At 38.3% G+C, this 72089-nt stretch overlaps 2 protein-coding genes and 1 pseudogene across 4 annotated transcripts; 1 reads left to right on the plus strand and 2 right to left on the minus strand.

The window, feature by feature from the left end:
* Positions 1-1692: 1692 nt before the first annotated feature.
* PEX3 (peroxisomal biogenesis factor 3) lies at positions 1693-38353 on the minus strand. Of its 3 annotated transcripts, XR_002480486.2 has the most exons (13): positions 37996-38261; positions 28991-29122; positions 23929-24010; positions 19335-19378; positions 17790-17914; positions 17430-17496; positions 17267-17321; positions 16552-16720; positions 13272-13342; positions 10677-10796; positions 5671-5767; positions 2986-3147; positions 1693-1752 (listed from the first exon to the last, which is right to left on the minus strand). XR_002480486.2 is itself a non-coding variant. In XM_021693156.1 (12 exons), the coding sequence occupies exons 1-12, from the start codon at positions 38066-38068 to the stop codon at positions 3064-3066; spliced, it is 1119 nt and encodes a 372-aa protein (XP_021548831.1). In that variant the 5' UTR covers positions 38069-38353; the 3' UTR covers positions 2315-3063. The 3 variants fall into 3 exon arrangements, 2 of the variants coding, with proteins under 2 accessions (XP_021548831.1, XP_044773254.1); XM_021693156.1 differs by lacking the exon at positions 1693-1752 and having other exon boundaries at positions 2315-3147; positions 37996-38353; XM_044917319.1 differs by lacking the exon at positions 1693-1752 and having other exon boundaries at positions 2839-3147; positions 17430-17492; positions 17786-17914.
* Positions 38354-38455: 102 nt separating this feature from the next.
* On the plus strand, positions 38456-59117 carry ADAT2 (adenosine deaminase tRNA specific 2). Its single transcript, XM_021693432.2, has 6 exons — positions 38456-38568; positions 48386-48490; positions 51514-51664; positions 52851-52957; positions 57940-58012; positions 58123-59117. Exons 1-6 carry the CDS (start codon positions 38470-38472, stop codon positions 58164-58166), a joined length of 579 nt encoding a protein of 192 aa, XP_021549107.1. The 5' UTR covers positions 38456-38469; the 3' UTR covers positions 58167-59117.
* On the minus strand, positions 39772-46075 carry LOC110583128 (annotated as a pseudogene).
* Positions 59118-72089: the final 12972 nt, after the last annotated feature.

Consider the following 72089-nt stretch of genomic DNA (forward strand, 5'->3'; position numbering starts at 1 on the left):
AATAAAATAAATGGTCTTATCAAATTTTTATATATACATAGTAACAAACACATTTATACAAGTTTGAAGGAGAAAAAGTAGAAGCAGTTTTAAGTAATCTCCATTCAGCCAATTTACTGGGTTAACTGATGCTCTCCATCTCCTTGGAAAAGCATACAGATGATTGGTTCCTAGGGCAATCTACATGCTTTCAGTTAATAGACTTCTTTCTGTCTGGAACACCCTTTACTTCGATTTCTACTTGTTGCAACATATGTCTACCAAGCTGAGTTGAGTTTGTGACTATAGTGGGTTGAATAGTATTTCCCAACAATTCATGTTCACCTGGAAGCCAAGAACGTAATCTTACTTGGAAATGGTGTCTTTGCAAATGTAAATAAAGTAAGTGTTGAGATAAGATCATACTGTACGTAGGCGGGTCCTAAATGAGAGTATCCTTGTAAGAGAGAAAGAACACAGACACACAGAGAAGGCCATGTGAAGACTGAGACAGAGACTGGAGTTTGCTGCTATAAGACAAGGGACACTTGGGCCACCAGAAGCTGGGAGAGCCAAGAAAGGACTGAATGGTCTTCCCTAAGGAAGCAAGGTGGGAGCAAGAGGGAGCATGGTCCTGCTGACACCTTGATTTTGGACTTCCAAGTACCAGAATGGTGAGAGGATAAATTTCTGTTGTATTAGGTCACTCAATTAGTTATAATTTATTACAGTGGCTCTAGGAAATTAAAACAGTTATCAAACAAACTAATTATGCCAGTTGAACTTTTTATCGTGATTATACAAATTGTCATAACATGAGTTTGAAGAGTTGTAGTCTCTGCAAAAACCAAGCTGAACTTTGGAAAGACTAGATAAAAGTGTGTTGTTTTTTTTAGGGGAGCTTGGCTGGCTGTCAAAGGAACATGCGACTCTTGATCTCGGGGTTGTGAGTTTGAGCCCCACGTTGCGTAGAGATTACTTAAAAATAAAATCTTAAAAAAAAAGTGTGCTGCCTTTTTTTTTTTTTAATTTAAAGGCATTGGTAAATTAATTGTGGGTGAAACAGTTATAAAAGATTGGAGGAAAATATAGCAAAAATCTACAAAAATTCTGTATCCCTGGTTCACAACTATATAATGTAATGCAATCCATATGATTTATACAAGAAAGATAATTAGAGGACACCTATAAGCAGACCTATACTAAAAAGATAGAAAAGACCTGGGTCCTACATTAAATAATTGACAAAGAATATTTAAAGTTAAAATATGTAAGAATAAAGTTTTTTTAAAGATTTTATTTGAGAGAGAGCAAGAGGGAGAGAGAGAGAGAGAGCGTAGGCACACATGAGCAGGGAGGGGGCAGAGGGAGAAGCAGACTCTCCACTGAACAGGGAGCCTGACATAGGGCTCAATTCCAGAACCCTGGGATCATGACCTGAGGCAAAGGCAGACGCTTAACCAACTGAGCCACCCAGGTGCCCCTAAGAATAAATTTTTTGTGTGATACCCTGTTTCAAGTGACCTTTTGGATGAACCAAACAACTAAGGGTCCCAGACAAGAGGGCTCTTACTGTACTAGTTGAAGACAAATCTGTAATGTCAATTAGCTTCAAATACACGTGGTTTTTACCTTGTCATCTCTTCAACTGCCACAACTCCACAGATGTAGAGGACTCCAGGTGAAAATTTTCAGCTGACCAGATTTTGATCCATTTATAAGGCCACACCTGTTCAGTCTCAAATATTCCTTGGATGAAATCCTGGGTTAATACTGCTGGAAGAGATGCATGCCCTATTACATACACATTCACTAATTTTCCAAAACGCAGTTTTTCCGTCACCCTATTAGAAAATAATATCACTATATTCTGTCAAATTTTGAAGAGAAGCATTTGCTCTCCTCACCACTTTTACATCTGATTTTTCTTTTCTTTTTTTAAACACTGTAGACATAGACTCCCTAGCGGTTGACTTTGGGCCTTGCCTCGCCTTAGAAGAGACTTCACAATCATTTTGTACCTTCTACTACTTAGCTATATGTTATTTGGAGGAACATAAAGCGATGTCACTGAAAATATTCTTATATTACTGAAAATGTATCTAATATACTGATGATTCATTTATTTCTGCCCTAATTACCCTTATAAATACAGAATATAGATTTAACTAGAGACAATGAATTATTTCTTTTCAGAAGGAAATGCTACTTATTTTTTCTAAACAAAAAAGCTAAAAGAAAGCATCAATTATATTACTAGTTAAAATAAAACTTGAAAACTAGCATATTCTCCCAAAATAACAGCAAAAAATGCTATGGGACAAATAAAATTAACGGTATCAACTCAACAAAACCGTATTTTACTAAAATATTTTATTGCGATATTTACTGTCTCAAAATCAATACAAAGTTATTAAAATTATTTACATAAAAAGGAATGAAACTATGTAGCTAATAATAGCTGTTGAGTAAACAGCATCAGCACAATTTTAACCTCTAAATCAATACCTATTTTTCTAAGGATTGTTAACAATAGTAAAGAAAAAAATTACTGATCATGGTTGTTAAATTCACTGATTTCCATAAAAATAAAAGTCCTTCATCAGGTTTATTTAAGATAAATAATTTATACCTTTGAAGAGTAACTGGAGAAAAGCCTGATTTCCTCATCTATTCTGCAGTCCAGTGAACTTTATGATTAGTTAAGTAGTACATTTTTTCTAAACTTCACACTTATTTCTCAGATTTTTTCTCAGTATTAATGTCAATGTATATTTTATATAATATTAAAAAAAGTATCTACACTAGCTTTATAGTCCGTTTGGAACTAGTATCCACGGTGTAACAAATACTTGCACGGTGTACACTCAGATATGCCCACAAAAACTAGTCTGTTGGTGACTTTAAAAAAATATATTAAGATGCCAAATAAATCTATTTTATTATGAAATGAAGACTTTGATTAAGAATATATTTTTATTAGGCATTTTGGTAACAAATCATTACCCTATATATAGGTGGTTTATTCAGCATATTTTTAAAAGTAAATGAATTCCACTGTAGTTTTTCTTGAAGGAAAAGAAATCACTTCTCCAGTTGTTGAGGAGTACTAAAAGCTTCGTACACATTAGCAGCAAAGTCTTTCACTTGCTCCATCATCAACAGGTCCTAGCAAAGATGACAGTAAAACATTACAATTTGTAAGAAGTATAGATAATATGAATCCATATCTGCAATTTGAGCAATGAATTTAGCTCTAAGTTTTATGGCATTAAGGTCAAAAAGAAAATCATTTAATGAAAGGAATATTTTTTCTTATAATAAATTCTAGGAGATATTTATTGTTTCAGTTCTTATGTGAAGGCTGGTGAGTATGGTAAGTATTCAAGTGTGACTTTGAGAAGAAGACCCAAAACAGTCTTCAAATGGACTTTTATGTGTGCCAAGGACTAGATACATTATCTGTTGAATAAATGATTACAGTACTAAAGATGCAAATCTAAAGGTACTTTTGTTAGAAGCTGACGTAACGTGGTTGTGAGGTAAATTACTTTTTTAGAAGATCTAACACAGAATACATGTAGCATATCATATATTATTGCATACACATACATAAACCGCACATAGACACTTTAGAACAAGCGTTCTTCAGAGATTTGTAAATGTAAAAGTAAGAAAAAAATTTTATTTTCATGAACCTTTAACTAAAATCTAGTATTTCTTTCAGTTAGGAAATTGCCAACCAACTGTGATAGTACTAGCATGGCCTATGACTTTGTCTTCACTAGAAATCAGACATTTTCATGTATGATCGTTGTGGAAGCTGCATGAACTGCTGTTATAGCTTGTTATTTAATGCGTGAACAAAAAAGCAATGCTGCTTCTTCATAACTTTGATTTTAAAAAGCATTTTGAAAACTGTATGCAATTGGTTTTCTTTAAAACCTATGTACTTTGTAATATGCATTTATAGACATTATTCTGAGAAGGGGTCCATAGGCTTCACCAGATTGTGAAAAGATCCATGACACAGAAGCATTTGAGTGCCCCTGTGAGCATGAGAGAAACAGTAAGTGAAACTGTCCTTTGTGTTCTCTTTTAAGTATCAGAAAACCCAAGTGAGCTACAGACAAGTCTTGATTTCAATAAATTAATGATTAAATTCTCTGAAGGCAATGTGGCATTTTAACTCATAGAAATTATGGTTAAAAGAACTGGTGGGAGTCTTGTCAATCAACAGTGTAGTATATCAGTTTAATCTCATTCAGTCATACTCAAAAACTTTAACAATTGGTGTTTTTATTGGATTGAAATCTTTTGTTTTTGTTATCAATTATTCAGATTTTAATTAATGTAGTACATGTATATTATGCTTGGTTGTATTTCCCACTTGTTGCCAAGATGAACAGCCTACTGATGAAGCCAGAGACTTTTACGAAAGTGGAGAAAGGTAAAGTTAAGGTTTAAATGCCAGAAGTTACAACCTTTTTTCTCTCACTGATATACATGTGAAAATTAATATTAAATTAAAAATTTAAACCAAGTTTTTAATTAAAAATTTAAGCTTAAATTGAACTTTAAGTAAAATGAGATCAGTCTTATTCACTCTTCCTTCTGCAATATGAATGTCTAACTGTCACGGGTGAGAAAGATGACACAGAAGACAGAAGAGAACAGTAAGGGAAAATAAGCATGTAAAGGACATATAAAGGACAAACTGATGACACTATACACAGAAAGAAGTAGTAGTCCGTAGTCTCAGTGCTTTTCACGTTCCCAAATAGAAAGTACAAGGACAATAATCTAACTTGTCTGAGACACATGGTACTGAGAATATGCCATCCTGACGCTTAGGCTTTAGAGTCTTCTCACTGTCCATTACTGCAGTAGTTTGGAATTGAGGTGTATTGCAAACAAGTTTTTACTTTTTTTTTTTCTTTTAAGTTGTTCCACGCCCAGTGTGGAGCCCAACATGGGGCTTGAACCCATGACCCTGAGATCAAGACCTGAACTGAGATCATGAGTTGGAGGCCTAACTGACTGAGCCACCCAGGTACCCCGCAAACCAAGTTTTTATTTCTAATACAAGTTTTAGTCTTCTAAACCAAGTTTTCTAATCCAAGTTTGCAAGTGACTCAGAAAAAAAAACTATGTGGATTCAAAGTTACTATTTCAATAATATCAGTCTTAATGCATTCCAAAATGCTTTTCTAAGAAAGGATGGAGTTATAGGTAGTAATGTCTTATGCAGTTTTTCAGGAGATTATTGGTGCACTATTAATAGTCATATTTATTAAATCTAAAATGCTTTACTTCTCCACAAAATTTTTTTAGTTTTCCTCAAAATTTGTGGAACTGGATCACTAATCTCACAGCTCAATCTTATTACCAATAGTTTAATGCAAAATATTAACACAGTAAGTTCAACTGACCACCAGAATGTATGTGGACTAAAAATGCAGGCTAATTGGTGTTGGACTGTAACCCGGAGAAAGGTATTCCCAACCTCATAAATTTGCCATGATACAATGTTGCTTTCATGGGGCATTCTACCACACTCTACATGTGATTTTAAGTTTTTGGTTTCTTTGAACAAATATCACAGGAGAGAAATGTAATTTTATTTCAGATAAATATAACCACAACCAAAGATACAATGTTTTAAATAATACCCCCAAACTTTCTTCTTACCTGAACAAAATGACTAGGTGTTTCACTGCAAACTGAATGGATCTGTCCATTTACTATTGGAATTATCTTAGCTAATGGCAGGCTGACACTGGAAAGACTGAAAAATCATCATAGTAATAATTATTTTCTGAAATTACCTTATGGGAACTTAACATGTTAATTATAGTACAATACAGTCACTGAAGAACACTCACTCACAGAAACGTCCTAAGAAGAAAATAAAAATCATACATAATTCTACCCCCTAGAAATAACAACTGTAACTGACATCATGGTTAATTTCTTCCAGTAATTTTTATATGTATCTATGCTTTTTTGTGTGTTTTTTAAACACAAGACTATATAACCTCTCCAGCAATATTGTTTTGTATTTTTATTATTATGAACATTTTTCCATCTTATTAGAAATTCTTCTAAAGTTTTAATCTAGTTTTTAATGATTATAAAGATAATTCATCCTCCAGCTGTGACAATTTAGATCTAGCTCCTTGGAGTTGGGCATTTAAGTTTTTGCCTAATTTTCTTTAAACAGTTCTTTGTATTAACACAGAATTACTGGGTCAAAGGGTATGATTTTTAATTTTATTATTTATTTATTTATTTATTTACGAGGGTGGGGGGAAGGGAGAGAGCACAAATTGGGGGAGGATATAGAGTGAGAGAGAGTCCAAGCAGACTCCCACTGAGGGCAGAGCCTGAGGTGGGGCTTGGTCTCAGGACCCTGAGATGACCTGAGCCCAAATCAAGAGTTGAACATTAAACTGACTGAGCCACCCAGGTGCCCCAAGGGTATGAATATTTTTAAGGTTTATAAGGTATACTGACAGACGTCCTCTGCTTCTCCAGCAGTGTGTGAGAAAACCTGCTCCATTATGCCTCTTTCTACATCAAGTATTAGCTTTAAAAAAAATCTTGGTATGTCTGATAGCTCAAATGGTTTCTTACAGCTTTAGTCTGTGTTTCTCTCAATTACTAGCAATGTTGAATGTTTCTCCTCCCTACTCCAGTGAACTACACCATCATCTATCTGGCTGTATAAGAGGAGACCTGGGCTTTTTACCTTGGCACTTCTCTATCCTGACTATATCGAATCCCCCCACAATCCTAAATATTTCCTAAGTGTGTCTACCTCTCCCCTTTGCCAAACCTAATCCAGGCTAAGCAGTTTCTCTTGTCTGGACTGTAGCAGTGACCTTTTAACTTGTAACTGCTCAACAATCATTTTTTTGGGAATAAATGAATGTTTGTGTGATTATGGATGATATAATGACTGTTAAATGTGAAACAATTTGTAAACAATGATGAAATAATTTTTGTGTGTGGGTTATAGACTGAGGTTTATTACATTAAATGCAATACTTCATATATTTATACCTGAGGCTACACTAGAAATTTCCTTTTAAACACCATGAAAATGCTGAAGCTATTTTGTCTAACCTGTGCTATGCTGAGATTTGAGGCAATGCATAAAAAGAAAAAGGAGTGGAGAGATTTGTGTATTCCTGAGAAAATTACACATTATTGTCCTTTATGGTAGCATTTTTCAAAATCTATCAAATTTTTGTTTATTTTATTTTATTTTAAGATTTTTAAAATTTATTCATTCGAGACACAGATATACAGAGAGAGAGAGAGAACATGAGCAGGGGGAGAAGCAGAGGGAGGGGGAGAAGCAGGCTCCCCGCTGAGCAGGGAGCCCGATGCGGGACTCGATCCCAGGACCCTGGGATCATGACCTGAGCCGAAGGCAGATGCTTAACCATCTGAGCCGCCCAAGTGCCCCTGTTTATTTGTTTGATGTCTCTCTTTGTACATTAATTTTTCTTCAATAGAAACTGAAGACACTGCTATCATACAATGTCCATGAGGTTAGATACCATGTCTATTTTACTCACTGTATTATCCCAGTACTTAGTAAAGGGCCTGGTGCACAGTATGTGCTCAATATATACTTTTAGAATCAATTAATACAAGTCTTTGTTCATCCACTGCTATATCCCACCCCAATTCTGTTTCAATTCCTTTTCCACCGAGCAATCCAAGTGATCCTACAGTGTAAATCCCATCATGTAACTCTCCTGCCACTTCTCTCTAGTGGTTCTCCAGCACTCTCAAGCTGACTACCATAATCTGTATGTGCTCAGTTCTCCAACTTGATCTCACACTCCCCCTCTTCCCAGTTCCAGCTGTTCAGCTGTTACACCAGCTTCTTCCAGGTCCTCAAGTGTACCGTGGTCCTCCTCTTTTCAAAGTCTTTGCCCTGTGGCTTCTGCCCTAAATGTCAACTGTCCCACTCCAGTCCAAGGCCATATTTAATAGATGCTCATCTTTTAGTTCTCAGTTCAAATTATTTCCTCAAGGAAGCTGCTTGACTTTCCATGTTTGTCAAATACTTTTATCATATGTTCAATGTTCTTTTCCTTTTAACACTTATCACAGTTTGTACAATTATGTTTATTGTCTATTTCTCTTCTATTGTAAGATCCACGAGGACAGAGACTTAGTACAGTGCCTGATACATAGTAGGTGTACAACAAATAGATGCTAGATGAATGGAAAAATTGGCACTTCTACTTCTCTTTTCTGAGTTATCTGTTTGTGTCTATGACCATTTCTTTCTTTGAGTGTTTCCTTCCTTAACTGATATGTCCATAATGCTATTAACCTCTTTGTATAATATATACAGTTTGCAAACATTTCCCCCAACATATCATTGCATTTAATACCAATTATAAAGCTAATAAAGCTTGTTTGATCTGTAAGTTTTACATTTTACAGCCAAACCTATCACTTTCTTTTGTAAAGTTCTCTACTTTCTCCATCTTGAACTCTGACAAATATTCATTTGTTCATTTGCTTTTATTGTTTAAACCTCCTTGATTTTTTTGGCTATGTGTGTGGTACAGAAGGGTCTAACTTTATTATTATTTTACATTAGTCGTTGTAAAATGACTACTCTGCCTTATAATTTACTAAATAATACATCTCTTCCTCACCCCTAATGTACTAATTTCCTGTATATTTTAGAGCCTGTTTCTGGATTTTACATCCTATTCCATTGGTTTATCTATTATGAGTAACATATTATTCTAATAATTTCACCTTATATGTTTTATAAGGAGAGTTTATTTATTGCTTACTTTTTCAATAATTTCTTGAATATTATATATTATGTGCATATGTTATATATATAGTATATACAGGAATATATACATATATATCACACACACACATATATATAATTTGAGCTTGTATTAGTTAGCATCACTTTTCAGTTGTTTCTTTTGAGGGTTCTAGATCATTTTGTCTCTTTGCCGAAACTGAGAATCTTTTTTCTTGACTTACTGTGATGGCTAGAACTTTCACTACATTTTAAATAAAAGGAATAACACAAGGCATAATGGAAATACTTCTAGTATTGAATCATGGAGTATGAAGTTGATTACCGATACAGAAGAGAAAAAACTTAGGACAGGAAATACCGACTGAATACCTAGTGTATGTAATGAAATATGAAAGGGCATTAGATAGTCTCTGACTTTGAGAGGAGGCTTAAAATATAACTGAGGAATATGATTCCAGTTCTAGGTGAAAAACGTAGGTTGTATGGGAAAGTAAAGTATGGAGTACTGTAGGAGTTCAAAAAGGAAGACCATCAATGGCTGATGTGGTTACAACATAACTTTTGTAATTCTTCAGGGTATAAGGTCAAGTATTTGTGTTAAAACAACTATTACAATTCTTTATCACTACTCAGGAAATAACTAACACCTTGCTAGGTAGAAATTATAGTGAACTTTTATTAATTGGAGCACCTTGATTTAGGGAGTATATAGGGGCTGAAATTTATTTTTGTATAACTTAAAGAAATCCTAAAAAAGATTTTAGGGTGATATTTAAATTGTTTAAGAAAATAAATGTTATTGCTCTAAGTATTCCAAATCCTCAATTTTAATTGCAAATTATTCTTTTTTATACAATAAAGAGGGGTTCCAGAGAATTGAGTAATTTCTTGCCCTATGTATTTAAGAATTAAATTGGATACTGCACATATATACTGCATATCACTTACTGTTTCTCTTCATTTTAATGGACTAGTTTATAGTCAGTTAACATTGGTTTAGTACTTATTATTTTCTGAGTTTAATATAAAAAACTACAAAACAGCTTATTAAAAGAGTATAAATTCTACTAGGAGACCCAAAATATTCATGTTGAGCTAAGGATATAATAAAACCGTATGATACATTTTAGCAGTATGAATGTATGACTTAGAAATAATTGTGATTAAAATTACTAACAATTGCACTAACTAAATACTCCCAATCCTACAATAAGAGCTAAGAATGAATAGTTGTAGAAGTAAGAGATAATTCATCAAATGGGAATTTATAACAAGAATGCCTGGGTTATTTTAATGACCAAACTATTGAATTATGTGGGTCAATTATGGCTTACAGTAATTAAATACATTTTCAGTTTTATATTCTAAAGAACTAAAAAAAAAAAACCCGAAGAACTGGAATTTGGCTTACAGAAAGGTAGTTTCACAACTTATTTCCATATAGTGGCAAAATTTGGGGAAGAAATGAAATTTTTTTTTTTTTTTTTTTTTTTTAAGATTTTATTTATTTATTTGAGAGAGAGAATGAGATAGAGAGAGAGAGCATGAGACGGGGGAGGGTCAGAGGGAGAAGCAGACTCCCCGCCGAGCAGGGAGCCCGATGCGGGACTCGATCCCGGGACTCCAGGATCATGACCTGAGCTGAAGGCAGTCGCTTAACCAACTGAGCCACCCAGGCGCCCAAGAAATGAAATTTTTAATATTGAATCCAGAAGGAGCTTTTACGGAGTCATTGGCTTAAGGGAGTTTAATTTGTTGACAAATGATCAATCAAATTTATCCTCTAAGATTTTTTTTATTACCTGGAACAAAAAATAAACACATCCAAAGCACTCTTTTATTAGAGTATTCATTAGACACACAACATTTTTTGTCATCTTACCTACTCATGGAGTTGCTATGTTGGTCCTGTTCAGTAGGTCGAAAGAACTCAGCCATATTGTCTAGCAGTCTGCTAAACCCTCGGTTTAAACATGTATTCAAAACTGTACTAAAATCTGGACTATACAAAATAAGAAGGATAAATTGCTTTTTAGATTTTCAATGGAAAAGGAAGTAAATTCAGTAGCTATGTTATCTTTGACAGCCACCAACATTTCTAGTCACAACCTACTTTTTATAGCCTAAAACACTGTAAGAATATATCAAGGAGTTAATCTTTAACAATTAAGCATTAAAAAGTAAGCTTATTATTTAGCACAATACAATGAGAATTTTCATCCAATTTGTGAGATTTTCTTATATCATCCAGCACTTTATACAATGTGTTTTCAAAAATATCAATAACAGTATTACTTCTCTTCAGGAAACTTTTTTTTAAAGATTTGATTTATTTATTTGACAGAGAGCGAGCAAGCACATGAGCAGGGGGAGGGGCAGGCAGAAGGAGAGGGAGAGGGAGAGGCAGGCTCCCCGCTGAGCAGAGAGCCCAAGGCGGGGCTTGATCCCAGGACCCTGAGATCAGGACCCCACCTGAGCCGAAGGCAGACGCTTAGCTGACTAAGCCACCCAGGCGCCCCTCTTTAGGAAACTCTTGAAGAGGAATCATCTTATAGTCACAGATATTGGTTTGCTTTACATACTGTCATGACATCCCAGTGAGATAGAAAGTTTTATTATCATGTACAGTTGAGAAACTGGATACTTAGAGATGAAGAAATTTGTCCAAAGGTATGTAATTAGTAAATGGGAGAGCTAGAATTTGAACCCAGGCCTTTTTGATCTGAAAGTTCAAGCTCTTTTTGTTACACCATGTAAGTACCTCACAAAACCTTTTTTTTTTTAAAGTAGGTTCCATGCCCAGTGTGGAGCCCAACATGGGGCCTGAACTTACAACCCTAAGATCTGCTATCCAAAAAGGATAGCCAAGAGCCAAGATCAATAGTTGGATGTTTAACTTACTGAGCCACCCAGAGCCCCAAACCTCTTTGATATAAAGAATAATATATATGTACTATAAAGATAGAAAATACCTAGTTGAACAGATTAGTTTGATCTTTGACATCTAGAAATCTCAAGCTCATGGGAGTGTTGGGCTAGGGGCTATAAATTTGGGAATTATTAGCATACAGACAGTGGTTAAATGGGGGAATATGAAATTGTTTGGGACAGCTGAGGATGAAATAAGAACAAATACCTTAGAAAACTAATGTTTATAAGAAAGATGGACACAGAGGAAACTAAGAAGAAATAACCTGAGAATGTGGAGAGAAATTAGATTACACTGTCATGGAAGCCACTTGAGAAAAGAATTTTAAGAAAGGCTTGATCAACAGTGTTAATTATCAGAGAAAGGCCAAGTAAGATGAACATTACAGGTTGAATGGATTTGGCAAGAGATCACTGATGACCTTTTCTAGCATTTTGTGGAGTCATTTGGTGGAAATCTGAGTAAGAAAAAATGTGGAGGTGGCTATTGTAGAAAGTCAAGAGACTAGAATTTGATGAATTCAGACAGTAGATTCAGTAGCTGAGTTAACCTTCAAATTTGCTAATTTTTGTCACGATCATGAAAATATCTTATAAGCAGAGCATATAATTTCCTCAGAAAATACAACTAGAGAAAATGGTCCTAAATTATCTTTAGGATAAAAGAAACTTTGATATTTTAACCATTTAAGATAAGTGGGTAAGACTGGTATTACTACTCAGATTCTACAATGATAAAACTACCTCAAAGAATTTAAGTGGCTCAACCAATGCTGAACAGCTAATAAACAGGAAAGCCCAACCTGAATCTAGGTCTTCCAGTCTTCTAATGCATAGGCTGGTGCTTTCTCCATTTTTAACACCCTGGTTGTCTTCTGGGTGACTTAAAACAGTAATACTCAATTTAGGGAAGATGTGGAATTTTTATCACTCAAAGTTTTAGGGACATTATAGTCTATCCTGAGAGAATTGGGGGGGGGGTAGATCTCAAACTGAGTATGTGTGTGTGTTGGGGGGAGTGTACACACATCACATATGTGCATGTGGTATACATGAGGATTAGCTGGAGCTGGCTACTTCTGGCTTCAAAGTGCATTTCTCCCCGACTCCTAAAGTGAGTATCAAGTGATTTCAAGTTGGTAGTCAGAACTGCTGCAGCTATAATTTCAGTTTCTGGTTTGTTTGTTTTACAGAGCTAGTTGTTAAATATTTACTAATACACTGGGTATACCAGAATCACCTGAGAGCTCTTCTCAAAATATAAATGCTAACTATCTTTCAGTCCCTCAACTAGTATTTCAGCATCTCTAGGCTAAGGAAGTAGATTGAAGAAAGCATGCGCATCTTGAAAAAAATCTGTTTCTCTGATTACCTTAATAAAAGAAACACTAGTTTTGGTAGGAAATCCTACCTAAAGACAGGGAACAGATTCAAAATGTAATTTTAACAAGATACTATGTTGCATATGTTGTTTAAGAAAAGCTAAAAAAGAGTCATAAGTACATTCAAAATAGAAACACATGTTTTCTGTTACATGCAGTATACATACCTTTCCAACATGTCTCTAGTTTCATTGAGTAGTTTAATAGTTGTAACATCTCTAGGAGAAAGCCCGCAGGCCTGTGAAATTAAAATGCTATACTTTAGGGTTTCAAATATTAGCACAAAGTTATGATGAAACTAATCATATTAAAAAACCCCAAGAGTTGAGGAAATCTACAAGTCTATGTTTTATCAACAATCAAGAAATGAGTTTTTTTAAACTCAAGAAAACTGTAAAAGTTCATATGTATAGATAAGTACTATTCAAAACATGAGTCAGAATCTTAGTTATTGTAAATAATGTTGCAATAAACATAGGAGTGCATATATAAGATTAGTGTTTTTGTTTTCTTTGAGTAAATACCCAACAGTAGAATTATTGGCTCATACAATATTTCTATATAGACACACAATGGAATATTACACAGCCATAAAAAGGATGAGATTGTACCATTTAAGACAACATAGATGGACATAGAGGGTTTTATGCTAAGTGAAATAAAAAAAAAAACCATATGACTTCACTCATATGTGGAACACAAAGAAATGAATAAAACAAAAGCAGAATGAGACCTATAAATACAGAGAACAAACTGATGGTTGCAGAGGGAGGGTGGTGAGGGGTCGGGTAAAACAGGTGAAGTGGAGTGGGAGATAAAGGCTTCCAGTTATGGAATAAGTAAGTCATGAGAATAAAAAAGCACAGCATAAGGAATATAGTCAATGATATTATAATAGGGATGTATGGGGACAGATGGTAGTTATCCTTATGGTGAACACAGCATAATGTGTAAGTGTGTGGAATCACTATTTTGTATATATGAAACTAATGTAACATTGTGTGTCAACTATACTAAAAAAATGAGTCGAAGTAAAATTATACCTTTTAGGAGCCTTGTTTATTTGGCCCCTCTTGAACACATTTTCTAGAATATATTTACAGAGAAAAAGATAGTCCTTTGAGGTTCCAGAGGCCTGGGATTTTTTTTTTTTTCTTTAATTGGTAAGACATTTTATCAAAATTTGTATGTCTTTTTTCATCAAGTCTAGTCTAGTCTGGCGCTCTGTGTGTCCTTTCCATCTAAAGTTTCAGGGTTTAATTCAGTTCAGGTAAGATTGGGTCTGTCATTCCTTTCTTCACTTGTTCTTTGAATAATTTTCTTTTTCAGTTCCACTGTTGAATTTTAAAATTTGGAAACTGTTTTATCATTCCAGAAATTTTTTTTTTTTTTAAAGATTTTTTATTTTTTTTTATTTATTTGAGAGAGAGAGTGAGAGTGAGAAAGAGCACAAGAGGGGGGAGCGGGAGAGGGAGAAGCAGACTCCCTGCCGAGCAGGTAGCCCGATGCGGGACTCGATCCCGGGACTCCAGGATCATGACCTGAGCCGAAGGCAGTCGCTTAACCAACTGAGCCACCCAGGCGCCCCAGAAATTTTTTTTTAATACTCTTATTGCATCTCCTTGAGATTAGAATTTGTAAGTAAGTTTTCTCCTGTTTCTTTCATTAATTCCGTTCCATCTATTCTGCTTGTTCAGTTTAGCCTCCATCCTGCAGGTCATGGGGTTCCCTTAAATGGCTGCAACCTTTTTTTGGCCTACTCATGAAGGCAGGGTCTCTGGACACCCAAACAGGTCTATCTTTGGGGATGGAAATACAGCAGGCAATGAAAACCATGGTAGTCTTTGTTCTAATAGGGCCTCTAGGATAAGGTATGGCTTAGGGGCCTCTTTGGTTTAAGGCTACCCCAGTTGTCAAGTGAGATATTCTTTTCTTAACTGTAAAGAATGGGTATAACCTGCTTATATATGGAAAAAACCAATATTTTAAAATGAGGTTTTAAAATGAGGTTTTTGTAGGTTTAAAAACCTACAATCTTTGACATTTTTCTTATTCTTTTTTTTTTTAAAGTTTATTTATTTAAGTTATTTCTACACCTAACATGGGGCTCAAACTCATGACCTGAGATCAAGAGCTGCATGTTCCACTGAATGAGCCAGCCAGGTGCTCCATTTTTCTTATTCTTATTTATTTATTTTAAATTTTATTACGTTATGTTAGTCACCATACACATCATTAGTTTTTGATGTAGTGGTCCACGATCCATTGTTTTCGTATAACACCCAGTGCTCCATGCAATATGTGCCCTCCTTAATACCCATCACCGGGCTAACCCATCCCCCCCACCCCCCTCCCCTCTAAAACCCTGTTCGTTTCTCAGAATCCATAGTCTCTCATGGTTCATCTCTCCCTCCGATTTCCCTCCCTTCATTTTTCCTTCCTTTTCCTAATGTCCTCCATGCTATTCCTTATGTTCCACAAATAAGTGAAACCGTATGATAATTGACTTTCTCTGCTTGACTTATTTCACTTAGCATAATCTCCTTCAGTCCCATCCATGTTGATGTAAAAGTTGGGTATTCATCCTTTCTGATGGCTGAGTAATATTCCATTGTATATATGGACCACATCTTCTTTATCCATTCATCTGTTGAAGGGCATCTCAGCTCTTTCCACGGTTTGGCTATTGCAGAAATTGCTGCTATGAACATTGGGGTGCATATGGCCCTTCTTTTCACTACATCTGTGTCTTTGGGGTAAATACCCAGGAGTGCAATTGCTGGGTCATAGGGTAGCTCTACTTTTATCAATGAATAATTTAAATCACAACTGCCCACGACACACCAATATGGAGCAACACCATAGTTGATAACTTAGATTAGGCCTTCTTTGTTTCTCAACTGGATGACTAAAATTTCCTTTAGTCCACTTTGATACTGCCCTCATGGATTTATTTTAAAAAGCAGAATGTGTAATTGTGGTACTGGCCTGGCTAAATTTATCTTTTTCTATAAACTGAAGTTCAGCTCTTTATCTTGGCATATAAAGCTCTTCATGATCTTGCCCCAGCTATCAGCTCTATTTTCTGCTACTTGATCTCATATAAATATAGTTTAGTCACATAAACTGAATGTGTCTCCTGACTTCCCCCAAATATAATGAATAGGTCTTATTCATTTTTTGTATGAATCATACATCACAATGTCTTTCACATAACTAATACTCAATAAAAATTAGCTCAATATCTAAAATTATGTTTCTAATTAGAAATCAGTCATAATTGCTGTTTGTTTTCTAAATGAATGAAGTTTTATTTAAGTTATTGGAATACAGGCCTTTTAATCACTTACCTTTCAAGAGCCTCAGAAATCTAAATTTCAAGAGATAGTAAAAGAATTTTAAAAATATAGAGTAACTGGTTTGGTTAAATGGTTATGAATTAATCACCTGGACTGCTAATGGAGTTTCTTCATCTGGCATCATATAATGGCATAATAAAGATTTGGATCCATCTTTATTAATCCAAGAAGAAGATTTATGCTGCTCAACTAGATTTCTGATTTCTTTTAGTTTTTGCTCCAAGTCCAAAAGGGACAAAGAATGTTTAAGAGAAATGCTAGAAACAGAGAAAAGGGAATCGGGATAAATTGAAACTATACAACACATCCTTAGCACACTCTTTTAACAAATTACTCTCTGAGAGCTAGTCAAACCTGAAACTGCTGACTGAACTCACTAGAGTGGATTCAGAAATCAGCCATCAGTTAAGTGTCATTATTACAGAGCCACATCAAGTCTTGCTGCAGATTTCACAAGAAAATTCCCATTGTAATTATAGATACTATGAGTATAAATGGAAGATAAAGGCTCAGAGGCAGATTTTAAAGTAAGTGTTTTATGTTATGACCCAAATATTTCTGGTTTGTTTGGAAGTCAATCAATAAACAATGAAATATTACATCTTTTCCCTTAGTATCAAAAGGTTGGCACTAATGCAGAAAATGGATTCACAATCCAGTATCTCAGGACTGTGTCTGTATAAGGTTACAAAGAATTTCACAAACCACCATTTGTCAAATCACCAACTTCACTAGAACAATTCTAATTTTTCTTTTATTCACCAGAATCAGGAAGTCAGAGAAGCCAACGCAAAATGCCTTACCTTCCTAAAATCTTCTGTACAGCTTGTTTAATGACCGTGATCAATTCTGTCAGGCCTATTAAAGGAAAAACAAACATAAAAGCCTTGTTCACTTTTTGAATTCCTCAATAATAAAAAATGAACAAATTAAAATTAGTTTCCAGGTCACAAATAAGAATCTTACCATCTCCAAGGAGGTGCTGAATACTTGATAAATATTGCTGTTGGACATCTGGGGGAGCAAGAACTCTCTGTACAAAATAGAAATAAGGTTAAATTATCTAATATTATTAGTATATAAATAATATTTTCAGTATAACTTGAGCTGAGATTTTTCAGGACCTGAAATGATAGGAAAAAACAGTATTCTTTAACATAACAAAAAGTCTAGTTTCAAAATATGAAAAATAATGCTAGAAGTTTACAATCACATGAAATATAAAGATATTTATTTTACAGACATTATCAGGATAAGTAATATTCAGTTAAATTCATTTAAATCTTGAAAAAAATGGCAATATCTATGTAAGTCTATGAAACTTACAGTGCCATTTTTGCCAACTGCTGCATTATCCAGGTAAATATATCCACCAATTATGTTTAACTGGACTCGCAAAAGAACCACCAGCATACAAGTACTGTATACTGCTACGATACTTCTTGTGAAACCTTCACAGAGAAAAGAAAACAATTTGGTACTTTTATTAAAACAAACAAATATGTAAAATCACAAACTATCCCTATGGTTACTTTTTTTTACAAGGTGACTTTAAAAAATACATTTGTAACTGTTTCAAGTACAAAAATATATCAATTCAAAATATTCATAGTCTCTCCTTACAACTTGTTTAATGTAAATTAGGTATGATCTCCTAACTGAAACAACCAATAAAAGCAATAACTAATATATTGAGTAAAGGGTTATATATTATTAGCTTAGAAAGGAGAACACAAAAGGATTGGGAAACACTGAGATTTACAGCCTCAGAACTCTGAGCTCTCCAGGGAGCTAGCTGAGAGTTAAGAGTGGAGGGCTGAGCATGGAAGAACTCCAGCTAGTAATGGCAGGTAAAGGAGGCTGAGCCCATTTAAGGGCTGGAGAAAGTACAGATAGGGGATACCCAGAGACTAGGTTTCACAGCAGCCTGGGACAGAATGTTCAAAACAGAGGAGAAAGCAAAGGTGTTTAATGTTGCCAAGAGGTCTAGAAGGAGGAAAATGTCCAGTGGATTTAGTAACACAGAAGTTACGGCTGGTGCTTGTGAGATATGTTTGGGTGGAGACACAGAAGTAGAAGCCAGGCTATAGGGTTCAAGGAATGAGCTAGAGAGAAGAAAAGGGAATGTAGAAGTCTTTGGTATTATATAAGGGGTGGCTGAAATACATGGTACTATAAAGGTTTAATTTATTTTTAAATAGGCAAAGCTTAAGCATGATTTAGTTGATAAGGATCACATGAATGGATGGGAAAATGTAGGAATACTTGGTAGTATAAAGTTCTGAGACTAGTGTGTTTACTCTGTATAGACTGTATACTCTGCCCCTCCCTATCTCCTCATGCACTCTTTCTTTCTCCCTCAAAAAAAAAAAAAAAAAAAAGCATAATATTGCAGGTATTAGTACCTAATGTAGGCATATGTGGTCTAGGACAGGTTTACATATTATAACAATAACAACAGTAATACTACCATCACCACTAAGATTTCCTGAATACTTTCTAGGACCAGATATTGATCAACTACCTTTATGAGAATTATTTAATGTGGACAACAACTTTGTGGTAAAAAAGAGTCATCCATACAATGGAGTATAAAAATTTCCCTTTATAAATATATATATATTCTTAAAGATTTTACTTATTTATTTGACAGAGAGAGACACAGCGAGAGAGGGAACACAAGCAGGGCGAGTGGGAGAGGGAGAAGCAGGCTCCCCACTTAGCAGGGAGCCCGATGTGGGGGCTCCATCCCAGGACCCTGGGATCATGACCTAAGCTGAAGGCAGACACCTAATGACTGAGCCACCCAGGCGCCCCTACCCTTTATAAATATTTTAAAGACGTGCTGTCACACAAAGTAGGCAGACTTACTTATTATCTTCAGATCCTCCCATATTTCCAACTTGTTTGAAGGCCTAAAGAAGAAAATATGAGAATAGTAATCAGGTAATCTAATAGAAAACTTAGAACTTTATATCTTTATAATTAATTATATTTTATTACAGGATAACTATAGGAACCATAGGAAACAAAGCCCACAAAATATAGTAAATATAGTAAAAAACCCTGTAATTTCAGTAACCAATGATAACAACCATTTTCACGGGGCACCCGAGTGGCTCAAAGCATCTGCCTTCGGCCCAGGTCATGATCTCAGGGCCCTAGGATTGAGCCCAGCATTGGGCTCCTGATCAGAGGGGAACCTGCTTCTCCCTCTCCGCCTCTTCCCCTTGCTCGTATGCTGTCTCTCTCTGCCTCTCTCTCTCAAATAAATAAATAAAATATTAAAAAAAAAAACACAACCATTTTCACTAGTGTATTGGTATATATCCTTCTGGTTTTTATCCTCCTTCTGAGCATATGCATATATATAAATGTAAAATCATACAGGAAAATCAAGAAAAATATTTATTTCTTTCCCTCATTTACCATTTCACAAATAATGAAGCATGTCAATAATCCTTCAAAGGTAAATAATAAAGTATTTTTTATTTTAAAGTATTGTTACAAACATAATTTAAATATATATAAATATATATTTGATGTTTGACGTTTCAGCTCACTGTAGTTATTATTCTTATTGGTGTTCAAATTGCCCACCTTTGACCATTGGGGGTACTATTCAGATTGGCTCCTGAATCCTTTTGACATTACCCTGTTAGTCTTTGATAGCGTCTTTGCTTACTGACAAGAAAAGTTGTTCTGGGTTCATCTTTTTTTTTTTGGTTAAGATTTATTTATTTATTTTAGAGAGAGAGAGAGTGCACAAGGCAGGAGGGGGAAGGGACAGGAGGAGAGGGAGAGAAAGAATCTCAAGCAGACACCCCACTGAGCATGGAGCCCTTTGTGGAGCTAGATCTCAGGACCCCGGGATCATGACCTGAGTCCAAATCAAGAGCTGGACACTTAACCAACTGAGCCACCCAGCACCCCGTGGGTTCATCTTGTTCAATTCTTGCTACAGACTTAAAATCACCCTTTCTCCATGAGTCCTGCTTCCAGGATGCATGGGTGGCTCATCGGTTAAGCATCTGCCTTCGGCTCAGGTCGTGATCCCAGGGTCCTGGGATTGAGTCCTGCATTGGGCTGCTTACTCAGTGGGGAGCCTGCTTCTCCTTTGGCCTGCCTATCCCCCTGCTTGTGCTCCTGCTGTCTCTCTGACAAATAAATAAATAAAATCTTAAAAAAAAAAATAAAAAAGAGTCCTGCTTCCTTGTAGCAGAAAATGGTAGTCTGTAACTACAATCTCTGATTAAGGATATTAATTGCTACTAGATAGGTCACTGTTTCTAAGCCCTTTTGGTAGACTAAGCTAGTAACTGTGTGTGTTAAAACTACAGGGTTTTTAACTTCATCTCCTTGATCTTACATCTATCTATATTTCTTTTTGCCCACAGTAGCAATCAGTGAAACCAATGTAATTATTAATTTGCTTCATCCTTCCCTCTATGAACAAAAGTCTCAGAATAGCAATAGCAATATTGAAGAATTTTAGGGATTTTGCACCTGGCATAGTTTCTACTTTATGGTGATAACAGCAACTACACATTTAGGTTAATTTGATTTATTTTACCATCTCTTTTTAGATGTTGCTTTGTAAACACTATATCTAGTTTTATAAATATGTAAAATATTTACATGGTTCCAAAGTCAAATTTACACAGCACAGTATATTCAAAGAAGTCTGTTCATATTCCCCTTTATTCTCTCCCTTCTTCATGGGTGACTATTAGAAATTTTTACTTTAACTTACTACTGTTTTGCCTTATATAAGCAAATATGTATATATATTCATATCTGCCCTCTTAGATAAATGATAGCATACTATACACATTTTTCTTTAGCTTTAAAATATATATATAACAATATATCCTGGAGATCATTCTATAGAAATATAGCCATCTTTTTTTTACCATGGCATAGTGCTCAACTGTGTGGATATATCTACATAGATGGAGTTCAGTGCTTTTCAAACCATCTACATGGAAGGACCAATTTTATTTATTTCCAATATGTCACAGACTGATACTTTTGTAAAATACAATAAAAATAAGTTAGAAGGAAAATGAAATAAAAAGCCACAAAGATATACAAACTACAAACCCATATTCTTTATTATTATATTTAGACATAAATTTACATTTCAATAAAAGCCTAATTACCATTACAATTGTGGGATATTACTAGCTTCTTATCTTTCTTTGCCACTGAACTGACTTTAGAGTTTCAGTTATCCCCTTCCATGTTCAAGACATATGGTGTAAATCCTGCAAGGTACTTAAATCCTGAAGGCCTTATTTAAACACGCTTTGTAAGGGCTCAAGCCCCTCTTTATGCAAATATTTTTCAAATGGACATTTTTACCCCAAACTTACAAACAGTAATTTCATATCAAAAGAAAGGCAAGAAAAAAATAACATTCAGATACTTAAAAAAGGAAACAGTGAATAAGGAATAATAAACTCAGGAATTTAAGAAATTTTGTGTACTGACTAAGAAAAGAGGACTGACACCTCTTCTTGAAAGCTGTCCAGGGTTTTCCATCAAAATAATAAATCCCTTTCTTCTTAAGCCTCCCACATTTTGCTTTCACTTTTTACCACGGACTAAACACAGTATGTCTTGAATTATGATAATTTCTGTCATATACTCCCTTCTTTGGGTGACAAAGTCTTAAAGGGAGAGAAATCTTACCTTAATTATCTCAAATCCTCCAAAACATAGGCAACACAGGGCCTTGCAGGAAACAGTCACCAAGAAGGAAGAATGCTACTATATTTATTGTGTGTGTTATTATGTTGCTTTTATAAAAGTGCTATTCACTTATTTCATTTGTCTTACCTCCCTAGTAAGACTAAAACTTAAGGCAATTAAAACCTATTTCTGTTCTTTATCTACTTCTCTTGTACATATTTCTTTTTTTTTTTTTTTTAAGATTTATTTGTTTGAGACAGAGTGAGTGGGGGTAGGGGCAGAGAGAGAGGGAGAGAAGCTAACTCCCTGCTGAGCACGGAGCCCCATGCAGGGCTCCATCTCACCACCTGGAGATCATGACCTGAGCCAAAATCAAGATTCAGAGGACAGTCAACCGACTGAGCCACCCAGGTGCCCCATGTACATATTTCTTTACCCTCTACTTATGTACCTATAGGTGGTAATTAAGCATTTATTTGACCAAGAGAAATATGCTTATATGTTTCTTATGTATGTAATTATACGAACTAATTTATAAACTAAACTTTATAACTATAAGGTGATGAAAATGCATCACCCTCTACAAATGATAAAATTTGTATTACTGGCATTATACTTTAATCAGATTAAAAAATCCCAAGTAAACAAATCCATTGTTATTTTGGGAGGTATTCTCTGAATATTGAAAATGCTTTTAAAGAAATTTTCTAGCTTGTTATTTTACCTGAGTAGTAAATTCCTCTCTGCAAAATACAGATGGTAATATCTGCCTCACAAGGATATTGTGAAAATGAGGTGTCTAGTACTGGGCTCAGCTCAGAGAGACCCTCCAGAAATAATACTTCCTTTTCCCTGGCTATTGGAAGGTAATTACAAGGAAAGTGAATATTTCAATACGGTCACAATGATTAAAATTTATTTAGTGAAACCATTTCCCTCATCTTGTTCATTAAAATAAGAAACCATTTCCTTCTGGAAGTCTCCTCAATGAACACAGCATCATACTAAATTACAAAACCCCAACACATGCTGTACTCCATATAGGAAGTCCTATGTGTAAAAATGCTTTGTGCTCAGTGAACTGTCATGGTAAGGTAAATTATCATTATTGTATGCTCATGTTATATTTGCACTTCATGGGGGCCCTGGATGGCTCAGTTGTTAAGCGTCTGCCTTTGGCTCAGGTCATGATCCCAGGTTCCTGGGATCAAGCCCTGCATCCGGCTCCCTGCTCAGCAGGAAGCCTGCTTCTCCCTCTCCCACTCTCCCTGCTTGTATTCCCTCTCTCGCTGTGTCTCTCTCTGTCAAAAAAAAATTGCACTTCATTTTGTTAATAATATAAAATGTAAATTCATATGCCTTACTCAAAATGTTCCCATGTTTTACCTATTATACCTTAAACTCTTTAAGAAGCACAATGTTTAATATAACTTAGCTTCAAAACATCTGGTTCAGGAACACATTCCATAAGCACTCAATAATTAAATTTCTGAATAAGGTTAAAGTGATATAAGATATATTTATATGAAAACCAGAATACACATAAATATTGTTGACCAAATACTTTGTGCATCAAGGTAGAGCAAAAATACATAGACAAAATAGAATGAATTCAGTGACAGAGTCACTATTTTTTCTAAATGAGTCTCTATATTACAAGCATCAATTAGAAAGAAAAATAAGGAAACAAAGATGTTCGAAAAATATTTCAGTCCATTCTATAAATGTAAGTGCCCTGTATAAACAAAAAATGATGTTAACTTGCATTTACCTGTTTTTTAGCAGAGCGGTTAGGCTCTCAGAATTGAGTTGTTGCATTAAGGCCTCTCTCAGGGTTGGAAGCATGGACAGCACTGTAATGCAAACAGAAAATAAAAAAGGTCGCAAGTGATGTGACTGCTTTCACTGAGAAACGCACATCATTTAGGCTATACGATTGGACTAGTAACTAGCAAGGGTTGGGAGGGAATGTCAGGGCTAGAGTTTTCAAATTATTATTAAGAATAACAAAAACTGAGTTTATGCTAGTAAATCATTTATCTGCTTATGTTAATTGAATAGAACTCTATATATATATAGTACGATCACAGCAATGTAAACAAGTACACATACAAGAAAGAATGGGAAGAATTATTCTGAAATGTTAATAGTGCTGGTCTCTGGACAATGGAATACTAATAATCATCTTTTTTTCTCTTCTTTTCTGTACTCTCCAAATTTTTTTACAATGAATTTATTTCTGATATAATAAAATGATCAAAAACAACATTTTTATTTTATACTTTTTGTTTCATATTTTATTTCTATTTTTAAAAAAGTTTATTGAATATTACAAAGCAATAAGCACTTATTGAAACCTAGACAAAAGTGCATCAGGCTGGGAATTAAGAACTGCTGAGTTGCACTTTTGGTTTTGCCAATGGTTATTGCCTGTAACTCCCAAGAATACCATAGATAAAATAAGACATAGTGCCCTATGGAAAAAAAGATTGCATGTAATTTATAGAAGTTACTTTATTTATGGCTCCTGCATAGTATAAGAAATGCTGGAGAAATGCAAATATAACAACTTAAAGTGAGTTTCTAACACTAAATAAGTAATGATAACAAAATGAAAAAAATATCAAAAGATCAAAAATACCATATTCTAAAAGGGAAAAACTTCAGTGTAGGATTTTTATTTCTTGACTAGGTAAGACATATTAATTATAAAATCCGTATTATTTTTTCTATAGAACATTTAGTTTTAGCCTACTCTAGACATCTATTTCAGTGCTGCACTATGTAGCTTCAGTGTATTTCCTCAAGCTGTATGATTAAATCACCTAAGTCATTTAGATTATTAACTAAAGTCACAGCTCAGAGCCAATGTAAAAGGTAGCTTATCTTAGTGTATTTGGTACATATACCTAGCCCAAATGCGGTATGTTAGCCCACCAAGAAAAATTAGGCTAGAGTCCTACATACAGAAAATGGAGGTAGTAAGAAACTAATTTAAAGATTATGTGGTAAAACAACATGATTTGAGAGGAGTCTCTTCAACAGTTCTTCTGAGAGAAGAATTTTACTTTCCCCTTCAGCCTATTCAACCAAAGACAAGTCAATTCTTCTCTTCCAGGCATTTTTTTTTTTTATATTTTATGTTTCTGTATTTATATTTATATTTCTGTATCTAGCTGAATACAGCATTCATGTTTTCCTTTAGCCATCCAATCTCCATGATAAATACCCCCCAGTCCAACCACAAATCACATGACAACCCTTCATCAGCTATGAAATCTGTGCGACTCTGAGCAAGTTATTTAACCTCTCAGTGCCTCCGTTTTCTCTGTAAACTGAGGATAACATTGGATCTACCTTATAGAATTGTTGTAAGGATTAACTGAGACATATCAAGCATTTAGAACATTTGCACATGAGAACGCTCAGTAAGTGTCAGCCCTTATTATATCCTTATTTGGCCTCTTCTGACCCATTCCAGTTTGTATCTTTTTTTTTTTTTTTTTTAAGATTTATTTATTTGAGAGAGAGAGAGAAAGCATGAGTGGGAGGGGCAGAGGGAGAGAGAGAATCTCAAGCAGACTCTGCACTGAGCATGGAGCCCTACCTGGGGCTGGATCTCATGATTCTGAGGTTATGACCTGAGCTGAAACCAAGTGTTGGGCGTTCTAACCGACTGAGCCACTCAGGCACCCCTCCTGTACTCTGATTACTCCAGAGCATGATGCAACTACCTTTGATCTGAATCAAAGATTTTATTATTGTAGTCTAAGATTAAATTAGTACTTCTAGAAGTCATATCAAAGTGTTTATAACCAGCCTATGCTCAACTAGAACTCCCAACCCTTACTCATATATCCTGCTTGCAAGCAAGCTTAGATAATTCTGTATCTGTACAACTGACTTTTAATGCAGGACAATTCATTTATCCAGCCTAGCACTCTGTCATGTATAAATTTAATAAGCACCTCTCCTGAATCTTTAGTAAAATCATGGGGAAGATAAAGTCACTGGGCAGAACACAGAAGCATTTTATTAGATGATATCTTTCAAGTTGGGGCCAACTTTTTGGATTAAAAAAACTAGCTCTATTTACCTAAAACTACTAAATTTTTCTAGTATATCCATGCATCTTATTCAAAAGGATAGAAGTTTATCATATGACTTATAACCCCATTATCAATGCATACCAGAAAGCTAATTTGGAAAGTTTTCCAGTGAACTTATATTTGGCTCCTACCGTATTTTATTTTTAATTACCTATCTGCAGGTAGGTAATTGATTCATCTGAGGGGTGTGATGGTCATGGAAATGTGCCACCAAATCTGCTAGGAGCATGGCTGGCTGGCGATCCAATACCAGGTCTGCACCGCTCCCAGCCAATGAGAGTGATCTGTGGCGATACCAACACAGGTCCATTCCTGGGGGTCTTGTCTACCAGGGAACTTTGACCTAAGGACTCCCCACTGGCCTGCCAAAACTTTGCTGGAACTGTGCTGTAGGCTGAGACTCTTCTTATCTAATCTTCTTCCTTCTCCCTTTCCGTTCACGTGTAAAGACCTGCACTATGATCTAAAGGCTTTCCTTGCCTCCTTCTGCTCCCTCCCCTTTGTTCTTTGCATGTGTTCCCAATATACCTTGTGCACATCTAATCCCATCTTAGCATCTGTTTCCCAGGGAACAAAAACTGACACAAGGGTCCATGTCAAATTGAGATGTATTTGCAGACTCTAGACTACCTTTTTCTATTTTCTGAAAATATGAGTAATAACTGGAAATGGACTGTCCTTCTTTTCTAAAAATTCATTGAAATGTCCTTGGTAGCATCACTTCATTGATCCTGAATATCAATTTAAAGAATTATGTAACTTTTTTTTTTTTTTTAAAGTAGGCGCCACATCCAGCATGGAGCCCAACGCAGGGCTTTAACTCATGACCCTGAGATCAAGACCTGAGCTAAGATCAAAAGTCAGATGCTTAACTGACTGAGCCACTCAGGTACCCCAAGAATTATGTAATTTTTTTTTTTTTAAGATTTTATTTATTTATTTGAGAGAGAGAGAATCAGAGAGAGCACATGAGAGGGGGGAGGGTTAGAGGGAGAAGCAGACTCCCTGCCAAGCAGGGAGCCCGATGCGGGACTCGATCCCGGGACTCCAGGATCATGACCTGAGCCGAAGGCAGTCGCTTAACCAAATGAGCCACCCAGGCGCCCCAAGAATTATGTAATTTTTAAAAAGTTATCATTTACTGAGTATTTATTATGCACCAAGCACTTTATATGCATTATCTCCTCACATTCTACAAAAATTTATGAAGTGGGTTTTATGATGATCATTTTATAGAAAAGAGAATTGAGATTTAGATTTGCCCAAAGATACAGGGATATTACAAGGAAAACCTGGGAACTGAACTCACTGTTTTTTAAAAAAATTTATTTTATTTAAATTCAATTAACATATAGTACATTATTAGTTTCAGAAGTAGAGTTCAGTGATTCATTAGTTGCAAATAATACCCAATGCTCATCATATCACATGCCCTCCTTAATGCATTTTATCTGAGTTGTCATTACATGCAGTATTTATGATTACTATTTGCTTTATAGAATTAAGTATTATTATTATACTAAAAATAAAGTCCTTTAAACTCAGAAAAAAACTCTGCTTTCAAAAGTAAATAAAGAGAACCTACCTTTACAATTTTTTCTAAATTAACTGTTCTTAAAAGAAGCGTAAGAGAAAAGATTAAGCTTTAAACAATAGCAAAGAAAAACAGGTTTGACATGGATTTGAAAACTAATTCTTTAAGGGGTTATGCCAGTTATTAATACCTGTTCCCTTCAAATGTGGGCAGTCGATTTTGTTATGGCATTCTCCCAGTAGGTTTCTAGCTCTAGAAGTTAAATTATTCATGTTGATTAATTCATGTTGATTAGTGTATACTACTGTTCTACACTCATGTCTGTAGTTGCCTACAGTAAATTTAACACACTTAGGAATTTTTACTACAGCTATAAAGCCTAATGAAATCAGGCCTATCCTTGTAGCCTTACTTCCTACTACTCTTCCATTGCTCATTCTGCTCTTGAAAGGATCAAGTCTGTGCCCACTGAAGGCATTTTGCGTGGCTCCCTCCATTGAATCATTTGGTTCTCTTCAAATGTCACCTCCTCAAAGAGGCCTGACTCTCCTGATTGCCATTTCTTAAAGAATATCCCCACCTCTCTCACAGCTTTATTCTCCTTATGGCAGCCATCACTGCCTGAAGTTATTTATATGTTGTTTATCATTTGTTACTTTCATTAGCATATAAATTTTAAAGGTCAGGGATTTTTTTTTTATCTTTCACCTTCTGTTTCCCCAACACTGGGTACCCCAAGTATTTGCTGAGTGAATAAATAAAGTGAGTGAACAAGCATTTATTGCATATTGTATATTGATTTATACTGATTTTAAAAATCAACATTTAATGATGTATTTCAGTTAAATCATATAAATCCTTGCTAGATTTATCATTCTTCTTTTGCCTTTTCCTCTAACTTTGGTCCTGAAGGTATGCAAATTAATATAAATCATCAAGTAACTTTTTTTTTTTAAGATTTTATTTATTTATTTGACAGAGACAGACACAGGGAGAGAGGGAACACAAGCAGGGGGAGTGGGGAAGGGAGAAGCAGGCTTCCTGCTAAGCAGGGAGCCCGATGTGGGGCTCAATCCCAGGACCCTGGGATCATGACCTGAGCCGAAGGCAGATGCTTAACGACTGAGCCACCCAGGCACCCCAATCATCAAGTAACTTTATACATGTATAAATATTTCTCTTTGCCTTACCTGTCATATTGCAAGTCCTCTGGTTACTTTCAAAATGATACTGTCGTCGTGCTTGAGCAATGTACTCTGCAGCTTCTCTTTCTTGTATTTCTCTGATTTTCTTCTGTCCATATTTTCCCAGGATATATACTCCTAAAATTATATTTTTAAAACAAGCAAGTATGTTAATCTAGTTAATTTGAGTATTAAAAATTCCAAACAGTATTTTTAACCTGCTTCATCCAAATATAAGGTTTATATCAATGGAAAGTTAAAAATCACAACTTTTAAAAATCTAAATTGAAGACTTATGTAGGAATTGTGACCTAAATAGAAGGAAAAGGAGACTGGCATTTTAACAGCCAACGATGGGTACATAAAGCTAAGTCTGAAGAAACCAGAAAGGAATTAAGTGTACAAGTCTGGTGATGCCTTCAATAGTGAACTGGAGATATTCTAAGTGTCCAGCAATAAGGGATTGTTTAAATAAATTATGGTCTATCCATACAATAATCTTATGAAAGCCTATGTGGCTGTTAAAAACTACATTGCTAAATTAGCTAATGACTCAAGGAAATATCCATATATATTGTTAGGTTATAAAATAAGATCTGGATGTTTCCCTTTTTAACATAAGTAGACATACACAGAAAAAAACAGATGGGTTTTAACATAAAAAAACAATAATCATTGTTGCATAGTGGGATAGCAGCTGATCTTTATCTTCCATTTGCTTCTTTGCATCTTCCATATTTTCTTCAGTCAACATGTCATACTTTATTTTTTTTAATTTTTTTTTGAAGATTTTATTTATTTATTTTGACAAAGAGAGACACAGTGAGAGAGGGAACACAGGGAGCCCGATGCGGGGCTCGATCCCAGGACGCCGGGATCATGACCTGAGCCAAAGGCAGATGCTTAACGACTGAGCCACCCAGGCGCCACAACATGTCATACTTTTTTAAAATGTAAGATAAAATTATTTATTTATTTATTTAAAAATAAAATTTTTAAAAGAAAGAATACAGGAAAGGTAGGTAGTCAGGCAGACATCGAGAACTAGTACTTTCAGTGGAAAAGGAAAAGGGAAGACGTATAGAAATTCCTAAATTACAACACCACAGCATAAAAATATAGGTGGGGTCATGAGGCCTATAATTTTGTTGAACACATTTCAGCATAGACAGATGATATAAATGTGCACATTCTGGTCTATGCCCCAGGGGCAGTTAATTGTCCTAACTGGGAATGTGAATACTTCAGAGTGGTTGATTAGCATTTGACCAAAAGCCACACTCCAAGGTTTAAGTACTTCAACTAACTTTTATCTAACATAATGAATATCAGAAATGGATTTTCATAGATTAAATTAGTGGTGTTTAAGATACTGGATTAGCCAAAACATTTTAGTAATACTCATTTGAGCAAGAATATATGAATCTAGCAAGTCCTTTATCCTTAGGAATGACTTAGCCTTGAATCCTCAGCTGCTAATTAGGAGGATTCTTAATCAAAGGAGTTAACCAAATGGCCAATAGAATCCTACAAATGGAATACTGTTGCAATTGCTTCAGGCAAATCTTTTTCTTTTTTTGAGAGAGAGATAGAGAGAGAGAGAGAGAGACAAGGGGGGGGGAGAGGCAGAGGGAGAAAGCAAATCCCAAGGGCTTGACCTCAGGACCCTGAGATCATGATCTGAGCCAAAATCAAGAGTCTGACACATAACCAAATGAGCCACCCAGGTGCCCCATCTTCAGGCAATCTTTCATGCAAGGTTCTGTTGCCGCACTGAAAGAGGACACTGGGACTTCAGTAAGCTTATAAAACAAGTTATGATACTGTTTTATTTATACTGGCTAATAGGATGTTTTTATGTGTGCCAGCATGTGTTTCATTATAACCTGGCAACAAATTTGTAAGGGAGTAACTGATCCTCACTTATCTCCAAGTGCTTGTGGCCCTCAATATCTATCAGAAAGAACCTAAGAACTGTGCAGGACCTAAATAATTGGATTTAGTCTGTTTGTCACAAGTGGGGAGGAGACGGCCCTGTAGGAACTGCAAAACAAACACACATCCTGAAATATTTTCACTAATATAAGCATTATAAAGATTTTATTTATTCATTTGAGACACAGAGATAGAAAGAGAGAGAGAGAGAAAGCATGAGCAGGGGGAGAGGCAGAGGCAGAGGGAGAAGCAGGCTTCCCGCTGAGCCAGGAGCCCGATGCGGGGCTCGATGCGGGGCTCGATCCCAGAACCCTGGGAACATGACCTGAGCCAAAGCAGACGCTTAACCATCTGAGCCACCCGGGCGCCCCTAATATAAGCATTATAGATGAACTGGTAACACATTATATATTCTTAAAAATAATAGTTCAGTAAAAGGTATGTCCTGCAAATAATTAGACAGAAATAAACTATGACTGTTGCTATGTTTGTATGCAAATACATGTATTATAATCATGCTTAAAGAGCAAATGAAAATTATTTAAGTGACTTCATAGCTGCCTTTTTTGTAATGCATCCTCAATAAACTGATGACAGTGCCATAACACCAAAGAGAGAAGAAACTGACTTATATTTCACAAATAACTCTTTGGTAGGCAATTCTTAGGTTAACAACTACTTCTCAATGAATTGCTTGTATTTTATTTGCACAATAGATTGCTTAAAGTTATGTGTAAAATGATTATCATGTCTCAAATAATAATAATGTAAGGTGAAACACTGCAGTGATGACCATTGTGTATCTAAGAATTTTCTGGAATAACAATAAATAACTGGTATATGTGTTTTCTGGGAGAAAAGGTATACTGCTTTCATTAGATTCTCAACAGTGTCTGATAAAAATTTTTCAGGAACTACTGTATTTGTTTGATAGGCGTTATATATTCTAACTAAAGCTAAAAGAAAATGAATTATTATGGGTTGAACTGTGTCACACACACCCCTCCCCCATTCATATGTTGAAGTCTCCCTATTTCAGAATGTTACCTCATTTGGAGATAGGGTCTTTATAGAGGTAATCCAGTTAAAAAGGAGGTCATTAGGGTGAGCTCTAATCCAACATGACTGGTATTCTGGTAAGAGGAAATTTGGACACAGACATGTGTAGAAGGAAGATGATGTAAAGACACAGAGGCAATAACCATCTACAAACCGAGGAGAGGGGCTTGTAGAAGATCCTACTCTTACAGCCCTCAGAAGGAACAAATCCTGCCAACACATTGATCTTGGATTTCTGAACTCCAGAACAATGAGACAATACATTTCTGTTGCTTAAGCCACTCAGTTGGTGGTACTTCGTTATAGAAACACTAGCAAACTAATACATGAAATTAGGCTAAAATCCCACAATGCATTATTTTTTTTGAGTTAGCACTGAAGTAAGTTACTATATAAAAAGAAGTTACTATATAAAAGTCAAATTTAGCCAAGCTCTCATTCCTAAAATTAATAAATTTTGATTTTTTTTCTTCCCTAGGAAAGTATGAAGGCAGAGAATTCATTAGCTAAAATATGGGATTCAGGATCATCTATATATTCAACTGGCTGCCTGAATCATCTGAAGACAACAGATATTGATGGCTGTGGTACCATCTAGGTAGGTAACTTTGAGCAAGCCTCTTCCTCTCTCTGCATCTAAATTTTTTCATCCATAAAATGAAAGGCTGGGATTATAAGGTGCTTTACAAGTTTCTTCTGTAGCTATAACTTTATTTATGAATAATGGAAACAATCACTAAATACCTGAAAAAATGGGGGTGCCTGGGTGGCTCAGTCCATTAAGTGTCCAACTCTTGGTTTCGGCTCAGGTCATGATCTCAGGGTTGTAAGATCAAGCCCTGCGTTGGTCTCCGCACTCAGCTTGGACTCTGCTTGAGATTCTTTCTCCCTCCCCCCCCAGCTCTCTGCCCCCACCCTCCAGCTATCTAAAAAACAAAAACAAAAACAATCCCCCCGCCAAACCAATGAAAATGTTTTGAGGTTTCCTTTCAGAACATTGTCGGTAAAGCAAAATCTCTTCTAGTCTTTCCACATTATAAATTCAGTTTTTTCAAACTATCTTTTAGTTGTCTTCTTTTCCTGGAAGAAAATCCCTGCAATACAACAATTTTACCAGATTACTACTAGGTTAATAATTTCAGTAAGTTTGAAAATAATCTATATCATCGCTTAAAATCTAACAAAACACGAAATCCTGCTAGTCTGATTTTATTCTGGAAATATTTTCTAAATTTTGCGACTTTACTCCAACTTCTTTACCATTGTCTTCATTCAGATTCTGAATAATGCTCTTAAGAACTGGTTTCCAGCTTCCTCCTCACCGCTTTTGTTCTGGTCTCACACCTTTCCAATCCATCTTTTACATGCCAAGTGATTTTCTAAAATTTAAATCTGACTACATATTCCTGGGTTTAGAATTCTTTAACACCCTGTCATCTTAACGTGGATTCCCTGTTCCACTTACATCAGAATTACTTGAAGTGCCTGTTAAAAATGTAGCCTTTAAGAGAGTTCCCTGAAATCATCCCCAAATGTCTTGTCTTGTACAATACTGCATCCCCAATATATAATATTGGTACACAGAGGGAGCTCAATAAATACTTGCTGGATAATTGATGAATAAATGAACTGGTCTGGACCGAAAGAATTAGAATCCGGGAAAGAGAAGTCTATGTTTGGGATAACTGGGTGGCTCAGTTGGTTGAGCGTCTGCCTTTGGCTCAGGTCATGATCCCAGGGTCCTGGGATCAAGTCCTGCATTGGGCTCCTTGCTCAGCAGGGAGCCTGTTTCTCCCTCTGCCTGCCACTCCCCCTGCTTGTGCGTGCTCTCTCTCTGACAAATAAATAAAATCTTTAAAAAAGAAAAAGAAAACTCTATGTTTTTATTAAGCCTCTTAAGTGATTTTTATCATAGGAAAGTCGAGAAGCACTGGTGCCCAAGATAATGTCCAGATTCAGTAGAATAACACAATATAGAAGGCCCTTCACAACCTGCACTCAGGCTAGTTTTCCAAATTCATCTTTTGTCACTCCCCATTTATTCCCTGTTCTTAGCCATAGCAGATACGCTGGTTCATCACAAGCAATATATCTGAATCTGTTGAACATCCCTTTTTCCTGCTGTGTCCCGTTCTCTTTTGCTAGCTGTACAACTTGACTCAAGTGAATTCTTGAGTGAAGCCTGTCAGACAACTTCACATTTATTTCTCTCTCCTCTAAGTACCCACAGCACCAGCTCTTTTATGGTACTATAATATTATCATTGTACTACTTTTGTTCATTTCCGTTTCTGCTTTCCAGACAGCACCACGAGTTCCTCCAAGTCAAGAACGGTCTTATTCCTTTGTATTCCCAGAGCCTGATATAGTGGGAGGAGGCACTCACTTTCATTCAAATGTTTGTTGAATGAAAGAAAGAATGAATAAATGGAAAAGTAAAGAGACCAAAAATTACAGGGATTAAGATTTAAATTACAAGTCAATGCTCTGAGATTTTTAGAAATCAGCAAGTCAGTAAATATAATCTGCTTATTCTCTGTTCTGCAACATTTTCTCTTGTGTAGTGGTTCTCCAAGTGTGGCTTGGGTACTCTTGGAGGTGTTCGATACCTTTTCATGGAATCTGTGAGTCAAAACTATTTTTGTAGTTTTTGTCTTTTGCATTCTCATTCTCTCTCATTCTTTCATACAGCAGAGTATTCCAGAGGCTACATGACATGTAGTAACACAACTGACTGGATACAGAAAGAGAGATGGGAATCCAGCTTTCTTCAATTAATCCAGACAGTAAAGAGATTTGCAAAAATGTAAAATGATGCCACTCTTTCCACTATTTTTTTAAAAAATAATATCTGTGTTAATATGTAATGGGTTTACTATTGTTACTTAATATTTAAAAAATTTCTTGGTTTTAATTTCTAATATGGCAACTACTAATAGATATAATTTTTAAAAGGCTGTTTAGAGTCTTTAATTTTTACAAGGGTAAAGGAGACCTCAGGCCAAAAAGTTTATATTTTATAAACTGGTCAAATTGTACAAATTGGTCGAAAGCAGGTACTTACCCAAAATGCAGGCAATTCGAATGTAAGGCCTGTAACTCAAAGTTTTAGGTTTTTTCCACCACTGAATGGCCAAACTTCTTTGAGCAAACATGCTGATATCTTACCTAGTTTTCAAGCCTGACAAAATATGCCACTTCTTCCATGAAGACCTTTTCTATTTCTTTCCAACTGCACATGCTATCTGCTGGTTTGATCTGTATGCCATTGCCTCCCCCTCCCAGCTGTCTTATTGTTTTGTATTTTAATTATTTGTATACTTGTCATAATCAGAATGTGTCCCCCCAAAATTCACATGTTGAAATCCTAATGCCTGATGTGATGATATTAGGAGGTGAGGTCTTTGGGAGGTGCTTAGGTCATGAGAGTGGAGCCTTCATGAATGGGATTAGTGTTCTTATAAATGGGACTTCACAGAGACCCCTACCCTTTTTGCCATGTGATACAAAAAGTCCGCAACCCAGAAGCAGGCCCTCACCCAACCTTGTTGGCACCCTGATCCAGCCTCTAGAATTGAGAGAAATAAATTTCGGTTGTTTAGAGTCACCCAGTCTGTGGTATTTTGCTGTAGCAGCCCTAGTGGACTAAGACACTTGTTTTTCATTCCTGTCAGACCATAAAGTCCATGAAGGCAGAGCAGTATAGTATGCAAAGACAAAGTGCTTCAGAATCTAACACACCTGGTTTGAATTCTAGTTTCCTTTTTATTAACTCTGAGATCCTGGGCAAGTTTCTTCAGTTCTTAGGACTCTAGTTCCAACATTTTTGAATGGAAACAGTAATAACTACTCTTGTTGTCCTGCGCATTGAATAGAAGAGCTTAGTACATTTATTTCTGGGCACCCAATAAATGGTAGCTATTACTATTAAAAATCTGTAACTCTTGTATTTCCAATCATATTACCTTAAACACTACAGGCACTGGATAAATATGTCTTAGATTAACTGAAATGTAACATGTTAGTAGGAAGATATAAAACACTAGGATTATTTTCTCTTTCTGTCCCTCTGAACTTTTTTTTTCCTTTCTCATTTCTCTTAACCTGTAATTATAAAGCTCTCAAAAGATTTTTGAAAAAATCTATAACTATGTCTTATACTCTTTTGCTTCCCCTACCATTATGTCTAATCTACCATTAAGTTGTTCCATAGATCTGAAGGGGTATGCTATTCTGAGATTGCTAAAGAGAAATTATTTTCCTTCCTTCAGTAGTGGCAAAAAAATTTTTATTTATACTTCTTCCATAATATGTGTATCTTTAACTTCTACAAATAAAATGGACTTAGTATTCTTAGCATAACTGAAATACACAGATAGTCCCTGAATTATACAAATTTTGACTTTATGATGATGCAAAAGTATTACACATTCAGTAGAATCCATACTTTAAATTTTGATCTTTTGCTGGGCTAGCAAATATGTGGTATAATACTTTCGTGATGCTGGGCAGTGGCAGTGCGCCCCAGCTCCCAGTCAGCCACGCAGTCATTGAGAGTAAACAACTCTTACAATCATTCTGTAATCATTCAACCACTGTTTTTCACTTTCAGTATTCAAAAAATTACAGGAGATATTAACACTATTACAAAATAGGCTTTGTGTTAGATGATTTTGCCCAACTGTAGGCTTAAGGAAGTGTTCCTAGCATATTTTAGGTAGGCTAGGCTAAGCTATGATGTTTGGTAGGTTAGCTAATATTAAATGTACTTTTGACTTACGATATTTTCAACTTACTATCTGTTTATTGGGTCACAATCCCATTGCAAGTTGAGGGAGATCTGTACATTAGATGTCAGTGGTTGAAGATACTGGAAAATTTATTTGTAAAGGATTGCTCAAAGAATGCTGTAAAAATTCACATAAAAATGTACTGATTTGTGAAAGACTTCAGAGATGATGAAGACTTCCCTTACCTCATCAATAAGCTGATTTCAAACTTTCCAGAATCAACAGATCTGAGTTACTGATGCCAAAAGCATTGTTAATTTCAAACTGTTTGGAGGCAATAGAATATAATCTAACAGTAAGAGAAAAGCAACCAAATTCTTTAGAAAACTTCTGTTCCTGTTTTTTAAGTACTTCTGTAACCAAAGCATGTAGTTAGTGATATTTCTCAAAAAATCAAATGCTAAAAATTCTCTCTTAACATTCCTACATTTCCTTCTGTCTCACAAAGCTTCTTATTCTCTCCTTCAAATCCTGCATATTATGACATGATCACCATATGAGGCAAAGGCTCTCACGATTATCCTACCTGTTTCTAAATGTGTTCTCAGCCTCAGCTGACTCAGTTATGTCAGCCAGACAGATGGCCATTGATCCTAACCTTGAAGATCCTGAGGAAGATTGCACAACATCTTCCAAACATCTTCTTACTGCATAATTTGTATTCTCAAGAAGCAGAAACAGAACTAAAATACTGATTTGTGTTTCTTTGTCTAGTATGTATCTTCCAGTCCTTTAGTCTACCTGCGTGCTGTTTGTTTGTTTTTTTTTTTTTTAAATCAAATTAACTGTAAACAACACTGGAAGTGCAGGCTTTAGGTTCTCCTAGAATATTACGAAACTTCTGAGAAGGATGAAAGCCAAACAAACTACAGAGAGTGCCAACACAGACGAAGACTCTCACAGGAAAAGAACAACTTAAAAATACGTGTCTGTAAGAGAATGGTATCTTGAAACAGAAACTTAATTGTGGTGGCTTCTCCCAAGGTCCGTGAGAAGAAAGGATAGGAGAGAAACAGAGTAAGCGGCAGTGTCAGGACAAAAGACACAAATTCCACCGCTGCAAAGGTGTGAAGAACCTTAGAGGTTTGTCACCCGCGCCCCGTCCGACGGGTGAACTAATCTCCTCTACATATCCGGGACTATGGTCGCCCGGCCTTATTTCAGAAGACAGTCACCTCTCTTCCGCCCCTTGCTCCCAAAGTCCCTTTCCGAGAACGCTGTCACCCACCTCCGAGGACTGTGCCCAGGAAGATGCATTTCTTTTTATGACGTTTTAGAAAATTCCACATAGATCTCAGCATCCTCAGGCCCTAAAGGTACGGGCTGCCTAGGGGCGCGGGGTGGGGTGGGCAGTTCGCCAGGAAACCGTTTCCTCGTCGCTTGGCCCGAACGACCAGGCAGGACCGCCGTCGTCCCGTTGGGTGCCCTCCAGAAATCACAAACGCGACTTTCCGCAGAGACTGTCACCGGGGCGGGAAGGGGGCGTGGACTACAGCTGAGCAGCGGCGCTTTCTGTCGCTGCCGCCGTGCCGCGGCCCCCGCTCACTGGTCCGGGGCATCCAGGTCCGTTCAGAATTCGCTCCCGAGTGCATCGCCGTTCGACTTCCCTGGAAACGGTGGCCCGCAGTCGCCGCGTTCCGTTACCAGCGCTTCTCTGCCCCCCCCCAGCCTCTGGCGCCGAGCGCCGCGGCCCGGGTGCGGTATGGAGGCGAAGGCGGCGTCCACGCCGGCTACTGGCGGCGGCGCGTGCTCGGTGACGGCCGAGGAGACCGAAAAGTGGATGGAGGAAGCGATGCAAATGGTGAGGAGTCCAGGAGGTGGATGCCGTGGGTGGGAACTTTCTTTAGCCCTCTTCTCGACCCGAGCATTTGAGCAGACGTCCTGGGTGTGCTTTCTCGCCACCATAATCTCGATGGTGGTCACGTTTTCTGGGTAGACAGCTGGCTTTACTGTCCTGAAATTTTCTTTAGCCCATTCGCACAGTGCTGTAGGGGAAGGAAGAGAGGAAATACTGGCACGTCTGAGCCAAACATCCGCATTCAGCTGCTGCTGGCACATAACGTGCTGCGTCCCCTTCTTCTCTCGGGGACACACTCGCAAATCCGGAAAGTCACATTCTTCTGTATTTATGACCTCTTGAACCTATCTAGTAGGAGAAAGGACGCCGAGGATGTGTCTGATAGATCAGGATAAAAACAAATCCCAGTACAGCCAGATCCCACCATTCGTTCATCTTTCCTACTGCCCTCAGCCTTTTAACTTCCTTCGCTCCCTTCAGGATTGCTGATTGAGAAGGGCTCTAATCAGATTTGTGTGTAATCCAAGCTTCACCCATACTTCTGTGTGCCAGGGAGCTCTTTAATAGGGATAAGAGTGTGTTTTCACATATATATGTATATGTATACAAATATATGCACCTGCACACATATACATATGTAAAATGCCCTTCGGTTTTACATTTCTCTAAAGCTGCTGTAAAAGAAATCTTTTTTCTTCATACATGGTTTTGATTATATTCTTCCTATCCTTAGGGGCCTCTGGTCTCCAATAGTTAATTAATTCCATAATTATGTATTCATTCACTCCACAGATGTTTATTGAATACACTGTGCTTGGCATTGGGAATTCAGCACTGAAACTGATTTTGGTATATTCCTCTCTGTTCTCTTTTCGTACTATTTCCCCTGCATTCATTCACTATTACAGCCAAATATTTTTCTCTAAGCCATGATGCATTACAGTGTCTATCCATTTGTTTCTGCTACTTACATAATGTCCTTTAAACTTGTTTCTCATACTTTTTTGAAAGTGACTCACAGTAAAAAAAAGTCTATTTTATGTTACAACTCAGTAAATACACACATAGCTATAACAGAAACAAAAGTTTCACAGAACAGTACTTCACCTTCCTTTGTACAGTTTCCCTGGTATTTCTCTTTTCTTGAATTGGGGGGAGGGTGCTGTGTATTTATGACAAATATTCCACCTCCGTGATCCTCTCCAGTCAGAAGTTCTTTGAAACGATGCTGTTGGCCTTGGCCAGTGGGAGGATGGAGTCCTCTGACTCACCCATCCTGTGAACGGCCCCACACATATCTTAGCGCAAACTGGCCATTGAACCTGCCTGTCACCTCGTCAGCCTCGGCCACCTTCGTCTGGGTGGATGCTTGACCCTTGGTGTGGATGATGTGGTTGCTGGCAGAGCATTTCCGCGGCAGGTCCATCCAGGTCCAGGAACTCGCCGGCAATGCTCTGCAGGTCCAGGGCGCGCCTGCTGTCACCGCCACGAGGGCGAGCACGGAAAGCTCCTTCTCGATTTTTGAAAAAAATGCTGGTCCTGACCCACTAACTTGATTTTATGACCCATTCTTTGAGCTCACTTCATAATTTATTTCCTCTAATAAACTTACAAGATAGGTAGTGTTCCGATACTTTAATTACTGTTCACATATACATTTAAAAATTAATTTGTAACTTGTCATATGGATTTGTTGGTCCTGAACTTCTTTTATGTTACCAGATCCTCTAAGTTGGAGACAAGGAGTTTTCACATGATATCAAAATCTCACTCTCCCTTCCCCAAATCATTTCAATAATGTCATATGCTGGGCAGCTTCTTACTAGTGAGTTTGATGATATATACACTTGAAGGATAAAATATGTTAGAGTAAGCTGCATTCGATTCCTTCTATGGGTGAGAATTCCAGAGGGCAGATGATACCTGAATGCTGGGAAGTCAGAATTTATGGGCTCTTTTGTTTATTTTCATTTGCTTCAGGAGCTCTTCTCAAAGTATTTATGTGTGGAGCCTGCTTAGATAAAATTTTCAGAGATGCTACCATGGAGGACTTAATAGTATTTTTGAAAACAGCTAACTAATCAGTCATTGGGCTTTCCCACTTGTGTAGCAGAATTGTGATTTTTTTTTTTCCATCCTTTCATATTTTGGGTCTTTATTTTCCTTTAAGCATCTTTCGGTCATAATATATTGGAATATTTCCTCCACCTATCTCTGCCCTGTTCTCTAGACTTCTGGATTAAACATTTAAGTCCTTTTACTACCTTTTGCCCTGACTTTGGGCAAGCCAACCGCCCCACCCTTTCCCCTCCTACCCTATAAAATGGGATGGTTGAACTCCACATAGTTTCTCAGATCTGTCTAGCCTTGACCTTTTTGTCTCTTAATTGGATTATATATTTTTAAATATTTATTTATTTGACAGAGAGAGAGAGAGTGCAGGCAGGGTGAGTGGGAGAGGGAGAAGAGGCTCCCCGCTGAGCAGAGAGCCCCACATGGGGCTCCATCCCAGGACCCTGGGATGACGACCTGAGCCCAAGTCAGATGCTTAATTGGCTGAGCCACCCAGGCGCCCGTCTTAATTGGATTATAAACCCCTCGGGGATGTGATTACCTAGTTTACCTATTCCTACATAGGGTCAAGGAGGACCTTAACTTAGTACTTGTATTTTGGTTTTGGCCTATACATGTTCTTCCAGGTCTTAAAGAAAGGGGAAAAAGTGCTTGTCATAAATCTTGTGCTTTGTTCAGTCATGCCCTGCCCACTACAGAAACTTCAAATCTTGAAATACTTCGAAGATTGTTGAAGTAATTCAAGGTGTACTATGTACTTCTGAGAAGAGTTTAAGATTAGACAAGAAGCATGGCTAGTGCCAAATCTATTCATCTCTGAGGAATTTGAAAGTGAAATATGCAATGTACATGTAGTAGGGAGGATACCAATCAGAGGATGCTCTGATTAGACCAGCCAAGTCATATAATTTCTGGGTCTTATTGTTTAAAATAAAGGGGTTGTGCTAGAAAATTTCTATCCTAGTCTATGATTTTAATCTATAGACATAAGCCTGAATTATAAAAGAAAGGAAAACAGTTTTTGAGAAAGCTTAAAATCTATTTTTTTAAAAAAAAGTCATCTAAACTAAGTGAGTCTGTGCAAAAAGCAATACAGCCCTAACAGTCCAATAGGTATAACATTTTTGGAAGGCAACCTGGCATAATATAATTAACAGCCTCAAAAAAAATATTCATATCATTTGACATAGTAATATAATTCTGTGGCATTTATCTTAAGGAAATAGTTTAGAAAGATAAAAGCAATCATTGTCATTTCAGTGTTACATGTAACAGGGAAAACTAGGAAGCATTTCAAACTTATGATGAAAGGAAATGGTTAAATTATAGTATATTACTGTATTGAATAATATGCTGTTATCAAAACAGTTATGGATATTAGGTACAAACATGACATTAACTATTACAGCTACATGTAATATTCAACATTAAGCAAGCAGAATACAAATTATTTTTTATACTGTACATGTACATTTAGAGATTAGACAGGCGTATGTTCAAACCCTAGAATGGCTACTGAAAGCCAGCTAACCTTGACAGATTCTTTTTTTTTTTTTTTTTTTTTTTTAAAGATTTTATTTATTTATCTGACAGAGAGAGACACAGTGAGAGAGGGAACACAAGCAGGGGAGTGGGAGAGGGAGAAGCAGGCCTCTCACAGAGCAGAGAGCCCGATGCGGGGCTCGATCCCAGGACCCCGGAATCATGACCTGAGCTGAAGGCAGACGCTTAACGACTGAGCCACCCAGGCACCCCTAACCTTGACAGATTCTTAAACTTTCAGCCACAGAGGCCTCTTCTGTAAAATGGGTATATGGTATCTATGTCTCAGGGTTGTATAGATTAAAAGAGATAATCTTTGTAAAGTCCCTGACACATAATGCTCACTAAATAAAAGCTGTTGTTTTTTTTTAAACTTTTTTTTTTAATCAGATAAACAAAGACTAGAGGAGAACACACACAAATAATTAGTTAACATGGTAAAGATATGGGTTTTTTTTTTTGAGATATGGGTCTTTTTTTTTGAGATATGGGTCATTTTAAAGAAATTTTTCACTGTGCTTTTGTAGTAAAATCTAATCAAAGACATAGCATAAGAAGAATAAAACCAGAAAGGAGCCAGTGGTAGATAAATGTTAGTGGAATGGAGATGGGCTCCTTATACCATCAAAGGCAGAAAACAGAGGAGGAAAATGGATGGGTCTTAATTACATAAATATTAAAAACTTCTGCACGTTAAAAGGACAAGGTACAAAGTAAGAAAGCAAATTTGTAAAGAAATTATCAGACTTGGCCAAAAGTTGGTGGGAGAGTTGGAAAGTATGAGATGGGATGGATTGAAAATTATGTTAATTATTTAGTTAGTTTAACTCTATTTTGAACTTGACAGCAAAACAAATATGTATTTTATTGAACAGCATCTCACCTAAACCCATTTCCGTGGGGTTTGGGGGTTGTTCACACCACCTCCTCCCTAACCCACCATTCCCAACTGCTCAGCTACTCGCCCTCAGCGTGGTGGGCTGGGCTCTTCTTCACCAATAACCTGATTTGCCCTTTTAAATACTCCCACCACTCATGTTTTCTCTCTCATTTGGATAGCAGCTGAAGGCTTTTCACAAAAAACAAGTTACTCTAAGTAAATAGGAAGATAATCTTGAGAGGTGGGATGCGGAATAAAGGAGGTACATTTGCCGGAATGAAAAAGAGAAAATCCGAAGGAAAGAATGAAAGGCACACTCCCAGTCGCCTGGGGGCTGGGTGGAGCGAGAGACTGCCAGGCTTTCTTGCAAGTGACCTAAGTCAGGCCTAGGAACCCCACTGGGCTACCCAGGTTCTTCCTGTCCTCTGCCATTCCTTCTTCCCCGGGTCATGAATTCTCTTCTACGTGCTTGAGATAGCTACATAGCCACATGCAGAATTCTTCAGGAGATAATTTTACAGAAAATCTTTGTCACGTGGCCCCCTCATTTGTTTCTTCTCTTACAGTTTTCTAGCCTTAAACTTTCCAGGTTTCACTCTTTTAAGTTTTCCCTCTACTTTTGTCCCTTGAACTAGGCCTATTTTGAACCCAAAAGGTGACAAAGTAGCTGATCAGTGGTGACTAGAGTAGAAATTTGAGGCGGAGTGGCCAGGACCTGGCATCTCGTAGACGTTCCATAAATATTTATTGAAGAAATGAATGCCTGGAGCAGATTGCCTGGATTCTGGCCCCAGCCTCTCACCCGAGCAAATCCCCAACTTCCCCATGTCTCCATTTACTCATCTGTAAACTGGGGAAGCTCACTGAATCGATCTCATAGGGTTGTAAATGAAATGCATCAATACTGATAAAGTGCTTAAAATAGTCCTGGGTCAAAGTAAGTTTTTCCATAAGTTGTAAGCTCTTATGATTTGCAAGCTCAGAATCAGAACAATTGTTAGGTAGACATAACAGTCTGTGATAATAGTTAGAAGCTAGAAATTTCTTTACAAATTTGCTTTGTTACTTTGTACCTCGTCCTTTTAACATGACTTAGATAGGTCACCCTTCAAGCCACTGGTTTTCATTTCCAATTCCACCAAAATTGCATCTGTGTCACTGACCCTTTTCTCTTGGCCTGTTTTTTTTTTTTTCCTCGAATCCTCCCTAACAGCAGACACTCCTGATTCTTTCTTTCTTTCTTTCTTTCTTTCTTTCTTTCTTTCTTTCTTTCTTTCTTTCTTTCTTTCTTTCTTTCTTTCTTTCTTTCTTTCTTTCTTCCTTCCTTCCTTCCTTCCTTCCTTCCTTCCTTCCTTCCTCTCTCTTTCTTTCTTTAAAGATTTTATTTATTTATTTATTTTAGAGAGAGAGAGCATGCACAAGCAGCGGGAGGGGCAGTGGGAGAGGGAGAAGCAGACTCCCCACTGAGCAGGGACCCCAAGGACATGAGGCACAATCCCAGGACCCTGAGATCATGACCTGAGCCAAAGGCAGGCGCTTAACTGACTGAGCCACCCAGGCGCCCTGACACTCCTGATTTTCCTCGTACCTTACTAGGCATTTCTTCTTAATCTCCATTGCAAGATATTTCTTGTTTACTCCTTTATTATTATTATTATTTTTTTTTAAACTTTTCCTTTTGAAATAATTATAGATTCATAGAAGTTGCAAAAAAAAGTATATAGGGAAGTCTCATGTACCCTTCACCCAGCTGTCCTCCATGGTAACATCTTATGCAACTGTCGTGCAATAATCAAAACCAGGAGAATGACATTGATGCAGTCTGTAGAGCTTATTGAGATTTCATCAGCTTTCTGTGCACACATGTGTGTAGTTCTGTGCAATTTTATCACATGTTTGGTTTTGCAGAAACACCACCAGACCTGCTCAGTCACCACAGGCTCCTTCATGCTACCCTTTATAGCCACCATTCACTCTCAAGCCCTTAAGCCCTGGCAGGCACTAATCCATTCTTTGTGGCTGTAATTTTGCATTCAGGAATGTTATATATGTGAATATGGAACCTTTTGGGCGTTGGTTTTTTTCATTCAGCATGATTTCCTTGAGGTCCATCCAAATGTTGAGTGAATCAGTAGTCTATTCCTTTTGTTGCTGTGTAGTATTATTTGGGATGGACGTACCACAGTTCAACTATTCATCCTTTGAAGGACATTTGGATCATTTCCAGTTTTTGCCTATTACGAATAAAACGCCTGCAAACATTTATGTCTGTATATGAATTTATGTGCTGTATGACCATAAGCTTTCGGTTCCTTGGGAGAATGCCAGAGAGTGCAATTGCTGGGTCATATGTTAACTGCATGTCTTGCTTTTTAAGAAACTGCCAAACTAGTTTCCAGAATAGCTGTACCATTTTACAGTCCTACCAGCAGTGTATAAGTCATTCTGTTTTTCTTCAGCCTCACCAGCATTTGGTGTTTTTACTTTTTATTTTAGCCATTCTGATGGTGTGTAGTGATAACTCATTGTGGTTATTTTGCATTTCCCTAATGGCTAATGATATGAACATCTTTACATGTACTTATTTGCCATCTATATGCCCTCTTTGGTGAAGTGTCTGTTAATATCTTTTGCCCATTTTCTAGTGGGATTGTTTTTGGTTTTTTTGCTGTTGAACTTTGAGAGTTCTTTATATAGTCTTAATAGTAGACCATTGTTGGATATGCAGTTTGCAAATATTTTCTTCCTGTTTTAGCTTGTTTTTTCTTCTTCTTAACAGTGTATTAGTATCCTATGGCTTCTGTAACAAATTACTACAAACTCAGTGGCTTAAAACAACACAAGTTTATTCTCTTACAGCTCTGGATGCTGGGTGATTGAAATTCATTTCACTGGGCAAAACCCAATGTGTCAGCGGGGCTGCGTACACTCTGAAGGTTCTAGAGGAGAATATGTTTCCTCACCATTTCCAGCTTCTGGAGCATTCTTTGCTTGACTCATGGCTTCTTCCTCCATCTTCAAAGCCAACAGTGTAATGTCTTCAAATCTCTTACTCTGCCTCTCTTATTAGGACACCTGTGATTGCATTTAGGGCCACCTGAATAATCCAGGATAATTTCCCTATCTCAAGATCTTCAACAAATATTTGTTGGATGAGTAAATGATTTCTCTCTTGTGTGTACTTGGGGTTCTGTGTACTCCCAATCTTATTTTAAATAACATTTTTCATGTGCTGATTGCCTTAACTGCGTGGGTACTCAGCATCGCCATCCTCCCTGGCTGTCAGTCCTCCTCCTGGCTTTCCTTTCTTTAGTAGCCAATGGTGCATTTGTATATTTATTTGTATATATTCACCAAACCTTGGAACTTTTCAGACTTTCGGGCTTTGCATAACCTGACATGCTTTAACCATTGTTACAGTATTGGACAGAACTAGCCTGTGGGTGGTTCATGACCCGGGTGGGAAGAATGCAGTCTTACTGCTTCAGCTACTCTCTCCCTACATCTGTGCAGGCCATAGCTCTGTCCTACCACCCTGGAGGAAGAAGGAGAGATATAGCTTGATACCACTATGCTATGTGCCTCTCCTTTCACCTTTATTGGCCCAAGGACAATTTAAGTGTCAGTTGAGCATGGTTGAAGTGGCTAAGCAACCCATGTTAGCATGATGATAGGAAGTTATTGCTACTCTAAATAAAGTATAGCCAGGAATAGGGGCTAGTGCAAGAGGTAGAACATGCGGTCTTAAGCAATGTCTTCAACTTTACACTGTATATGCCTTATGCTGTGTGTGAATACCTACACTTAATTGGTAATCTAGTCTTCCAAAGTGTCTTCAGGCCTGCCAAAATAAGAAATGCTATGCCTTTCTAAAAACAGCCATACTTGGGTTTTCTTGACTGCAGTAAGATGGAAATGTTTATACCCTAGTTCAAGGGTTGTGTTCTTCATTTGTTCTCTCTCAGCAACAGGATCAGGGAGTATACGGATATAACCTGCTTGCTTTTGCTCTCTGCCCAGAGAAGTATTTGTTAACTGTGTTGGGCCGGGACTTACCTGGTTCAGTCAGTGACAGAGCTAGAATAAAAATGGACAGCCTCTGATGGGGGAGACTTTGCAAATATAACCAGTGGTTTGCCCTTTTCCAGGATGATGGTGGTAGAAATATTCTTAAGCTTGTTTTTCTGATTTATATTTTTCCATGGAGGTGTACCTTACGTACAATGAAATGCACAGGTCTTATATATGTTGTCCATTCAGTTTTGACTGATGCAAACATCTGTGTAACCCACACCCTTTTCAAGAGTTTTGACCACCCTGGAAAAGTTCCTTGTGTCCCTTTCCGATCAGTTTACACATACCCTTCCAGGAAGAAATTGCTATCATTGTATTTAGTTTTGTCTGTTCTAGTACTAAACCTGAAGGGAGTCAGACAGTGTGTATGCTTTTGTGTTTGACTTCTTTTACTCAGCATGTCTGAGATTCACCCACACGGTTGTGTGTATCTCTAGCTTGTCCCTTTTCATTGCTGAGTAGTATTCCATGGTGTGACTGTGCCAGTTTGCTTATCCATTCTTTTGTTGGTGGATACCTGTGCTGTTTCCAGATTTGGGCTATTATGAATCAAGCTATTATGAACATTCTTTTACAGTTTTTTTTTTTTTTTTTTTTGGACATATATTCCCTTCTCTTAAATAAATACCTAGGATTAGAATTTGTTCATTGGCTATGTGTATGTTTACTTTTTAAGGAAATTTCCAAAGTGTTCTCCAAAGTGGTTGTGCCATTTTCACATAGAGTGCTCTGAAGCTTTTCTTGTGTCAAAGCAGAAATAGCACAGAGAGACATCCAATCTGGTTACCTTTATGCTGTTGGGCCTCTAGAGGGTATCTTCTATAATATTTAGTGAAACAAAAAAACTAAGCAAGTAGAATTTCAACAAGGAAAAGACTTCAATAAAGTATTTATACATGTTATTTATTCTTTTCCTTTACACATATGTATATGATCTCTGAAAAGTTGCACAGACCCTGCCACCGTAAGAACAAAAGTCAGTAACAGCCTTTTGCTCACTTCTGCTTCCATGAGAAGAAAAAATCAGGGGCTCAGAACCTGTGCAGGGGGTTTGTTCCTGAGTCTCCCTTAATATGGATATAACGGAGAACAAAGGCACTAAATACTGAACTATATTTGAGGGAAGGGAAAGCTCAGCTATATTTCTTTGTTCTGGGGTTTATATATGTGTGCTTATGCTGGTTTATTTCTTTCCTATAATCTTTTTAAGTACTGAACATTACATCTTAAATTTTCTACTTTGTCTTTTAGGCCAAGCAAGCCCTAGAAAGTACTGAAGTTCCTGTTGGCTGCCTTATGGTCTACAACAATGAAGTTGTGGGGAAGGGACGAAATGAAGTTAATCAAACCAAAAACGTATGTCGATTGAATAGTTTAATTGCAAACATACAGCAGTAAAGGTAGGAGTGCACTGAATTTTATCACAGTTGGCAAGAAGATGGGTCTGTGTCAAGACCTGTAGGTATAATGGAAGGGTAGTTTCCCTTAACATTTCTTTTTTTGAATGCCTTCCTCTCTGATTATAAAAGTGATCCATATTGGTTTTTTAAAATTTGGAAAATTCAGAAAAATTTAATGAAGCAATACAATCTTTGGGGCTAATTTTCTATTTCATGGAGTTTTACTTTAGCATTTGAGTGAAACTCAAGAAGGGATTTTATTACATTGGAGTGTCAGTACTGAAGATATGAATCTAATCTCCATCTTAAGCAAATCTAATATAGGAAAATTCCACTTTATAAAACACATCAATTTAACTCATATCACATTCTTTAGTACCTTTAAATAATGTTTTCCTCCTGGTAAATTAAAAAATCACCTTCAGTTTATATCTTTGGAGGTATTAAATGATTGTATAACGGAAGCTGTTCATGTATTAGATAATTCAGTGGAATAAAGTCTCTACCACCTACTGTCTCTGTACCTACATGTGGTATTACACTTTATTATTTTTTAATTTTTATTTATTTTTTTAGAGAGAGAGAGCATGTGTGCATGAGTGTGGCAGGGAGAGGGAGAGAGAGAATCTTAAGCAGGCTGCACACCCAGTGCTCAATCTTATGAACCCAAGATCATGACCTGAGCTGAAATCAAGAGCTGGATGCTTAACCAACTAAGCCACCCAGGCGCCCTGGTATTACACATTATAGTTTGTGTGCCTTTATATTATGTGGTTAGCTTGAAAAGTTCATGAATTAAGGCAACACTTCTTGGTATCACAACAGTGTGTCATGGTAAGTATAAATGAAATATCCACTTTTATGATTATCAGAAGTACTAGGTGGACTCAGAGCTTAGAACCACAACACCACTCACACAGACTGTGATCTTATCGTTTGATCGTGGGAACCAGAGAACAAGCTGGTGCTGGTACTATGGGGTGCTATGGGGCATTTAATGTTTATCCATCACATCTATCAAAGAGAAAACACATGCAAAGTAGGAACCCAGGTTCACAAAGCAATTATTATTTGGATATCAAAACATTTGTGAGCTAAGTAATAAACATAATGTAGCAATTAGTGAATATATAGATACTTGTTGGGGAGTAGAATTCTGTATTTTAAATAATTGCTCTATCTCCCTATTTTGTGTATTTTGTGGTTTGGTATGATATCTTTAATATCAGAACTTTAAATGCCCTGATGTCATCCATCTAACCCCCCAATGACCTGGGTTTCTTCTGTATCTTGAAATTAACCTGCCTTTTTATTTTGGTTTGTGTATCCTATAGAAGATTACCCTATCAAACACTACAGAAAGACTCTTGACCCCAAATGAGGAAACCTGAGTCCTACTTTTGGCTCTCAACTACCACCACCCTCATCACTACCATCACCTCTCCCACTGTGTGTTTTTAACATGTCCTAAATTGGCTTGTGGTTCTTCAGCACTAAAAGAGAGGTTGAGGGGCGCCAGGGTGGCTCAGTGAGTTAAGCAGCCTACTCTTGATTTCGGCCCAGGTCATAATCACAGGATCCTGGGATAGAGCCCGCATCTGGCTCCGTTCTTGGCAGGGAGTCTGCTCTCTCTCCATCTGCCCCTCCACCCTGCTCTCCCTCTCTCCTCTCAAATAAATAAATAAGTCTTAAAAAAAAAAACTCCAAAAACCAAAAAGCACTTTCTTTACTTGTTTCCAGGACACCACACCACTCTGGATTTTCTAAAAAAGAGAGGTTGATTGCAGGGATTCAGTTCAACAGTTACTTACTTACTGAGAATTCTGGGGAGATCCGATTCAGTAATTCTGAATCTGATTGTTAAAAAACCCCTGAATTGAGGAAACTTTTTGTTAAGTTTCCCAGTTAGTTCTGGTATGCAGGCAGGTTTGGGAACCTGTTCTCTAAAGTACCTTACAGCTCTGAGATCATAATTCTGGACCAGCATTGCTTCCACCTGCCTCTAGCTTCCATGGCACCTCGGGCCACTGCACCAGCATCTCTCACACCCTGCTCTATGTCACAGGTTAATGAGTGCCTTTCTGTTTGCCCCAACCAGATTTTATACTTGCTGAGGACAGACTTTGTAATCTCACATAGGATTTAGCACAGTGGCTTGTACATAGCAATCAGCATAAGCTTATTGATAGATGTGATTATCGTGAATATCTTTAATAATTATTGCATAGCAGAGCACGTAGATAGCACACAGCATACGCTTCTTGTAATTCAGTGTTTTATGAGGTGTAGATGCCAGTGAACCCCGTTCTACATATGGGGGAGCCAAGGCTTAGAGAAGTTATGTAACTTGCCTAAGGCCACAGAATTAGTGATGTCACAGTCAGGATTCAAACTTAAGAATGGTTATTTGCAAATGCTGTGTGATTTCTCCTATATTCTATGCCACCCATGAGGTATCTGAGACTGATACCAAATGTCTGCTTTTCTCTAGAGTCTGCCAGAATATAAAATCTCATCCCAAAGAAAATGTAAGTGATGACATTCCACTAACTAAATACAGATTTGCTTAGAGTGAAGTGAGGGACAGCCTTGAAAACATCTGAAAATGGAGCACATGCTTATGAAGACTTCAGGCTTCCCCTCGAATATTCACAAACCCTAGACTCTTTTTTTTTTTTTTTTTTTAACCCCTGAGACTTATATTCTCTATGGCATTTTAATTGAAAGAGCATCCCTTGAGGTTCTGAGGTGCTTAACTAAAAATATAGCATAATTCTCACGGCATCTCCGATTAGGTGTCTTTTGTTGGTCAGATTATGGGACTTGAACTGGGAAATACATTGCCAAGTGCTTAGAGTGTCCCAAAACCTTTATGCATTAAAATGTTGGCAGAAACATTAGGCCCATTTTTTTGGTATCTATTTTCGAGTGTTTGCACAATACAGTTACATGTTGATGCAAGCACCTCTCTCCTTTCAGGCTACTCGACATGCAGAAATGGTGGCCATCGATCAGGCCCTAGATTGGTGTCATCGAAGTGGCAAGAGTCCTTCTGAAGTATTTGAACACACCGTGCTGTATGTCACAGTGGAGCCGTGTATTATGTGTGCAGCTGCTCTCCGCCTGATGAGTATCCTTTGACTTCGTGAGTTAATGTCGTGTGCCCTTCCTATAACCTTGAAAATGCCCAGACACATAACCTGCTTTCTAATATGTGAAAACAGATTTATGAAACAAATTATAAAATATTGTACCCCTTGGCCAAAAAATTTTTAGGAAGGATTTTTAAATCATATGATTTTTTCATTTTATATCAATAGATGTAAAACTATTAACCAAATAAAACTAGAGAAAGAAAAACTAAGAGCTAACAAACTTATGTAAGGATAAGTCACAAATTAAAGTAGATTATAAAACTGTACAGAGAAAAGGTCTGAAGAATATGCACCTTTGAATAATAGATCATAGGTGATTTAAAATTTTTCTTTCTCTTTATGTTTTTGTTTATTTTTGCCATTAATACCAATTACAACGTATGAGAAATTTTAAGTCCAAAGTAAATATAAGGTAAAAAAACAAGTCACTGATGATGTTATAATTGTAGATAAATGGGAAATTGAGAAAGTTACAGCTCTTTGAATTGTGTCTTTCATAGAGTAAGGGACACAAATACAGAGTGTTAGCAAGTTTGTCTCTAAGATCTTTAAAAAATTACTCGCTTGTTCAAAAACTCAATTTCATACTTGGACAGTTTTTATGTACTTATTTTGCTATGTGTGAAAAGTTTTATCACTTTAAAAATAACAGGGGGTTTTGAGTATAACAGGTACAGTCTCTACTTTGTAAAGAGGGGAGTTCTGGTCAACTTAGAACTCTGTCCCCATCCTGCCTTAGACGGTGGCTCAGTTTTAGTTTGTTTTATATTGGGGCACGGGTTATATTTTATTTGGCAAAAGATTAGGGGACAATCCTGTTTTTAAAAGGCGAAAAATCCCTGGATTAAATTCCTACTTCCTTTCTGGCTCCAATTCTCTAATGACTCAAAGAAAGTGAGTTAGGAAAGACAAGAGAGAGCACCAAACTATAAACTTTTAGCAACTGTGTATTCGGTTTTCATTATTTGCAGTTGTGAGATGTTCATCTCTAAATCCTTTAAACCTCTTCTTTTGTGTGACTGGATTGTGTGATTTTTAAGACTAAGCCTAAGCTTAACTGTTTTTAAAAGTAGCCTGAGCTTGTCTGTCCAGGATGGACTGGTTTTGTCACTGTATGCACTGGAGCTGCACACTCTCTTCAGGACCTTAATTCTTTCTCATAAATCCCGCTGGTTGTGTATGGCTGTCAGAACGAACGGTTTGGCGGCTGTGGCTCCGTTCTAAATATCGCCTCTGCTGATCTACCGAATACGGGGAGACCATTTCAGGTAACGTGACCCGTTTATGCTTTTTATTGCGAACTACTTTGCTCTCTTCGTGGGATTAGTTCGTGGGAATAGTTCACGTGCGGTCAGTATACCAAAAAGCCATGCTGGGACCAGTCTGACTCTGGGACCTCCCATCAAGTTCATTTGTGCCTCAGTAGAAGAGGACAGGTATCATTTCCAGGTGAGTGCTTGGCTCTCTTAATGAGCAGAATCTCTCCAGAAGGAGATCCCTGGCCTTCCCAGGGATCTCCCGACAGTCCTCACTGATGCGCTCAGGAATGTTGGAGACACTGTCTCTGTTGTCATTCTCACTCAGGGAGTGTCCCCAGCCCCCTGCTGCACCGTAGATACTGTTTACGGTGCGCACACAATGTTTTTGCACAAAGCCAATCGTTTTGCTTTATTGCTATGTACTATTTTTTTTCAAAGATTTTATTTTTATTGATGAGAGAGACAGAGAGAGCATGGGGGGAGGAGCAGAGGGAGAGGGACAAGCAGAGTCCGCACTGAGCGTAGAGCTCGATGTGGGCTTGATCTCAGGACCCTGAGATCATGACCTGAGCCGAAACCACGAGCCAGGTGCTTAACCGACTGAGCCACCCAGGCATCCCTGTTCTATGTACTATTTTTGGTGTCTAGCATTAATACCTGCATTTTCATTATTTTTCCCCCCTGCCTTTTCAATACTGAAATTTCCCCCAGACTCAAGAATCCACATTGCTTTCATCTTCTCTTAAAAATCCTACTTTCCCTTTAATCTTGCCACCTGTCCCCAAGTTTTTATGTTTAAGGCTATGAGCATTAGGAATTGATATTTCAGAGTTTGTCCTGTAGACACATAGCATTTTTCACAAACTGGTTTTATTTTTTTTTCTAAGGTTAATCCTGAAATATTATGCTTTAAAAAGAAAAGGATTTAATAAATGCTGGACATGGTGTGCAGTTAACTTCAAAGATCTCAGATATTCTTAGGAGAATACTGAGTACCTATGAAGGGCTAAATTTGGCTGAATCCCACTGAGAACAAGTTTTGGAAAACATTCTATTTTGAGTTTTCCCAGCCGAACATTAGCTTTCCTAACAACTTCTGTACATTTGAGAATAGATGACTTTTAACATCACATCAGAAAATAAATTGTAATAAAACGATGGAGAGTAAACAATACAGTCAGCTCGACCATTAAAAAAAATGTGCAAAGTGATTTGATTTTTCCAGTCACTTATATCGGTGGCTCAAATTTTGCTTACATAACTCTTTGCAAGTAAATTGCTGACTCTGTACTTTGTTTATGAGAAAGAGCTAAAGAATTTCTCAAAGCTTCTGGGCAGAACAAAGATGTGCCCTTGGATATCAGACATGGGTAGAAAATTTCTCTCCAACACATGAGTGACATTGGGTGCATACACAATCCTCTCCTACATATTTCTGCACAGGGTGAACTGAAGAATAAGCTTGTTTGTAATGTGTGTACCTGGCCAAATTGGCTCCAGGGAAATGAATGACCATGGTTTGAAGCCATAGCTCCAGGTTGGATGCCAAATTATTATTATTTTATTTTTTTTAAAGTGTTTGAGATTCTAAAGAAAACACTGATACCTTAGGTCTCTGGACCCTGTGTTTTCTTCCTTTATTGGGTTGGGTTGGGTGGGAGAGTCTGTGGGAGGTGGGATGCTGTTTTTATATTAAAGAATCATAGAATTATTTAATGCTGTATTATAAGCAGCATTAAGCTCATAGAGGATACCTACAGAATTATTCTTTTCAAAGAAGGTGGTGATTACCTTATAATACATACCTGGTCCGTTTTTAAAAGTTTAATAAGAATGTGTGCTTTTTATTAAAGCCACAAATTTGTAGCTATAATGGATAATTGAAAGTATCTTGGTATCATAGAGTGATGCAGTTTCTTTCCCCATCTATAACTCAGTGGGTCTCATCCCGGACTGCATATTACAGAGCTTTTACGTGTGGCTGTGGGAGGTCCCCACCCCAGATCAACTGGATAAGAAGGCGAAAGGGTAGAAGAGAATATTAGTATATATTTTTTTCTTTTTTAGTTTTGTTTTTCACAATCCCTTGTGTCCTGGGCTGACTTTCAGTAGATCGCAGGGAGGGAGCTGCTTTGCTGCATGGGAAACCCTTTACCCAGAAGCAGGTTTTCCATGAACATTCATTGGTGATGGGCGAGGGGACAGGCCCCTTTTATGGCTTTGCCCTGTTTCCCAGGAGGAGGGGCTCACCATACCAGACCTTGTACAAACGGGACTGTGGGGGTAGGGGGGGTCACGTAGGCAGCCTTGGGCTGGGACAGCAGGGGGACTGGCTATCGGAGGGCAACTGAGGATCCATGTCACTATCTTATCTTCCACCTGGGTGGGATTCTGACTTACAGGCACTCAGTCATAATCCCACAGAGTTCCCAGGTGATTCCACTGAGCAGCCACGATGGAGGACCTTTGGTCTAACTTCATAGTAGAGGAGAGTGTCTTGTGCTAGTGTTCATGAGAGCATGAGGAGAGGCGGGTGCTCTGAGGAACATGAACACTTAATGTGGCATGAGGAGAAGGGGACTGACCCACCATGGTTAGAATGATCTGAGAAGGTTATGAGAACTGAGAAGCCAAGGGAGGAGAGAGTGCTAAGAAGAATCGAGAATGGTCAATGGTCTCCACAACTGCAGAGAATTGAGGAGGCTGGAAAGGGAACCATTGTTTTGGTCAGTAGGGGCCTTTGGGATATCTGGAAGCACAAGCCAGTGAGGATGAGGTTGAGGAGGAAATGAGAGTCACACAAGCAACAGTCAGGAGTCTGGAATGTTCTCAGGGACTAGCAGAGTAGCAGCTTGCCTGAGGGGCAGGGTGGAAGGAAGGTTATTGGGATTTTTTTTTCCCCCAGCTTTACTGAGATATAATTGACATATAACATGTGTAAATTTAAGGTATACAATGTGATGATTTGATAGATGTTTAGATTATGAAATGTTTACCACAATAAAGTTAGTTGACACACCATTTTCCTCACATAATTACCATTTTGTTGTTGTTATGGTGAGAACATTTAAACTCTACTCTCTTAACAGTTTTCAAGTACACAATATAGTATTGTTAACTAGTCACCATGATGTACCTTAGATCCTCAGAACTTACCTTATAACTGAAAGTTTGTATCCTTGGATCAGCGGTCTATTCATTTCCTCCCAACCCCACCCCTCCACCCCTGGCGATTACCATTCTACTCTCTGCTTCTAACAAACTGAGGGCTCTAGAGGGGAGAGGGGTGGGGGGATGGGTTAGCCTGGTGATGGGTATTAAAGAGGGCATGTATTGAATGGAGCACTGGGTGTTATACACAAACAATGAATCATGGAACACTCCATCAAAAACTAATGATGTAATGTATGGTGATTAACATAATAAAATAAAATTAAAAAAGAAAAGAAAACGTTTTATATGTATATATATTTCATTATATATATGCAATAGAATATTCAGCCATAAAAAGAAGGAAATTCTGCGATTTGGGACAATGCAGATGGACCTTGAGGGCACTATGCCAAGTGAAATAAGTCAGAGAAAGACAAATACTGTATCATCTCACTCACATGTGCAATCTAAAAACATCGAACTCCGAAGGTTATTTCTTTTAATGGGGAAAGTTTATGCAGGCTTTATAGGCCCAGGCAAGAGCTGACTGAAGGCACAAGAGAAAGGGAGGTTCTTTCTGAGCAGTAGACCACACTGACCGGGCCCTTATGCTGGTGCTCATTACCTGCTTCCCCTCCTGTGGCTGCTTCTGGATGTTCCTCCCTGGAATCGCTGTCCATTTTATCATTTCATGCACCTTAGAAGGATGCAGTGTATCAAGTCCAAATTCCTGTGACACGCCTTCAAAGCCCTGTATATTTTGACCTCATTTTATCTAATTCTTTCACTGTAGGCCCCCCAACCCCTCATTAGTTGGTTTCCTCACATAGCCCAAGCTTATTCTTACTCTTTCCCTGAAACGCTCTGCTCAGTGTCTTTAAATATTTTCTTTTTTCTTAATTTTTAATTTTTATTTATTCTAGAGAGCGCACGTGCACTTGTGTGCGAGTTGGGGGGTGGAGCAGAGCGATAGAGAGAGAGAGAGAATCTTAAGCAGCCTTAATGCCCAGTGGGAGCCTGTCTCAGGGCTCGAGCTCATGACACTGAGATCATGACCTGTGCCTAAATCAAGAGTAACACGCTTAACCGACTGAGCCACTAGACACCTCAAATATTTGCTACCTTGAAGGCAAGTTCAAATTTCATCTTCATGTGATATTTCATGTAATTTCATTCCTTAACCATTATCATAGTTTCTTATTCTTTCACGTATTGATCCCTTCCCTCTAGTTAGATACCAAAGATAGATCAAACTGAACACTTTTTTTTTTTTAAGATTTATATTTACTTGAGAGAGAGAGAGAGAGAGAGCACAAGTGGCAGGGGCAGAGGGGGAGAGAATCTCAAGCCGACTCCTCGCTAAGCACGGAGCCCCACACGGGGCCCAACCTCATGACCCCAAGATGGGCCCCTAGTAAATAACAGTAGATAGAAATAGCTCATGCTTAACAAACACTTACGATGTGCCAGGTATGTAATAGGTGTTATTTTTGCAATCTTATTTAATCTTCATGAAATCCCTCTGAGGTAAGTGCTATAATTATACCTACATTTTACACACGAGGAAGCTGAGGCAGAGAGTTTAACTATCGTACCGAAGATCACATAGCTAGTAACTTCAATAGTACTTGAGGAATAATAGTTGATTGGAGTGATGGTGAGTCCATACGTCTATTCTTTTGGTAATGTATTTCCTTACCCGCATTACTGCTATTCCCAAAGTGTATTAACGTTATCTGAAATAAGTTTATGTAATTATGTATACATTGCTGTGTTTATGGGATACAGGCCACATTTTCATAGGCCGATATTCATTCTCAGTTTTCTCATTTCATCAGTGCATTCCTGGATATCGGGCCGAGGAAGCAGTGGAAATGTTAAAGACCTTCTACAAACAGGAAAATCCAAATGGTCAGTTTTCCCCTGCTGTACATAATGTAACCTCACTTAAGACAAATCGGTGTGAAGAGACTTGACAAGGGCCTACCTCTTTCATTTTTTCTTTTCTATTCTTTTCACAGCACCCAAATCAAAAGTTCGGAAAAAGGAATGTCAGAAACCTTGAACTTGTTCTGATGAAAGGCTGATCCCCCTCCATGACATTCTTGGACTGAAAGCTGTTGACATCATTGAATCATGTTTACATATGTCCTTAACTCCTGGGGAAATCATCTCTCACTATTTGCTCTGTTGAGGGAACAAATTAGCACTTTTTAAAAGTCTCCCAATTATATACAATGATTAGCTTTTCCATAAGCTTAAAGAACATTTTAAGAAGGGGGAAAAAAAAATAAAGATCGAGGTTTTAGAAATTAGTAAGCAGCACGTAACCTTCTTGCCAAAATCACTGTGCCTAGGCCAGGAAAGTGCTGTTTCAGCGAATGTGCATCCAGACCCAGTTAGCGGGCCTGCATCCAGGCTGGAGTGCGCCACACCGTGGACACCTGCTTTAGGCCTGGCTTTTCAGAATCGGATCCTCTATTCTCTGTAGCCACTCTGTTCTCCCAGGGGTTGAGGGCCCGTGACTTCCTTGGAATTTGTATAGGAGTTGTGTACATCTAGACTATGAATGCGTGCTCCTCAGAACACATTTTTGTTTGTTTGTTCGGTTTTGGTTTTTTTGTGTTTTTTTTTGTTTTTATAAAGCAGTTAGAGAAAATGCATATTTTTAAAACAAGTACTTGAGCATCGTTTTTAAATCATAGCATATTGCTATAATAAAACCGTACTTATGCTTTCTTTGAAGATGAAGATGGATATTTTCTTAAAAATAAAAGATAGAAGCATAACTGAGACAATTCCTTCTTTATTATTGAGCAGCTATACTATGCCAGGCTCCATTTGTTCATCGAATCCATGAACAGAACATGGTGCTGCTATTCTAGCAGGGGGACACACCTTATAGATTATATAGTATTTTAGAAGATGTTAAGAATTATGGCAATAAGAAAAAGAACAGGGGTCCCGCATCGGGCTCCCTGCTTGGCAGGGAGCCTGCTTCTCCCTCTGACCCTCCCCCTCTCATGTGCTCTCTGTCTCTCTCATTCTCTCTGTCTCAAATAAATAAATAAAATCTTTAAAAAAAAAAAAAAAAGAAAAAGAACAGGGAAAAGGGGATGGATGTGGCATTTGGGGTTGGGACTGCCAGTGTTGCACAGTTAAATACACTGGTTCATTTAATCTGAAATCAAGTTGTTATTTATTTTTATAAAAGTCCAGATTTAGAATTAAAATCTAAAATTTAAAAATGTGCACACAACCCTGGAAAGGGTCTCTGCAGCAGGAAGTCCCAGATATTCAGCTTTCTGACTGCAGCAGTGAGAGAACAGCCTTGCAGAGCCACACTGGGGTTCGCTGCATCTGCCCAGAAGGGGGCCTCACCGTTCCACCAGAAGCCCAGCTCCGGGCCCCTGTTGCATTTCTTCGTGGATTCATTTCCTTGATGCAAAGCATCTGTATTTGTTGTTTCTGCCATTTGAACGATGTCTGACTTGTTTGTTTTGAATTACATTACAGGCTGGAATGTAATTGTGGTGAAAGTATTTTTATATTGCTGAGAGTAGCAGCTAATCACAGTTACATGCTTCAGAGGACTTATAATTGCTTGGTTTTGTACATGTGTGTTTTTAACTGCATTTGAGAAATTTTATGGAGAAGAATATGCATACTTTTAAATCTGTAATAATGTTACATGTAACTTCTTTTCAGTTTTACCTACTTTAAAAAATTATCTCTTCATTAAATTTTAGTGCTTTGACTAGTTTATTCCTTTTTGCAGTTGGTCATAATTCATTTCTGGCTCCTTATGCTTCTCTGCAAGCTGACCTTAGTGCACTTACCATCTTCATATCATCGTTTTCTCCGGCATTATTTGTAGACAGAAAACCTGGATTCTTTCCTCCGCTGCCAGTAAGGACCAGTAGGTCTGGTTAATGCATCTTTGTCAAGTAGGTTCTTGGTAAACATTTGTTAAATAAGATTACTGATTGAAGTTTGGAGAAAAATGAATAATAAGGGGGAATAGCTAGGATAAAAAGTCAAAGCAAAAAGTAGTATATGGGTATTTTAGCTTATAGATTGTCAATGCGAAAAGTGTCAAGAAAGTAATAAAACGAAACCAGGAAGGATAGAAAAGACTTACCGATGTACGTATGTTCTGTCTCTGCTGTGTTTTGGAGAATGGGTACTTCCTAATTCCTAAGCATGGCTGAAAATTTTAATTTTGGTTATGACCTTTTTGGTTCTGTCTCCAGTGACTGACTTAGAGAAAAGTCTCTCCCATAGTTTTGGTCTTAGGCAGAGTTTCCTCTTCTGCTTTTGGGGAAAAAATTAGGTCAGATGGCATATGGCAGATTGGAGGTCGGCGCCTCTCGTGCCGATATAGGAGCCTCGTGAGGGCATAGACATTGAGGCTACGGGATTCTGACGGCGAGCCGTGGATGTATGATGAGCAAATCCTGCTCCCTGAGTTCCACGTTCTCTAGCTACCTAGACATGGCTTAAAATACTAGGATGCTCCAGTTCAGATTGAATCCAATTGATTGACATTGAGAGTGCCTGTCTGAGAGACAGCTGAGAGACTTGTTTTGTGCATGGGATGATTCTGGAAGTTGTGGGATGTGAAAAGGTTTTAGAATCACAGCCCTGTTTGGAGGAATTAGTAGGAAATGATTGCATCTAAGTTGCTAGAGTATCCAGTGTTTGCTGGTCTTTGCCGTGGACTCAGCTGAGGATGGATGGTGTGTAATGCTTTGGCAGGCTTCAATCACTGATAAAAGATTATGTTAAAATATCTTTTCACTTTCTTCTTACTTGGCACAAGCATCTCTTCCTGTGTTGCATTTGGAATATTATGGAGGGAAAATAGATAGCCAAAAATGCCAATGTAGGAAAGAACTGTTAATTTTTCTTTTCTTTTTTTTAAAGATTTTATTTATTTATTTGAGAGAGAGAGAGAGAGAGCATGCACAAGCAGGGGAGGGACAGAGGGAGAAGCAGACTTTTCGCTGAGCAGAGAGCCCGATGTAGGGCTTGATCCCGGGACCCTGGGATCATGACCTGAACCAAAGGCAGCCGCTTAACGACTGAGCCACTCAGGTGCCCTGGCAAGAACTGTTAATTTTTCTGTAACCTTTCTATTTGCAAATAATTTCAAACTTACAAGTTTAATTTATTAACAGTTTACACCTTTAGCTTTATCATTTGCTCTGTTTATTTTCTCTCTCCCTATCTGTATGTATGTATGAATTTATATAATTGTTCTTCTGAACCATTTGGCAGAAAGTTACACGCATCACACATCATGGCCCTTTGCCCGGAAATGTTTCTGTATTTCCTAAGCATGGGATATTCTCTTATATAATCACAATACAGTTATTGGCTTCAATATATGTAACATTAGTACAATACTTTTATCTTTTTAAAAATATTTTTATCTAATATACTGTTTGTATTCTAATATTGTCACCCATAATGTCCTTTAGAGAATTTTCCCCACCCACTCTACAATATTGGAATATTCTAAGGACAGATATCTTATTTAGTTGTCATGCATCTTTAGCTTATTTTATTTTATTTTTTGAAAGATTTTATTTATCTGAGAGAGAGAGCAAAGCAGGGGGAGAGCCAGAGGGAAAGGGAGAAGCAGACTCCCTGCTGAGCAGGGAGCCCCACCCAGGGCTCAATCCCAGACTCCATCCCAGGACTCTGGGATCATGACCTGAGCCAAAGGCAGAGACTTAACCAACTGAGCCACCCAGGCGCCCCTCTTTAGCTTATTTTAATCTAGAACATTTCCAGAGCTTCTCTTTGCCTTTTATGACATTGACATTTTTTTAATCATTCTGACCCCACTCAACTTTACTCTTTTTTAAAAAGATTTATTTATTTGAGAGAGAGAGAGAGTGCACGTGAATATGTGCACACAAGCAGGGGGAGGGGCAGAGAGAGAGGGGAAGAGAATCCTCAACAGACTCCCCACTGAGCCGGACATGGGGCTCCATCCCAGGACCCTGAGATCATGACCTGAGCTGAAATCAAGAGTCCCATGCTTAACCGTCCAAGCCCCACAGGTGCTCAACTTTTCACTTTTTTTTTTTTTTTTTAAGATTTTATTTATTTATTTGAGACAGAGAGAATGAGAGAGAGAGAGCACATGAGAGGGGGGACGGTCAGAGGGAGAAGCAGGCTCCCTGCCGAGCAGGGAGCCCGATGTGGGACTCGATCCAGGGACTCCAGGATCATGACCTGAGCCGAAAGCAGTCGCTTAACCAACTGAGCCACCCAGGCACCCTCACTTTTTTTAATAATGGTGTTTTCTCATGATCATATTCAGATTATGTATTTTAGGTGATGTTATATTCTGAGAATATTAAATCTGAAGGCACCCAAAGGCCATCAATTCCTCACTGGTGATGTTAATTTTGGTCACCCAGTTAATTTTGATCACCTGACTTCTGTACTATATAATCATTGTTTTTTTTTTTTTTCCTCCTTTGCAATGAATAAACAATCTGGGGAGAGAAACTTAAATTTTTAAAGGAAAATGTATTTGACGTTAGTGGAAAGGAGGAGGAAAAAATCAGCGATAATAAATTTTAGAGCAACTGTTAGGTTATTTGATTGTATTCTTCCTCTTTTATTATGTCTGCCAAAATTTACAAAATTCTTTTTTGTAATAAGAATATTTTGGGGCGCCTGGGTGGCTCAGATGGTTAAGTGTCTGCCTTCAGCTTAGGTCATGATCCCAGGGTCCTGGGATTGAGCCCCGCATCGGGCTCCCTGCTCTGCGGGAAGCCTGCTTCTCCCTCTCCCACTCCCTCTGCTTGTGTTCCCTCTTTTGCTGTGTCTCCCTCTGTCAAATAAATAAATAAAATCTTTAAAAAAAAAAAGAATATTTTAAACAGGGATGTCTTAATAAAAATGAAAAAAAAAGCCTCAAATAAGTTCTTTCTCTCCTGATCTCCTCAGCAAAACTAATACATCAATTTAATTATATCTGATAAGAGAGAGTTTTGGAAAAATAGGTCTGAGATGTTTCTGGTATCACAGATGGCCCATAGTGATCCAGTAGGACGTATAATCTAAGTAGGTAGTCATTGGCCATAAAAGTGGAGTTCTCTTGGGTTTCCATAGAGACATCTAGACCTAAAATGTTTTAAGCACAGCCGCTTTTAAAATGAGTCTCAGTAAAAATAGCAAAAACCAAGGCTCTTTAAAAAAAAAAAATCATTAAAAATTTTTTTAAAGTAGTAAGTTCCTGGTTAAAAATCCATGTTGAAGCCAAAGCTTGTCCTTCACAGTCTTTCTGCATCAACTGGCCTTGAATAGCCTTGGGGAGAAGAGGCATCAAGAACTGGTTTCTCTGCCTTTTGGCAAAGGAATGAGACTACACTGACTTCATCTATGAAGACAACTGCCAACTATTTTTTACTTCGTAAATTGTTAATTGTGTGTGGTGAAGAAAAGGGTGATGGGTGACGTTATTTTTATGGGTAAGCCTGGCATAAGTTCTGGTGAAAGTTTGACATCTTTAGGATCTTCTGTTTTTTCAAGTTGAGCTAATAAAAAAGAGGCTCATGGGATTATTTCACACCTGATTTTTAAGTGAATATTGAGCTAAACACCACGCGTCCATGACTATTAGGAGAGTTTGTCGTCTGGCTGAAGAAGCATCAACTTGTGAGTCTAGAACAGGAGTCAGCAAAATCTGGCCCGCGGGCCAAGCCCAGCCTGCTGCCTCTTTTAATACCACTAACAAGTTAAAAATGGTTTTATGTTTTGAAGTGGTTGAAAAAAAAATCAAAAGATTTTAGTGACCTGTGAACATTGTATGAAATTTAAATTTCAGTGTCCACAAATTGCTTTATTGAAGCGTAGCATGCCCATTTTCATGTGGTCTGGAGCTGCCCCGTGCTTCTACAGTGGGTCAAGTGGTGGTGACAGAGACCAGTGGCTCCCAAAGCCCAAAATATTTCATGTCTGGCTCTTCAGGACAGTGTTCGCTCCCCCTTGGTCTAGAGAATATAAAATGTTGAAGTTTGATCTCTAAGGTGCTTGTTGAAGTTCTAGGACGTTGGAACTGAAGAGTGTGGCTCATTGGGCAGTGGTGGTAAATTGCTTTAGTTCCATGTTTTTTTTTTTTTTTTTTTGAAGTCAGTTTATAAATACAAAAGAGAAATCCAAGCTCCTAAAATATTTATTCTGGCTTAGAATATTTTGTTTCCTTACATACACTTTAAGAGGCAAGGAGAAAAGATCATTTATCCATTTATTTCAGTAAGAATAAAAATATTTTATTTATGATTTTCACATAAAATATTTTATCAAGTATTTATCATCTGTAAGAAGTTACTCTAATGTCAGAAATCTGTTGGACCCTTTTGAAAACCAGGACTCACACAGAAACTGTCTCCATCCCATCCCCATCACTGTGCCTCCCCCAGTTCTCCCTGTAACGGTTTGATAATCCTTTGGTGCTAGAATTACATACACTGAGTTTGAAGAAAAGACCAAAAATAAACATTTATTAGGAATTTTGGTTTTTTTTACCCAGCATTGAGTTCAGGACAAAGCCTTACATGTAACAGACAGATACTATGTCTAAATTTTAAGTTGCAAAAACAAAGCAAAAAACAAAAAAACAAGTAAGTTCTAAGTTGCATAGTAAAGCAGGATTTGAAGGAGACTTATGGAGAAGGAAGACACCTGCTGTGCCCGGACGGGCTGGTGGCGTTTGGAAGGTAGGTGGGAGGGTGAGGAACAGCATAGTAGGAGGTGCTAGAGTAGAAGATGACCATCATGTGAAGACTCAGGGAAGGGATGCTTGGGCCGACTTGTCATAAGATCCACTTTTTTTCCAAGAAGGGGTAATTTTTCATTTCTTTCTGATGTGCGATTTCCCACTCATTCCTGGAGTATGTGTGTTTTGGGGTGGGGCCTTGCCAGGGACAAAGGTTCTGACATGACAGTCACTGTAGTAAGAAGACTAGAATTACACATCACTCGGCAAAATTTGAGCTGTGGGGGGACGGAGTATGTCAATATTAGAAGCTAATATTCACGTCGAACTTGCCAGGTTCTATTCATATGTTACCTTGTTAATCCTCGTACTGTTACCATCTCCCCTTTACATCAGGGAAACTGAGGCCCAGGGAGATGAAATATCTTGCCCAGGGACGCAGAGTACTAAGTGACGGTGTCAGCCGAATCAGCTGGGTTATGCCAAGGTAATAGCCCTCAGGTTTTCGTGCCTTAGAACAAAGTTTTAATTCCTTCATGCTTCACTTCTTGTCCACCTCAGGTCAGGCCAGGGGTTTAGGTTAAACTGCACCGTCTGGAACACCATCAGTCACTGTGGCAGGGACGAGAGAAGATGGTGAATAAGGCTCAGTGTTTTAGATCAGGGCTTCCCTACTTGAATGTGCATATGAATTGCTCAAGGGGCTCATTAAATGCACATTGTGATTCCAGAGGTCTGGGATGGGCCCGCCCTTGGGCATTTCTAGAAAGCTTCCAGGGGATTCCTATATGGGAGCAGGGACCCCTCTTGAGTAAGGAGTGCTTACTGGCTTTTGCCCCGAAGTGACAGGTCATTTCTGCTCACATAAGTCACATAGCCGTGCCTAACGTCAGGGTGGCAGGAGATGTAATCTACCATCTACTTCAGGAGGAGGAGAACTGAAGTATTTGTGAAACATCCAGGGAAGAGGAGAAAATGTGAAGTCAGGATTCGAATTCAGACAGGTGTCCCCAGAGTGGGAGCTCTCTATCAGTCCATACAGTCGTAGGTGTCGGTCCCTTCTCTGTCGAGAGAGAGGGCAGCGTGATGGCAGCTGGCCTACTTGGTGGCCGCCGGTCGGGGTAGCCCTCCCTGGGGACTGACCAGCTGCAGCTGACTCGTGTGACACCGAGACACTCGTGTGCTCGGTATCCCAGGCAGCTTGGTGTCAAAGGCAGCCATTGTCAACATGATGTCGCAACTCTGTGAAAATGTTTCATTTTGTTCTTAATAATGGGCTGACATCTATGAATTAATTTATTTTTATTCAAAGCATACCTTAGAGCAGATTTGAGCCTTCCCCTAGGATTCTCTCTCGTCCAACATTCTGCCATGCTTTCACGTTTCGGACAAGGGGTGCGGTTAGAGCCAGCATCCAGGGGATTGTTCAGGATCCTGGGAACGCCCATGGGTGTGTGTCCACACAGGCACACCGCTCATCACGTATGTGTGCTGGAAAGCGCCGGAGTTGCTGCTCTGGAAGCGTCCTAGGCTTGGGGTCAGCGAAACAAACACAATTCCCCGATGGCGGTGGCTGAGAAGCAGCTTCTCGGAGCCTGCAGCCTATCCGCAGAACTGCAACCTTCTGACGGGATCATGCACAATTGAGGACTGGGGGACTGAGTGGTGGAGTCCAGGCTTCCGCCAGGGTCTGTGTGTGGCGCACAGTGGACTGGGTTCCTCACAGCCCAGGGAACATGGCACTGCCTTTCACTGGCCTTCCAGTGCCCTCAGAAAGCCCTGCACTCCTTTCTACCACAGCCCACTCTGCTGTGGGTTCCTTAGGCCGAAGTGTGGACAAACAATTCAGAAACACAGGTTTCAGCAAGACCTCTGTGCGCTTTGAAAACCTGATCTGCAAATGATACGTGGAATGCGAGAAGCTTGTTCTTCCTCCATTAAAGGAAAAAAAAACAACTTACCAAAAGGAGAAACAAATAAAGGTACATCTCCATTTTACATAATAATTACAGTTGAGCTTTCACAATTACCCCACTATGCTAGTTGATCCAGTCAGCAATTTAGCTAAACGTGAAGGCGAAAATGGGGCCTCGGCAGTTTTCCCTTTAGAAAGTCAGGTTTGCCATGTTGAAAAATGCTTGCACCCCGGCCCACCCGTTCTGTTGTTGATGGTGGGGAGAGCTGGATAAACCGGATCGTTCTCCAGAGAAGCGTTGGTCCTGGAATGCTCAGAGTTCAATTAAAATATGCAGATGCATGCCAAGTTAATAATTAAGGGGAAATAATAAAACAAAGTAGTACCATTTTTATCAACTACTCAGACTGAAACCTACAGTAGGCCTTTTCTAAATTAACGGGACAGAATTCTACTGCTTGCCTGTTGTAATCCTAATCCTAGGAGGTATTACCAGTGATCTTTCTCGGCTGTCCGTGCCCTTTGGAAGAAGCCCTGTCACTCCACCAGCAATCCTGACTTCACATGGAAGTGCTTCTGGCTTTTAATCCCGCCTGCACTGGCAAGGGTAGAAAGTCATTTCTTTCAATGACATTTCTCTATTGGAGGGCTAAAGAAATTAAGGATGTCAGCTTGATTTTTATAGGGGCAATGTCACTGTCCGCATTCAAATGCTAAACACTTTCAGGAAAGATTACATTTTTTCTCGACCTGGGAGAAATGCTGTCTTGTCAGTGAGACGCTATGCTGGCGGGACGCCAAGGGGAGCGCAGCATGGCCACCTGCTTCGGGGCGTCTCCTCCTCAGGTAAGCCCGGGACACCACACGGTGTTCTTTTATCCTAAGCACATTTTCTCAACCTCATAAGCCTCTAGCATGATTTTACTCTTCCCTTCAAAGTCCTGCGTTCTCCATGAAATCTTTTCCAACGACTCCAGCCCACAGTGATCGTTTTCTTCAAAACTCCTACTTAGTGTCACATAGTTAAATCACAATTGGTCTCTAATTATAGTAATTAGATTGCAAGCTCCTCCAAAGCAAGGATTTAGCCCAATGCTAGGCCCAGAGGCGGTTTCAGTAAATGCTTGCCAACTGATGGATTTGCAGTTCTGGATGGTTTCCAGTAAGCAGGGTGAACGGGTGACTTCGCACTCCCGAGAGAACACCATCAGCCTTCCTGGACCAAACAGACCCCCGGTCTACAGGCACTTTTGCTAAGGCCTCACTGCTAGACAGTGGGGCAGCCGAGGGAGCACGACGTAGATGGTCCTCTATGTCTTCCTCCAACTCATCTCTTCTCATTTGGAAACCTAAATTTTGGACTCGGGCTTGCGATTTCCCATTTTCAGGTTTGAGAAATCAGGAAGCGGTCGAGGGTCAAGGAGGTAAAAATATTTTTATCTGCTTTGCTAGAAGCTTTCTTGTGGTGGGATAACAAAAGGGAGGACATGTTACCTCTTTCAGAGCAACTAAACTGCTGTGTGGAGATTGATTTATATAACTTTCTTGCTAGATTATTCCAGAAACTGGATTAATATTTTAATCATATCCCTGGAGAGGAAAAGGCAGCTGGTGAAATTGTTGGAAGTGACATGCCAATCTACATAGAAACCAAGTGTGGTTTGGAGACCACCATGGAAATAGTAACTTCAGTCATTAAGTGGAGAATGAAAGGAAGAAAGAAACCAGATAAGTTTTCCAGGATCAAGAAGTTATTTTTATTATAAACTAACCTTAGGGAGACCATAAGATTTATTATTATTTTAACATTTAAATTCAAATACTGATGGCTTTATCTTTTCACTGCTGATTACTCTTGGCAACAGCAGAGTGCGAGGAGTGCAGTAGAACATCCTTCATCTTTTTAAGTTGCCATTTGTGTATATAAGCTCAGTTGTGCAGGCAAAACATGGCAATGAGCACACAGTGGCACAATTCACGTCTCCCTACAGGATTTCTCTCTCCCTGTGAACTTGACTTCCCAAGACCTGAATTCTAACCTTCGGTACGAATTCACTGGCATCCTGAAACCAAAAGGAAGACGGAGGTCTTTTTCTGCTTTTGTTCCTTTGCAGACCTGGATAACACCAAATCTTTACAATGGTCTGTAGTTGGCACTAGCAACAAGCATCTGGAGTGTAACGTGTTGGGCTCTGGGAAATGCAATCCTCTGCTTGGGAACTGCCCTCAGATGGAAACTGATGTTTAGATTCTTACTGGGAATTTGTTTGTGCTTCTGAATTCTGTGGGGTTAAGGCTGGTGCTGTGATATTCTCATGTGTTCCGTTGACCCTTAGGTATTTTAGAAAAGAAGGAAATGAGAGTCTGAGGGTTGAAATAATCAAACTTTGGAGGTGCTAAGGCTCTACTCCGATTATACTGGCAGACGGCCGAGGGCGCAGCTGCTGACGAAGAATCCCAGATTCCACCGGAAGGCCCAAATACCACCTCTTCTGTCTGTAACTGAGTCAGTAAAAGGAAATAGGGTAGGGCAGCATTTTGGACTGAAATTTCTCTGCGGGAGCAACAGACTGAATTGATAATGGGAGAAAGTTTGTACTGTTAACTTTTATAAGGTGGCCCAGTAAATTTCATGAGTTTTATAGGGCTGGCGTATTATTTGGGCCATATTTTCATCTGGTGCTCATTGTTCACCCTGCCTGGTTGGATAGCATAGCTGAGCGGGATCCAAGATGAGAAAGAGAAGTGGGGCTGACTGTGGCGTTGGGGCTAATGTAATTAATGTCCTGACCTGTTTTGGCTGCTTCTGGAGGCCACAACAGAGAGGCATTCATAAAAGCCCTGAGGGGATGAAGTGGCCATCTCTTTGACACCAAGAGCATATGGAGAAAGAGAGGGTAAGAGAAGATATGGAGGAAGTGGCTCCATGAAGGAGAGTGTTCTCTCCTGTCCTCCCTTCCTGAGCAGGACAGCATCACTTGGCGTAGACTGTGGCTCTGATTAATTTCACTGGCTTAATAAGAGAAATAGACAAAAAGGGAAGAATGTTGGTGTCTAAGGAAAGGTAAGTCACTTCTCTATTCGTGCTCTTGGTTAGTTAGGGGAAGAGTGTTGATTTGTCTCTGTGCTAATGGACAAAACTACAGTGTAAAGTTAGAAGGCACTTTGGACTCTCGTAAGAGGCTGGGAAAGATGGCTTGGAAGCAGCTGAGAAACACCGCTCTTGGCATTTGTCCAAACCCTGTGTCTTCTCTCTCGTGAGTGGCTTTTCCTTGCATTGGAACGTAACCTCTGAGATTCAGTTTTTGATTTACACTTAGGGTGGCTATAGGTAGTTCCACACCAAAGGGCTGCTTTGAATCAAGGCCTATGAGCTCACCTTACTTAGTGTTCTCTACAATGTAGCCTAGCTAGAAATGAAGCTGATGGAACACATGCTCCTTCGTTAGAATAACTAGTAGTAGCTAATATTCATTGCCTCCCTATTGCGTGCCAGGCACAGCTGTAGAGACTTTGCACCTATTACATGATCCTTGAAGCAAACTTAGGAGGTTACTGTTCTTGTCCCACTTAAGGAGTGAGTTAATAGAGGTTTATAGGGTTTAATTTGCTCAAGATCACAGAGCTAGGCAGAGGCAGAACCAGAATTTAAACTCTGGAAGCTCACATTTCTTAACCATCTTACTAAACTGTTTCAAGATTACCCAAATAGGAAAAGAACAAAAAGGATGCTGATTCTTGTTCCCTGCCCAGCCCTCCACTGAAATAAAACACCCTAACTTGGCTTTATTCATGAGGCTAGCCTTTGGCTTCTTGCAGTAGGTAGTGAATTTGAATGTTTTTTTTTTTTATTATTATTATATTATGTTAATCACCATACATTATATCATTAGTTTTTGATGTAGTGTTCCATGATTCACTGTTTGTGTATAACAACCAGTGCTCCATGCAGTACGTCCCTCTTTAATACCCATCACCAGGCTAACCCATCCCCCCACCCTCCTCCCCTTTAGAACCCTCAGTTTGTTTCTCAGAGTCCATTGTCTCTCATGGTTTGTCTCCCCCTCCGATTTCCCCCCTTCATTCTTCCCTTCCTGCTTGCTTTTTTTTTTTAAACATATAATGTATTATTTGTTTCAGAGGTACAGGTCTGTGATTCAACAATCTTACACAATTCACTGTGCTCACCATAGCACATACCCTCCCCAATGTCTATCACCCAGCTACCCCATCCCTCCCACCCCCCACCACCCCAGCAACCCTCAGTTTGTTTCCTGAGATTAAGAATTCCTCATAGCGGTGAGGTCATATGATACATGTCTTTCTCTGATTGACTTATTTCGCTCAGCATAATACCCTCCAGTTCCATCCACGTCATTGCAAATGGCAAGATTTCTTTTTTTTATAGCTGCATAATATTCCATTGTATATTTATACCACAACTTCTTTTTTTTTATTCTTATGTTAATCCCCATACATTACATCATTAGTTTTAGATGTAGTGTTCCATGATTCATTGTTTGTGCATAACACCCAGTGCTCCATGCAGAATGTGCCCTCCTCAATACCCACCACCAGGCTAATCCATCCTCCCACCCCCCTCCCCTCTAGAACCCTCAGTTTGTTTTTCAGAGTCCATCGTCTCTCATGGTTCGTCTACCCCTCCGATTTCCCCCGCTTCATTCTTCCCCTCCTACTACCTTCTTCATCTTCTTCTTCTTCTTTTTTTTTCTTAACATATATTGCATTATTTGTTTCAGAGGTACAGATCTGAGATTCAGCAGTCTTGCACAATTCACAGCACTTACCAGAGCACATACCCTCCCCAGTGTCTATCACCCAGTCACCCCATCCCTCCCACCCCACCCCCCACTCCAGCAACCCTCAGTTTGTTTCCTGCGATTAAGAATTCCTCATATCAGTGAGATCATATGATACATGTCTTTCTCTGTTTGACTTATTTCGCTCAACATAATACCCTCCAGTTCCATCCACGTTGTTGCAAATGGCAAGATCTCATTCCTTTTGATGGCTGCATAATATTCCATTGTGTATATATACCACATCTTCTTTATCCATTCATCTGTCGATGGACATCTTGGCTCTTTCCACAGTTTGGCTATTGTGGACATTGCTGCTATAAACATTGGGGTGCACGTACCCTTTCGGATCCCTACTTTTGTATCTTTGGGGTAAATACCCAGTAGTGCAATTGCTGGATCATATGGTAGCTCTATTTTCAACTTTTTGAGGAACCTCCATACTGTTTTCCAGAGTGGCTGCACCAGCTTGCATTCCCACCAACAGTGTAGGAGGGTTCCCCTTTCTCCTCA

This window comes from Neomonachus schauinslandi, chromosome 8, assembly GCF_002201575.2.
Source record: "Neomonachus schauinslandi chromosome 8, ASM220157v2, whole genome shotgun sequence".
Classification (NCBI taxonomy): Eukaryota; Metazoa; Chordata; class Mammalia; order Carnivora; family Phocidae; genus Neomonachus; species Neomonachus schauinslandi.

What these genes read in the sequence shown, in the direction of transcription:
- PEX3 (XM_021693156.1), bottom strand. Translation starts at nt 38,068, where the DNA reads ATGCTGAGATCTATGTGGAATTTTCTAAAACGTCATAAAAAGAAATGC. An exon ending in TCAGCACCTCCTTGGAGATG is followed by an intron (nt 17,322 to 17,429) that starts GTAAGATTCTTA and finishes TTCCTTTAATAG; the next exon opens with GCCTGACAGAATTGATCACG. An exon ending in CACCTAGTCATTTTGTTCAG is followed by an intron (nt 3,148 to 5,670) that starts GTAAGAAGAAAG and finishes CATCTTTGCTAG; the next exon opens with GACCTGTTGATGATGGAGCA.
- ADAT2 (XM_021693432.2), top strand. Translation starts at nt 38,470, where the DNA reads ATGGAGGCGAAGGCGGCGTCCACGCCGGCTACTGGCGGCGGCGCGTGC. An exon ending in AGCTGCTCTCCGCCTGATGA is followed by an intron (nt 51,665 to 52,850) that starts GTATCCTTTGAC and finishes ATTCTTTCTCAT; the next exon opens with AAATCCCGCTGGTTGTGTAT. An exon ending in ATACGGGGAGACCATTTCAG is followed by an intron (nt 52,958 to 57,939) that starts GTAACGTGACCC and finishes TCATTTCATCAG; the next exon opens with TGCATTCCTGGATATCGGGC.